Below are 72089 nucleotides of genomic sequence, written 5' to 3'. Positions count from 1 at the left end.
AAAATTACTTTACAATGTAATATTATATTTGCCTTTTTCATTTACTTAGCCAGTCCTATCAGAGCATATTTCTTATTAGTATATATTAATTGACTAATAATGGACTAATCAGCAGATGAGTCTACTGGTCTAGGTGAGGGTGACAGGTATATTCCTAGTATATTTTACTCACAGAAACGCTATGTAGGGGCTGGGAAGATGGCTCAGTGGTAGAGCGCTTGCCTTGCATGCCTGAGGCCCTGGGTTCGATTCCTCAGCACCACATAAGAAAAAAACCAGAAGTGGCGCTGTGGCTCAAGTGGTAGAGCGCTAGCCTTGAGCTGAAGAGCTGAGGGACAGCGCCCAGGCCCAGAGTTCAGGCCCCACGACTGGACCCAAAAAAAAAAAAAAAAAAGAAACGCTATGTAGTAGATACCTTAATTTTACAAACTTAATCTTATGCACTGCTTTTTGTTTTATGATCATTAATTCTGCTATGACTTTTAATACCACCAACTATTTCTTTCACTTTCAAATTATAGGACTAATTGACAAAAAGAAGTGTCAACATTAAAAGAGTTCTATTTCCCAAGAAAGTCATTCTCCCACATTATGGAGAGTCAACCTTCATTCTGATGTTTAATCAAAGTAGTTATAGATTAGATTTCTCCATATTTCCTTTTCTTTACATTAAATTGGTTATAGAATTTTTCCAAAAGATTCCAGTAGTAATCTCTTTGAAAAGAAGAAATAATATGATTGACACTTGAAACCAAGTTATTTCAACCTTGATTATAAGAGCTAACCATTGTTTACCACTGCTGAGGATAAACTTCAGGGCTAATTGCCACTGTATTAGTTCATTAATTCTAGCAAGAATTAATGATTAAGTGGGTGGAGGTATGATCAGTACTTTGATGATACTCAAACTCAAACCTCAATAAACCTCAATATCACCTAGATAGCTTGTTCAAATGTTTACTATACCCCACCATGAGTTTCTGATTACTTAGTGAGTTTAGGGAAAAGTTTGAGAATTTGCATTTTGAAAATATATATAGCTGCTTTCTCTGGGCAATGTCAGAAGATTGTGAAAAACTATGTGGTCCACAAAAGCTTACATTCACTTTATGGCCTTTCACTCACATACACACAGACACACAGACACACAGACACACAGACACACAGACACACAGACACACAGACACACACACACACACACACACACACACACACACACACACACACACACACACACCCCAAAAATCTTGCTGGTATTTTCCATAAGTGATAGCTAATGGGTGGTGGTGTTTAGGGTTTCATCAAACCTGGAAGCCCATATCATTTGCCACCTTGGAAAGGTCTTAAATTTGAGTATAGCTACACAACTTGTTTGAGTTGATGATATTTGCAATCTCTGGCACTCTATCATTCATTAGTTATTCAATTAGTTATCAATAGTTATTCAATTAGTTATTCAATAGTTATCTGTGTCAAAAAATATTTTTGTTCTCATCAAACTTCCTATTTCCTCCTCCTAGTATCCTCATTCTTTTTCCATTTGCCTTACAGCTCTGTCTTCTTCATCCAGAGGGTCATTTGCATTGAGAGAACATTTTGATTCACCCAAGGTTATTTCAGTTTGCCCCAAAAATTAGTATCTTGCTTAAACTTCCTATTTATGATGAATGAAGGCGAATACCTTTCATAGAGCATCTCCCAAGTTACTTTTATATATCATAGTAATATCTTGTGATAGAAAAAGCAGAAAGTCTTCTGAAGTTCAGCCTGGATTATGTCAGAATGAAAACAATGAAGTAATGGTGATGACCTCATAGGTTTGAGCGAGGGAAGCCACTGATGTGGTTAAGCTCTCTGCAAGAAAATCCAGGTGCTGTGTTTTACTGGGATGTCATCACACAAGAACAAGGGTGGTGTCAGCCACAAAAGCTTCTCAACTGTCACCGGCCCAGCAGCACCAAGTTACTCAAATGGCATCATTCTATCTCAGAAAGTTCTACCTTTTCCTGATGCACCCTTACAAATCTGTTTGCTTGGAAGAGTGGGAAATAAACTCAAAGCATTATTTATTATCTATGAACAATGATTTGGGAAAAACATAAAGCAGATTGTTATAAATGTACAAAAACTTCAGTAAAGAAAATATCTTTAGTGGGACACCAATGGCTTATACCTATAAATAGGTATTCAGGAGGCTGAGGTCTGAGGAGCATGGTGCAAAGACAGCTCAGGAAGGAGAGTTCATGGGGCTTTTTTCTCCAAATATTGACCAAAAAGCCAGAAACAGAGATATGGCTGAAGAGCTGGCAGGACCAGCGGCCAGGCCCTGAATTCAAGTCCCAGGACCAGCACCAAAAGACAAAAGTATAGCTGAGCACCAGTGGCTCACATCTGTAATTCTAGTAACTCAGTATGCTGAGATCTGAGGATTGTGGTTCAAAGCCATCCTCAGGCAGGAAAGTCTGTGACACTCTTATCTCCAGTTAGTCCCTCAAAAACTGGAAGTGGCACTGTGGCTCAAAGTGACTAAGCACTAACCTTGAGCAAAAGAGCTCGGGGACAGCATTGAGGTCCTAGGTTCAAGTCCCATGACAAAGAATGAAAGAAAGAAAGAAAACAATGAAAGAAAAAAGAAAGAAAGAGGGGAGGGGGGAGAGAGGAAGAGGGAAGGAAGGAAGGAAGGAAGGAAGGAAGGAAGGAAGGAAGGAAGGAATGAACGAACGAACGAAGGGAGGGAGGGAGGGAGGGAGGGAGGGAGAGAGGGAGGGAGGGAGAGAGGGAGGGAGGGAGGGAAAGAAGGAAGGAAGGAAGGAAGGAAGGAAGAAAGGAAGGAAGGAAGGAAGGAAGGAAGGAAGGGAGGAGGGAGGAAGGGAGAGAGGGAGGAAGGGAGGGAAAGAAGGAAGGAAGGAAGGAAGGAAGGAAGGAAGGAAGGAAGGAAGGAAGGAAGGAAGGAAGGAAGGAAGGAAGGAAGGAGGGAGGGAGGGAGAGAGGGAGGAAGGGAGGGAGGAAGGGAGAGAAAGAAAGAAGAGAGAGGGAGAAAAAGAAAGAAGAGAGAGGGAGAAAAAGAAAGAATAAATGAAAGGAAAAGCTTATCGCTTTCAAGAGCATAACCAAATTCCTCTACTATTTGTCCAGATTATTTAACCAGTTCCTCTAAATTTTATTATCATCAACAAAATATTTTATTCATAGAAAATTTAAATGAGAGTAGAATTTGACATGAGAATCTATCAGCAAACTGGCATTTGGGCTTGTTTATATTTCAGTTCACTAGTAAAGACTTAATAATAAATTTCTTTTTGCCAAGTAATTCATTGAAAGTCTTAATCAATTTCAAATAAAAACCTCACAGTTTAAATCTAATTATATTACTTTCAGTTTCAAGTGTAGTAATTATTAGCTCTTTTCTTAATTAATATTTTCAAGATTATTACACTAATTATCTACAGATTTTTAAGGTAGTATTTAAGAATGTAAGTCCAGATGAGACGAAGTATCCCCACTGGTATTTAGGCTTGTTGCCAAAATGCCTCCCTTGTGACAATGCTGGCTTTGAATCAGAAATAGAGAAAAGAACAGCTGATACTAGAAAAAAAGCAAAGCAAAACCTGTAGTCTACCAATATTTAAAATAATGTCTACCAAAATCAGAAGTCAAAGTAATTTTAAAATATACCATAACATATCCTGATAAAATACCACAATATTATAATTTTTAAAGTAAAATTCACCAAAAATCATACTTCTTTACAAACTTAAAAGCCTTGCTAGCATGATGATTCTTCTTATAAGTGTCTTGTAATCATTAGTATTAAAATTTAAACATAACTGGCCAAAATGTTGATGGCTATTTAAGGCAGAAATGGACACATCGAAATTTATTGTGGTTTGGTTTATGTTTGTAAAGTTTCATAATAAAAAGGATTGGGTTTTTTTCCTGAAGCAAAAATACATAAACATAAGAGCTCATGTTTCTATACTGATGGAGCTATTAAAGAGATTCAAATAATTTCAAGTCCAATAAATCTTCAGGATAGCTAACTAATGACATAGTTCAAGCATTTACTTCTAAAGTTCATATTCTGAAAAACGTTCATAAAAGAATTATTGAGGTTCAGGCCTAAGTACAGTCAAGCAAGTTAAAATAGAACCTAGACAACCATGCCATAATTTTTGAAAAACTGAAAAGCTCTGATTCAATGCTAGTCTGTTTTGGATAAGTCATAATACTAAAGAAGATTGAAACCTAATGAGAAAAAGAAAAAAAATTACCTGGACAAATTTTACTGCTGCACTAACAGCTTCCTTTTTAAAGTCTTCTAGCCCTTGCTGCTGTTTTCCATTGTGAATGTTCTCTCTTAAAAGAGGTGAGTTGTAAAAGCAAATATGAAGGCTCCATCTGAGCTCAACAGTGAGACTATGCTTAAGCCATTAAAGTAAGCCCTGGGAATGTGCAGAAGGGATAGAGCTTTAATGCCTTTTACCTGTGCTAAATTTTCTGCAAGTTCCCAATGTCAAAATTATGCATGGCCCCCCAAACCTATGTCAGCAAATGTTTTAAACTTCCTCCCCACACCAAACTAAATTACCCAGCTATCAGGACTGATTAATTTGAGAAACAGTTAATAGAGCTGTCAGTGAGCCAATAAAATGACCAGGATATAAAGATACCAACTAGGGAGAGGGAGACCATAGTGCCTAAATAATAATGCTCAGTCTACAGAAAATAGCAGTGAGTTGTGAGAAATGAAAGTAGCCATAGAGGATTTTCTGCAATGTCAGGACCACTAAGACTATGATTTTTAAAAGCTGTAAGCCACATTTCAATTTCAAATATATTTCTCTAATATGGTGATAAAGTTTTCAAGTGTCTCTACAGATTGTGAAGTTAAATTGATCTAAGTGGATAAATGTGGCAAAAATAAAAAAGGTAGAGGATGGAAGAGAGTGAGAAAGAAGAGGTCTAAGTAGGCTCATGAGTAGAATCCAGCCAAAGAGAAGGTTTGAATGATGATGTTAATGTGCTTTGGAAAGAAGCTAATGTGTGACAGATTTTAACTGGTTTTGGTTCTCCCTTGATTCTTCACCAATGAAAACTTACCATTTACTCAGTGGATGTTCTTGGCCTTATGAACTTAACAGTCATTCAAAGGTTGAGGGTCAGTGACAACACTAGTCCACAAACAAATAAAAAGATAATTTGACTTATCTGTTTTCCAGTTAGAATCATGGCATTTGAAATATACAAAAGGCTTGTGTTTATTGTTGCTTCCTTATTTAAGGAAACGTTAATAAAGAAATGTTAATAATGTACATTTGGGGATTCCATTTATATAGACACACATTTTTAGCCTGTATTAAGATACACGCATCAGGATGCAGACAGATACACAATCTTAAATAGACACAAAAACTAATGAAAAGTAAACAGAAACATAAAAAAACACTGTATCCTCAGAGGCATGTTGCTAAGAGAATGTCTTGCTAAAAAGAAAAGATAGATTTAGGTGTGGTGACTCACACCTATAAACACAGCTACTCGGGAGGGAGAGGTAGGAATGTTGCAGCTCTTGACTAGCTATGGCAAAGTAAACCAAACTCTCTCAAAAAGTCAGTCATGATGGTAAATGCTTATATTCTAGGTAGATGGGAGATAGAGGTAAAAACTGAAGTCCCAGACGAGTCCCAGGCAAAAAGTATAAGTTTTACTTGAAATCACTAAAGAAAAAAGGTGTGAAGGAGTACCTGGTTAGCGCAAGGCTCCAAGTTCAAATCCAAGTGCAGTCCAAAGGGAGAAAGATAAAAAAGAAAGGTAGATGAACTGATGTAGCATAACCTTACCACCACTAATCCTTCTCTTGGAGACTTCCCTCAGCTGACTCATAACTCCATAAACTCTCCTTTCTGTGAGAAAAATGGTAGAGCCATAGATAGAATTTTTTCTTATTTTTCTTTATAATGTAGTCTTTGAACTTAATATATAGTAGATGTTGACAAGTATCTGTTAAATGTTTTTAAAAGGCCAGATACTGGTGGCTCACATATGTATTTCTAGCTGCTCAGGAGGCTGAGATTTGAGGATCATAGTTCAAAGCCAGCCCAGGCAGGAAAGTGTGTGACACTCTTTAACCACCAGAAAGCCAGAATTGGAGCCGTGGCTCAAAGCAGTAGAGTTCTAGCCTTGAGCAAAAGAGCTCAAGGACAGAGCTCAGGCCCTGATCAAACTCTATAACTGACAAAAAATAATAATAAAAATAAATAAAAATTTTAATGTCCCTGATAGGGTGTTAATAGTGTGAGACTCCACACCATTTAAAAATTCCACTCTACAGGATCCTCATTTGTATTACCTTTATCTTTTAAGAGCTGTATTTCCCATTCCAATTTCTACTTCTAGAAATCTATGACTTACAGGATAAAGAAATAATATACTTACAACTAATAAGGAAAATACTTACACTTTATGTCTATACAGTGCAGCCCCAAAATAACCGTGGTGGCCATCTAAGTTGTAGTTCATTTCTGATAAGTCCATTAGCACCTAATGCTGACTGCTATTTGCTTTCTCCATTGGAGTTTTCTAAATCAGATCCTCCCTGCCAGCTGCTATTCTCTTTTGGCAAGATCAGGATGGGAAGGAGAGGGACAAAGGTTCCATTAGGGGGAGCAAAAAAATAAACTTTATCCAAGAACTTCGACTTAATAGCACAAATATTTCAAAGAGTTACACTCATCTAGGATAACTTCCCCAGTGACTGATTTTCTTCTTTATGGATTATAAACTTGTCCTCAACATAATTTTGGAATTCCTTTGATGATCCATGTTTAGCTGAACCTGCTACCTAACAGATGCCCAAATATTTAGAATCCCAAAGGAGTATAATATCCCATGGTTTCAAATTCCTGAGATTTGATCCAGCCATTCTTATTCTACTCCTTCTTTCCTCCATCCTGGGAGCCTGAAGCAGATGCTTATTACCATGGACCCTTTTAATCACTTTCAATTAATCCTCAAGGGCCTTGAGAACAGCAGCTTTTCTTTTTTCTTTTTTCCCTCCTTCTACAAACTCTGGCAACATGTCATATATTTTTTTCTACAGTTACAAGGTCTTCATCTGAGTATACATATTGAAATTTTGTAAAACACAATTCTAAAAGAGGTATATTTTCAGTAAATTTTACATGGATAATGAACTTTTATTTGTGGGCTCTTCATTCTCTTCCTGTGTTTATATTTAGTCTGATACAAGACAGAGTCTGAACAGCAGCTTAGCAATAGCCAGGCCTGGCATGTGCATGGAACCCATCGATGAAGACTAGAGCTTAAGAATTAGATGTCTGGGAAGAAGTATTGAGCATCAAATTTTGAAAGAAAAGTTTAGGTACCCAACACACTTAAATTCAGTCTTGTAGACAAAGCATCTCATGCTTCCTTTGGAAATAATTTTCTTAATCTATTAACTTTTTATATATTTTCTATTGTAAAGATACTATACAGAGGGGTTACAGTTATTTGAGCAAGGTAATGAGTCCATTTCCTATCGAGCATTGTTACCCTCTCCTTTGTTTTTCCCCTACCTGTCTTTCCTCTCCACCTTCCCAAATCTTCTTTCCTCTCCCCAAAAGTTGTAAAATTCATTTTCAACATAGTGTCTTGTACACTCATTGTTACAATGGGTCATACTGTATCCTTATTTTCAGCATTTTGTTATTTTCCTTCCCCTCTCCAAATTAGAAACATGTATATACAAGATGCAGGGCACCAGAATAAAATAGAGTAACAACAGGGTTATACCAAGGGGGAAGAACATACAAAAGAAACAAAAAAAATCACATAGCACATCATAAATACATTAAAAAGAACAGCAAGAAAGATAAAATCTCTTGTGTCCCTATCTTGGGGTTTATTTTGCTTAGCATCAGCTTAGATGGTCATATGTACATAGTTTTTTTTACCTTTTCTGCTTGTCCTAGACTTATAATAGTTACTGCAGATACAACAACAAGGTTCTCATATCTAAAATATACTTAGAACTCAATAAATTAAATCCCCCAACAACAAATCCTCAAAAAAAAACTGCCCAATTAGTAAGCAGGCTAAAGACTTAAAGAGAACCTTCTCTGGTGAGCCAGGCGCTGGTGGCTCACACCTGTAATCCTAGCTACTTAGGAGGCTGAGATCTGAGGATCGCAGTTCAAAGCCAGCTCGGGCAGGAGAGACCGTGAGACTCCTATCTCCAATAAACCACCAGAAAACCGGAAGTGGCGCTGTAGCTCAAGTGGTAGAGCACTAGCCATGAGCTGAAGAGCTTAGGGACAGTGCCCAGGCCCAAGTTCAAACCCCACGACCCACCAAAAAAAAAAAAAAGAGAACCTTCTCTGAAGAGGAAAAAAGAATGGCCAATAAACACATGAAGAAATGCTCAAGTTCTCTAGCCATAAAAGAAATGCAAATCAAAACAACATTGAGATAGCACCTCACCCCAGTTAGAATGGCTATAATCAAGAACTCTAATAACAAGAAATGCTGGATAGGATGTGGCCAGAAGGGAACCCTCCTGCATTGTTGGTGGGAGTGTAAATTTGTTCAACCACTTTGGAAAGCAGTATGTGGGTTCCTCAAAAGACTACACATAGAGCTCCCCTATGACCCAGCAATCACACTTTTAGGCATTTACCCAAATGATCACAAACAAGGCCATACTAAAGCTATCAGCACAACTATGTTTATCACAGCATTATTCACTGTAGCTAAGATATGGAACCAACCCAGATGCCCCCAATAGATGAATGGATCAAGAAAATGTGATATATATATATATATATATATATATATATATATATATATATATATATATAATGGAATTCTATGCCTCCATCAGAAAGAATGACACTGCCCATTTGTTAGGAAATGGAAAGAATTGGAAAAAATTATATTAAGTGAAGTAAGCCAGACCCAAAGAAACATAGGTCCCATGGTTTCTCTTATCTTATTACTTTTATTCAAGACTTTGAATCGGACTAATGGTGTAGCTCAAGTCATGAAGTGCCAGCTAAGAAAGCAAGCTGAGCAGAGCACAAGGAATTGAGTTCAAGCTCCAGTATCAGCAAAAAATAAATGAATAAATAAATAAATACAAAATTTAATCTAATGAATATACATTTTGAGTCCAGTGCTATGGCTCATTCTTATAATCTTAGCTACTCAGGAGGCCAAGATCTGTGTCTTATGGTTTGAAATCAGGCAAATCCATAAGACATTTATCTCCAGCTAACCATTTTAAAATAACAGAAGTGGAGCTGTGGCTCACATAGTAGGACACCAGTAGTAAAGAAAAAAAAACAGTTATAATGAGAAGCATGTTTCTTTTTTACAAAATGCACAAAAGTATTCATTTTGATAAGCTTTTGAAATCAGAAAAAGACATATAACCCTATTTCTACTACACCACTTTAAATGAAATTGAATTCAAACACTGTATAAAAGAATACATACTAAAAAAAAGAAGGAAAGTGAGAGAGGGCTGAGTTAGGAGAGATAGGTGACAATGTTATCAGACACGTTGTAATCATACACTGTTTTGTAGAATGGGAACTTCCTTGTACAACCACTGAAAGATAATTTTTAAAAAATTTTAAAAAGATTGCATACTAAGGGACACTTCACATTTTTCAATAACACTACCAAAACTTCCAATGACAACAAAAACTGAAAATACTTTCAAAGGTGAATAGACGAAACTGAGCCATTTAAAAAAAAGGAGCGAGGGAGAGGTATTAGCTAGAGAATGAAAAATAAAGGCTTGTGTCAACAGCAGGAAAAATAATACGGGATATGATTAATTAGTTAATGATCCTGTTTATTTGGGTGTAAGTTTCTAGTCAATTTCCTTCAACATGATGCAGATAAATTAGCAAATCTCCCAGGTCCTAACATTTCTGGGGCTTTAAGATTATATTCACTGATAATAACTGTTGATGCATAAATACCAATCCTATAGTTGCAAGTCTTTCCAAATGAGGTTAGGATTAACTAGTGTTTTTCACATAGTAGAAAAAAAAACACAAAGACATCATTAACGGACCACTTCTCCTCGTGTATACATTTGGGAGTGCTTGAACTTTAGTTGAAATAACACACAGCTCTAACAACTATTTCTTCCATCCTTTCAATGTGTCAAACTTGTGCTAGCCATTGGTTTTGCAATGATAAACTGGAAAACTAAACATTAGCTGCAAGGAATTCACATTCTCATGCTAGAGACAGGAGAAATAGGCAATAGGGAAAGATGTAAGCAAATAATTTCAGGGACTGATAAGTTCTCTATACAAATAAAATTGAGTAATGTGATAGAGAAGGTTGGAGGGTTGCTTCCATTGTACTGCTTATGGAAGGATCCCCTTCAAAGTCAACCTTTGAATTATCATTGGAATGAATGAGAAGAAAGCAGCTATTAGAAATCCAAGAACAAGCTCCCAGTCACATGGTGACCTCCTAGAAACAAACAATTATGGCATGTATAGGAGACAGAAGACCAGAAAGCTGAAGCAGAGCATGAAGGGTAGAGATAAAGAGATGAAGTCTGTCAGGGAGACAAGGAATAACCTATGAGTAATCTTGAGAATATAAACCAATTGTAATACCATAGTCACTCAAGAGCATATGCAGGCTAAGATATGGTATTTGTTGCTGTAAAAAAGAGTAGCTGTTGAATGGAAGATGGGCTGCAAGTGTGAAGATAAGTGAATAATCAGAAGACAAGACAATGGTTTTTCATGGAAGTAAAGAGTGGATGGTAGCAGCAGAATTAGAAACAGATCAAAATATATTTTGGACATGGAGCTCATCCAACTCATGGTAGGGTGTAAGAAAGGGAAGAATTAAAAATGACTTCCAAGAATTTTGGTCTGAAAAACTAGATAGATGATTTACAGAGATGAAAGACATACAAGGGCTAGAAATAGTTGTAATTTGTTGGGTTAAGGATTGAATTTTTCCTGCATACCTGCATTTCCTGTGAGGGAGGGAGGAAGTTACACCTATGATTCTGGATCTTCAGGGGAAAAAAGTCTGAGCAGGTGATAGAAATATGATTCTTTACTAGTTTACAGCCAGCCTCTAGCTTTATGTAAAGTTTTACAAGAGCTGACAAGATTACATGTAACTTCTAGAAGATTTGCATAAAGGAAGTGGCCAGTGTTGAAAAGCAAAACAAAAGTCAAAAGCACCCCAGAACTAAGGATGAGTACCCACTTCAAGACCCAGAGTGACTGATTCCACTACATACACTTTGAGGATCTGAGAAAAGTCAAAGCTGAGAAAAGTTTGGTCATGGATTATCTTGATGTGTTATTCTTCACAAAATCCTTATGAAATATGAATTACTATTTCTCATTCTAGAGATGAGAAAAGTTAGCTCTGAAGGCTAGTTCCCATGATCTTGCTATCCTTGAGAAAGTCTATACTTTTTTCTGCCATATTTCCCACTAAAAATAATTTTAGAAGCAAATGGAATTAGTGTTTTAAATGATTTGGGGGGGGTCCAGTTGTGGGGCCTGAACTCTGGGCCTACGCGCTGTCCCTCAGCTCTTCAGCTCAAGGCTAGCACTTTACCACTTGAGCCACAGCGCCACTTCCGGCTTTTTTTCTTTTTGCTTATGTGGTGCTGAGGAATCGAACCCAGGGCCTCATGCATGCAAGGCAAGCGCTCTACCACTGAGCCACCTTCCCAGCCCCTTAAATGATATTTTAAATATTGTAGACATACATTTTCATTTGTATATATAATAATTGAGAATACATTTGTTTATTCAGAAAGCATTTCCCAGTCACATAATTAGTAAGATATTTGAGAATATGTACTAAATTTTAAAATCAACAATACCAGGCATTAAAAGAGAACTATTCTTTTATTATGAGTCCATATTCCCTCCAAGAAACTGGAGCTCTAAGTACCTGGAAAATGTCAGTTGATGGTCTCAAATATGTAAAGAAAATCTTGAGACATTTAACATGAAAAATCTTGAAGCATTTAACAAGAAATAAAATGGATATACAAAATCCATTTTATTTCTTTGAAAAGGAAAAGGGTACTTTCTTTACCTCCTGATTGCTTTGTACATAGAGTAACACAGCTGAACACTAAAGAACCCAGCTAGAAGAGCATCTTTAAAGAATTCATTTTTACCCACTGTTCAAAGATAAGTACTGAGCAGTAGGAGATTGGTTCCTGCCTAGAGCATTCTTTGAGTAAAAGGGGGAATTTGTTCACTTTTACATTTCCCTGTTCATCTCTTTCCTAAAATTTCAAAAGCTAGTGCACAACTAATAGAATATAGTTAGAAAAGATAAGATGTGGAGTGCTTGAAAATTCTTCACTGGACTTAAATGGATGCTTCATTATTGCTGATTTGAGCATGAGTTTTTATTATATGTATTTGTGAACTGGGAAATTGACATGCTTCAGTATGTACTTAAGTTATTTTAGGCAAGCCACAAAATAAAGTAGAATCTGAAAACAGTGTCCAATGTCTTATAGAATTATTAAGGGTTTATCTGTTTCAAACTCACCTAATTTGATTAAAATTTGAAATATGCATATATGTATTAGAATTATGAAGTGTCTCTTCAATCACCACTTGCCTCCCTCAAAGGAAGTTGCCTTACTTTCTCTTTTTTTAATGAACGATATGTATCTTACTGTTTACTTATTTTGGTAATTCATTATCATTAATTATTATTCATGGTTAGTAAGTGTGCAAAAGGGTTTCAATTCAACATGTCACTTTGTGAGTACAATGCATGTTGATCAATTTGAACACCTCCATCAGTCTCACCCTCCCAACCCCTCCATCCCTTCCAGTTAGCTAGCTCCATTTTCACATTGTGTATTATGACTGCATTCACCTCCCCTTCCTCTCTCATTCTTCTGCTCTCCACACCTTAATCTTTTCCACTCTGGCCAAAGATACTTTAGCTTCCTGGTACTCATTTTGTTCAAAGCAATTACACCATTGGAGTTCCCCTCTGCATATATCATACTTTACTCAACTTGTTTGTGTGTGTGTGTGTTTCTGTGTTTCTGTGTGTCTGTCTATCTATCTATCTATCTATCTATCTATCTATCTATCTATCTGTCTATCTATCTATCTATCTGTCTATCTATCTGTCTGTCTGTCTGTCTGTCTGTCTGTCTGTCTGTCTATCTATCTATCTATCTATCTGAAAACATGAACCTTTGTCTCTCTGAGCCTGACTTACTTCACTTAACATAATTTTTCTAGGTCCATCCATTTTCCTGAAAACGACATGGTATCCTTCCTGATGGATGAATAAAATTCCACTGTATAAATATACAGTAGGCATAGAAATTGGTTTATCTATTGATAAGAGTATTAGTATATGGCGTTCTTCTGGCTTTTGCTAGTAATTAAGTAAAATTTTAACAAGGAATATCCAAATCTTGACCTTTCTTCTATGCTAAAACTTACTAGAGAAGTTGATAAATGGAACAGGCAGACTCATTTCATTTTGAATCACAATCATTCCTAATGTATTCAATAAACAGCCCTCTTATTCTCCAGAGTCTAACATAAATTTATGAAGACTTCATTCCATTTGTTGAACCAAAATTCTCCCCACCGTCAGCTTTTGGGAGGCAGAGTTAAGTGTAACTCACTAATATGAGAGAAGCCAATTAGGGCTGATATCAGAGTGGACTAGGATTGCTCAGAAAGTAGTGTAAGATGAGGGCAGGTTAGTCAGCATAGGCTGAGCTAGGCTGAGATAACAAATACCAAGTGATTTAGTGCTTCAAGATTGATTTAATTTCTATGTCCTTCCAAGTCCTCTGTAGATATGAGAGTCCTTTATGGAGCTTCCTTCCTACAAGAAACTCTGCTGGAAATCAATCAGCAATACATAAAAATAAAAGCACCCATATATGAAAATATATTAAAAAGGCTATTTAAAAATGCATTGCTCATAGTTACAAAAATAAGAACTAGACATAAATTAATATTTTACACTCAAATTTACCATAGCTAAGCAATATAAGTTATATAATTATATAATATAATAACATAATATATGGCAAAGTTATATCTGTCATGTAATATCATTCAGTCTTGAAAGCAGCATATTAGAGATACCAGTTGACAGGAAAAGGTTTCTACAAGATAGTAAAAGAATAGCAATGCAAGTATATATTATATGATCTCATGTTTTGAAAAACCATTACCAAAAATAATCCTGCGTACATGTACTTATAAGGCAGCATACAAGTAATGCTGAATTTTAATGTTGAAAACTATATTTTTAAAATGAATGCCTTCACAAAACTGTTTCAAAGTATAAATCATTATGCACATTATATAAGAAAGCTCAGGCCTGAGACTGAAGTGGAAGTAAAAGAAAAACTAACTCTACATAAGAAGACTCTTGCATAAATAAACATGTATCTTAGCATTGAGTAAACAACGTATCCTAAGGTGTAAATGTAAGTGACATTTCCATGACCGACAAGACAACTGAGGAAACAACATATAGGCAGGAAATGTGTGGCTTGTAATTTCAGAGGGGTCATGCCATGGTCATTTGACTAACTCCGTTTCTTCTGGGATCCATGTAGTAAGGCAGAAAGCTAGGCTGGCAAAATCATCTCCTCGCAATGGACAAGAAGTAGATGCATGGAGAAAGGGTACAATGAAGAAGCTGAAGACACACACACCCTTCAAAGTCATGCACACACACACACATACACACACACACACACACACACACACACACACACACACACACCTTCTCCACAGTGACCTATTTCCTCCCAACAGGCCTCACTGTCTGATAGTCTACTCACCTACTCAGGTATGAATTAAGAAGCTTGATTCATTCATAAATGTAGAGCCCTGATGATCCATTCACCTCTCAAAAGCTCATATGCTGGAAACCAAGACTTTAATACATGAGCCTTTTGGGAGGACATGTCATATCCAAACCATAACGTTTTGGCCCTGGCCCCTAAAAGCTCATGGCCAACTCATAGTGCAAAATGTACTTCACTCATCTCCAAGTTCCAAAGTCCTGATATTGCCAACATTATTCAAAATCCCAAGTCCAAAAATCTCCATTGAGACTCAAATCAAACTCTTAGCTGTGTTGTCCTTACTTTAGGGAAGGGAAAGGGAATCACAGAAACAACGGGGCAAAGGGTGAACCAATGCGTCAGCCATACTCACTAGACACTATATTGGAAATGAAGTTTACAACTTGGGGGAGAGGGGAAGAGGAGGGAAAGCAGGAGAAAACAAGGAAGGGGGGAACACTGTTTGAAAAGAAATATACTCATCTTTCTCATGTAACTGTAACTCCTCTGTATATCACCTTTACAATAAAAAGATAAATGAAATGAAATGAAATGAAATAAAAACACAATAGTACTACATAGATACTTCCATTTCCAATGGAAAAATGGGAGAAGACATGAATGAAAAATCCTCTCTCTTGGGCTGGGAAGGTGGCTCAGTGGTAGAGTGCTTGCCTTGCATGCAGGAGGCCCTGGGTTCAATTCCTCAGCACCACATAAGCAGAAAAAGTGGGAAGTGGCGCTGTGGCTCAAGTGGTTGAGTGCTAGCCTTGAGCTGAAGAGCTGAGGGACAGTGCCCAGGCCCAGAGTTCAAGCCCCACAATCTACAAAAAAGAAAAATCCTCTCTCTCCATGTTCAACATCAAGGTTATGAGGTAGTATGACTTGGCCCTGCTGGCTGTACCTTGCATGGCCTCTCTCTTAGGATGGTTCTACTCCAACTTTCCTTGGCAAATATTCCATACTCCAGACATCTTTACCTTCCTGAGTTCTCCATTGTAACTACACTTTCACACATCAACCTCTTGGGGCTCTGACCTTGCTAAAATCTCACCTAATCGTCCAAGCCTTCTTTTGAAATTGTGGGTGGAAATCTTTATGCCTGCCCTCCCCAACAACTGTTACATTCTGCATGACAAAAACCACTTAAACAATGCCAATGTCTACCACCAGATCAAGCAGTAGATGAGCTCGACCATGACTGCATCTCAGTCTGCAACTGAGCAGTGTAATGAATCTGGAGGAAGCAAGGTTCTTGGCAGTCCTTTACATATAGAGTTTGCTGGCACTCTCTCTTTAAAGCTCACTTTCAAATGGGATGACACATTCATAACTCTTGAGCTTGCCATGGCTGGTGCCTTACTGAGTCCTTCAGTGCCCTCAAGGCTTCTTTACTATTGTCCTGGTGCAAGTACATGGCTTCCATTTAGTAATACTAATCTCTTCAACAACCACACCTTCAGAGCCCTAAAGTTTCATGTGCTCTTTTTCTGGCCAAACTGCTAGGTTTTTTTGTTTTTGTTTTTGTCTTTTCTCACATCTTTCTGCAAATCTTTCTGAAATCCCTTTGAAGAACTAATATATGACAAATATATCATAAAATAAATAATGTAACAAACAAAAAAATAAGTAAAATAGCAAAATGCAAATAAATAACTGAACGATCAGGCTAGGAAAAAAACAAATCTTCCATTTCTAACAAATATATTCAGATGAATGCCAATATTGTCCTTGGTTCTTTGTCTGCTTTTGAACTGATATGGTCAAGCCTCTCTTTTTGTTTTTTAGAGTAAGCCTATCTTTTCATGTTTTTCTATCATCAGATACTGAGAAACTTTCTTCCACAAATCAGCCCTTTTCTAGAGCTTTCACGAAATAACTGAATTGCTTTATCACTGTGACTTACTTTTCACATTTTAAAAAAATGTTGCTGAGCAAGGAGGATTTTTATTTTGACATTTTGCTTTTTTTAAGAGCATTATGAATTTTTATTCTTTTGATAATGTTTTTCATGGGAATATTTCTTAAACTAGGGCAGGTACTATAGACTCTAAAATTTCTTGACTTGCTTTCCAGAATCCAAAGTCCAAGCTTGTGCAGTCCACCCACAACACCACTCCAGTGTTACGTCAGAAACCAACATTGCTTTTAATGGGATAGGTGAGGAAAATGACATATTTACTAAAAGGATATTTAAATCAGTAGAAAATCATGGATAACTATGCAGATAATGAAAGTTAATTACTATTTCCATATGTGTTGACATATATCAAAATTAAATGCATTAAATATAAATTATTTTAAAAATAAATGACATATGACTTAATTTTTATCTTTTTAGTAGCAATAGGCTAATTTTGTTGTTGTTGTTGTTAGTTGTGGGGCCTGAACTCTGGGCCTGGGCGCTGTCCTCAGCTCTTCAGCTCAAGGCTAGCACTCTACCACTTGAACCACAGTGCCACTTCCGGCTTTTTTTCTTTTTGCTTATGTGGTTCTGGGGAATCGAACCCAGGGCCTCAGGCATGCAAGCAAGCGCTCTACCACTGAGCCACCTTCCCAGCCCCCATAGGCTAATTTTTTTATTTAAATTTTTTAGGGCTTAAATTTTTGCTGAATATAATTCTTTCCCACTTTTCTGTTTGTATTTTAATGGTTTCATAGAAACAATTATGAGTATCTTACATATCACACATATTTTCCTTCAATTGCTGTTGTGGTTTGTTCTAGTTTGAGTTTTTGTGGAGCTTAGCACTAACTCCAGGACCACATGAATGCTAGGCAAGCATTCCACCACCGACCTCCAGACCAAGCCCCAACAGGTAAGGATTTTAAAGAGCAGATAAATGTGTAGCATCATCATAACTATGCAAAAAGCTTTGAATCAAGTAAAAAAATAACATAAATTAAAGAAATGCTAGATCAAAAATAAGAAAAATGGTGAAGAAATGACCACATCATTCGGGTGTTCAGGTCCCTGGAAGGCTGCCCATTGGGAATTTATGTTGTCAGGAAAGACCTCCCATACCTGGAAGTGGGACTTGGGTGGCTTTGAATGAAAGGAACAAATGAGAAGTCAAGTAAATAAGAGCGTTTGTCATTCTGGGGAGTTCATAAGGAAGAAGCGGTGGTCAAATTCATGCTGCTTCCCTAGCAACTTGAGAATAGACCACCCCTGCAGTAGAGAAGACCTTTTATGTCTGTGTAAAGAGTCTGAATTTTAATAAGCTTTCATCAGAGTTGCAAATCTGAGACAAGGTTTTAGCGCTAGCCCAGTATCAACTATCATTGAGGTTCATCTGAAGAGCATTAGAAATAAAACCTATTTTATTGTTTCACTGCTCTTTAGATGTTATTCTTAGATGAAAGATCCCCTGTCAGTTCCGTGGGCCATTTGGGGACCAAATGTAAAGCAGACTCTTTTCCCTGTGTTCAGAGGTAATTGTGGCAGTTGATTCTCAGCTGTAAAGAAAGGCATCTTCTCAAGAGTGGCTTCAATAAGTGAGGGTGAATTTTTTTCCCATAGAACAAAAGTTCAGAAATAAGAGGACCTTGGCAGTGGTCAGAGGCCCAGCAAGGGCAGGGCCAGGGGTCTCTGACTCTCAGGCTTGATACTTTATTGTCTCAAAGATAATGTTGTAGCTCCTGGACCATATCCACTGCCAAGACAGGAAGAAAAGAGGCAAGGTGATTTTACCCACATCTCTCCTTTGTATAGAAAAGCAAAACCTTTTCATGAAACCCACAGCAAGCAGATTGTAGTTGCTTTTTAATAAGCTATTGCCTTCCCTTGACACAGGAGAAAATAAGAAAGCACATAATTTAGTGTGCTGTTTCAAAAGGGGGAGAGGGGGAGAGAACTTAGAAAATGATGTTACACTAGCCACTCTCAGGGTCTGCCACAAAAGTGCTGCAGGAAGAAATGACCAAGGTGTTATTTTATAACATGGAAACATCAGAGTTAGCACTGCAAGATCACAGAAAAGAAGGAAATGGGCAACAAGGATCAAAAACTCAGGTTAACAATTATCCAATGTGAGTTAACTTTTTAGAAAAAAGTTTAGCCCTCAGATCATTCTTGTAACATAGGTAAAATAGAATAAGAGTTCAAGCACCAAAGCTTCAAATATTTAAAATCTAGAAGACCAAAGTGGTTTCTTGAAAGGGTTTTGCTCCTTGCATTTTTAGTGACTTCAGATTGGCAGATCCCATCCATCACTGCCTAATTATTGATGGGGGTATCTGCAGAGAGGCAGAAGTCTTGCCAAGAAAGAGAATATGAATCATTGTATCTAAGAAGATGAGAAACTTAGGAAACTGTCTACCAGCTCATGAGTGAAACTAGCAATTAATCTTGACATGTTTTATAAAAGATTTTGTTGCTTAACATTTCTCCCAAAGAAGATTTTTTTTTCCAGGTTGGCTATAGGCAGGAAGGTAAAAAGACTGACAGTGCAGGAAACTGAACTTTTCTTTCTTCCGAAGGCCAACTATGCCAGTTGTATACTGAAATATGAGGTGCATCATGATAGGAGATTAGTCAAAGGCGTTCACCAACGTGCCCTCCGTCCCAACTTGCTAGAGGAAGCGATCAAGTGGCGCCATTGGAGACAAGGAGTCATGACCAATTTATGGCTCCACTCCCCATGTGGCCTGCGTATGCAAAGTTTTATTTATAAAGATAATTTATGTGGCAGTTGGGTTATGTGGTAATCAGCAAGACATAGTGTCTCAAACTACACCATGTCACGCTAGCATGTAGACAGAAATTCTCTTGTATGGATTTACATAGAAAGCTTCCAAAGAAATATGCAGCATCCATTGATGCTCCAATTGCTCTTTGGGGAAGAGAAAAGGAAAACCTAGATTTTTTAAGATTCACTGGAGATGTCATAACCATTCTAGTCTGTGTGTTGCTACAAATGAATTGCAGAGATATTGTCGATAACTCAATATAGCTTTCTGGTTTTTCTTTCATTTTAAGCTTATATTTTATTTATAAATGTTGATGTGAATGTTCAATTGATGTTCAACAGAAATTGAAATAGAGTTACATAAGCAAAGTCACACTTACATTGTCTCTATTTGATCTTAGAAAAGTATGTATATTTTAGCAAGTTTTCTTTAAAAAATAGGAAAATTACAGCCTTTGGAAACTGAGAAGCCTCATTCTTTCTGTCTCTGTCTGTCTCTGTCTCTTTCTCTATCTCTGTCTCTCTCTCAGATTCAATTATATCATTACACATGTATATGATATACATGTGTGTATGTATATATATATACCTATATATACACCTATATACACACACACACACACACACACATATATATATATATATATATATATATATATACACTGGTCATTTACTTCTTCCATTGAAGCACAACTTTCTTACCATCTCATTTGATAAAGCATGAATTTTCCAAAACAACAGCAGAAAAACAAGACACTTCAAGGACTAGAATACTATAGAAAACTTGCTACTCTTTCATTGTTCTGTTTTTCCATGATGGTCTATATCTTACTCTTTTGGATCACCTGTAATGGTCAGCATAGCATTTCATAGACATGAACATCAAATATAACATGAAATTCAAAGACATGAAAAGAATATTTACAGCAGTTTTAGTCATCAAACACTGAAATTCCCAGGCTGTAATGAGATACAGTTACACACCCACTAGAGTAAAGTAAAAAGGGAGTGTGCTCATTATTAGTGGACAAATAGAACAAACTAAACTCTTACTCACTTCTGGTAGGAATGTAAGAAGGTTTCACCACTTGGAGAAGAGATTGACATTTATATCAGATTCAAGCACACATATTTTGAACTATGTTTTATTAGTTCATGTACTCTAAGAGTCAGAGACCAGGAACAGGATAGAGATACAAGTGATTCAACTGAGGAAACACCTATGATAGGAGCCAGGGACAAGTCTTCAAACTGTAATATTAGGTCTGGTACTTGTGCAGGAGAAGGAGAAGGAAGAAATGGTGACTAGTAGGAACAGTCCTGGGTATATCCAAAAAATGTTTGGTGAGTAGTCTTCAATCCCAACTCATTCATTGGATGGATCCCACAACTCACAGACAGGGACCCTCTACAGTTCCCCTACTGTGCAAAACCATTGCTGAAAGTCCTGTGAATAGCATGGCCTCCATGCAGCCTTGGTGCAGGGTACGTAAAGGCAGCAGCTCACACTGTCGCTCTACTCCCCATGGCAAGAGGTACAAGCATCACATTATTAAGATTGTCACAACTCAACAGTTCCAATCAAAGATAGCTACACAAGAGAAACATATCCATACACTTGGTTTCATTTAATTGCTTCTTCCTCTGTTCTTATCCAACACATTAGTACCTGTGATACATAATTGACCAACTTACATTATTGTTCATAATTACAGAATTATTTCCATTTCTTTTATAAATACATTTATCCTTTACTCTCCAAATACATGTTCCAGTATTTCTAACAATGTCTATAGAGACTTGTATAGACTATTCATGAGGTTGACTATGAGTTGGAAAAATGTCCAATGACAGGTGAATACATAAAATTTGATCTGTCCTTACAATGTAATGTGAGTTGGAAATAAAAGTAACTATTGAGACATATGACACAATGAAGGCATCTCAAAGCATATGTTAAATAATATAAATTAGACTCTAGTGATTATATACAATAAATTTAGTTATTTGGAACTTTAGGAAAGGAAATCCCACTATCGGACAAAAGAGCAATCAAGGCTTGCTTCAAAGGAGCTGGAGGGAATGATGTATTATATATGATATTTTCATACATATTACAATATACAGTTTCTAACTACTAAGGAACATAAATTCTCTGTAGTAGAAATGTTGAAAAATAATCACAGAAAATTTGCATATGTAATTGTAACCCCTCTGTACAGTATGTTCACAAATAAAATAAAAAAAATTACAATAATTTTACTGAAAACAAAATGAAGGAAGGAAGAAAGAAAGGAAGGAAGAAGGAATAAGAGAGAAAAGCATTTCCATAATTTATTATTCTTTCTATATGCCTGATGTATTTTTACATTCTGAAAAAACTCAACACACTTTTTAAAAAAATTTTGGGGCTTTAAATGTATTTCCTTATGAATGCTACTGTATGTATATAGGAATTTTTTTTGGAGGCTACAGACATATGAATTAATTCAAACAAGGAAAGACCTTGCTACATGGGCTTTACCATATTGGTATTTTGGCTTTTCACAGACCTTAAGAGCAAAATGTAGTAACTTTCTTTTAGTAGGCTAAAGTTCTAACAATATGAACAATTTTATAATATATAATTCAATTGACCATTATACAGAAGAAAAATTATTCTTCATTTCTTCTTAGTCATTTTTCGTATTTGATGAATAAAAGGTATCATTAATCTCAAAAGCTGAATTTTTTAATAATAAGCATGCTTTGGAAAATATATAGCAAAAGAATTTTGCAAGCTATTAGACCATTGAACTCAGATAAAGTAGCATATTAACAAATGCATTAAGAGTTTTCTCTATGAAGTGTTAGGAGTTAATCTGTTAAAAAATAAATGTGTAAGCCAAGCACCAGTGGCTGATGCCTGTAATCCTAGATACTCAGGAGGTTGAGCTCTGAGGATCATGGTTTGAAGCCAGCCCAGACAGGAAAGACAAAGAAACTCTTATCTCCAATTAATCAAAAACAATAAAGGTTGTATCCAGATGAAATATTAGCAAGCAAAAAGTCCTTTTTCAGGGCTAAGAATGTGCCTTACTGGTAGAGTGCTTGCTTAGCATGCACGAAGCACTGGGTTTGATTCTTCAGGACCACATACACAGTAAAAGCTGGAAGTGGAGCTGTGGCTCAAGTAGTAGAGTGCTAGCCTTGAGCAAAAGAAGCTCAGGGACAGTGCCCAGGCACCTAGTTCAAGCCCCCAGGACTGGCCAAAAAAATCTTTTTTCAATCTAGACATTATATTATAGCATTAAATTTAAACTTATTTAAAATGCATACATTTTCTTTATAGTCTAATGACATTAACAAAAATGTTGATGCCTCCCCTGAGTATTTGTCACTGAATATTTCAATAAGATCAATTTTCAATTATTTTGAAAATACTTCTCTCACAACATAGCCCAAGATAACAGAGTCCCAAGAAGGATCCCCAAATGCTGAATTAAGATCTCTAGTTCTCCAATTTTTATTTCCTTCAGCTTTAAAACAAAAATGAATTGAGTTTTTAATCTTCCAGATTTATGGTTGGAGAAACCAAGTCCATGATAACTTGAACAAAGTCATCCCATGTATAAATGAGCCAACTTTTCTTAAGGGAAATTCTTCGGAGTTTAAATCTGTGGCACTTTCTATGAAGTGCTCTGCCTTCCACTCTATCCCTATATGGTAGTAGAGGAAGCCAACTGAGCACTAAAATATACTATCATTAGAATTCTATTCTGAATGCTTGTGAGAGCAAGCCAGCATATCATTAGTTTTCATTTCATTGAGTTTTTTTAATGACAAATTTTGACTGCAAACTCTTTGCAGAGTGGAGAGTTCAAATTAAAATGTCAGTTTTGATTCAGAGAAGATGCCTTACTTTCAAAATATTTAAGGAAAATATTTTCATTAAAACCAAGATGATTGGTGTTAGAGTCTGTAAATGTCATGATAAATTCCATCATGTAGTGGAAAGATTTCAGGCCTTATTACACAAATCCTGAGACTTAATAATGCATCAAACTTTACTCTCAAAAATATATATATGTGCCTGTGTACATTTCTATATTTAAAACATATGCAACAGGTTCCAATTGTTTACATTATAGTTTTCCAGTGCCAATAACATACTATGCAATCTACTCAGTAACAATATTCATAAATTACTAATAAAGACAGTATCAATGGGCTACCCTAATACCGATTTCAATGATAAAGCTCCAGGCATTTTAGTAAGCATTATTTATTTTGATATATACATATTAGCTCCTTTGTGGTCCTTTTCTCCTAGAGGAGACCAACACAAACTAAAATGGTCCACTTTAGTCTAGGCTTATGATATTATTACTCGCAAATTTCCCACAATTTGTTATACTGCCTACCCTAAAACTTGATCTCACAGTCAATTTTCACTTTATTTTGGTTCAGATCTCATCAGTGACTGTGCAAAGATCTCTTCTGATTTAGGAGAATATATTTCTACATCAAGTTGATTTATATGAGATGTTATTTATCACATGGTACTCTGCTATATAATATAAAGTCTGTAGAACAGATCAATTTTATTCCAGTTTTAAGACTATAGAAACTAATTTTGCCTCCTCTTCCTGCTTTCTACCATCACATAAAGTGATCCTTTCTATAATCTCTCTCAAGCACTCAGCAGCATCTATCTTCCATTGTTTTCAGTTTTCTCTGAAATTTTCAGAAAGAAAAAAAAGATGTACTTAATTATTCTATGACTGCTCTCAGAATTCCTGTAATCTTCCCCAGGCCACAGTAAACTAAGTCAGAGCTAAAAGGTGTAAATTAAAAAAAAAAAGAAAAGAATAAAGAAAAAATGGAAAAAAGGTGTAAATTGATCAGATGTCCAAGTATTGCACTATGCTTCTCTTTGCCTTTCCAGCATTCCTCCTGGACTCCATCATTCTTCTGTGCATCACACAGAGTTTTCTTTAGCTGACCCTAATATAACATTGTCTTAAGAGAAATTAGAGGTGATCTGAGCCATCATCTGGGTCTTTGTGACCTTTGCTGCTTGGTTTTCTTACCATTAGGCTGACCATTCTCATTCCACTCCTTAAAAGAGTGCACCTGTCTCAGCAAAGGGACATGCCTAACTTTTTAATATACTTACTGTACTTGGAAAAATGCCTAAACAATTAAAAATATTGTAACTGCTTCAACCTAGACATATAAATTCTTTTTAAAAGACATGTAACTTCTTTAAGGAAATGAGAAAAATCTCCCATGTTCTTAGATTGGAAGGATTAACATAATGAAAATGGCAATACTGCCCAAAGCTATTTACAAATTCAAAACTGCAAAAACATTCTTCAATGATATGGAATAATAAAAACCCTGGATAGCAAAAACAATCCTTAGAAGGAAGAACAGTGTTGGAGAAATTTTAATACCAAATTTCAAAGTCTATTACAAAGCCACAGTAATAAAAACATAAACCTAGTACTGGCACAAGAACAGGCCTGAGGACCAATAGAATAGAATAGAAGACCCAGAAATGAATACATAGATCTATAGACAAAAGCACAGGATGGAAGAAAGACAGCCTCTTTTTGGCAAATGGCTGACAGAATTGGCTACACATATGCATAAAAATGAAGCTATATCCTTATATACCAAAATCAATTCCAAATGAATCAAAGACCTCAATGTAAGGCCAAATACCATGAAAATATTACAAGAAGGGGTAGAGGAAACACTATAGCTCCAGGCATGAGTCAAAACTTCCTAAGTAAAGATTCAGAACCACGACAAATAAAAGAAAGACCAGATAAATGGGATTGCATCCAACTGAAGAGTTTTTGCATGACAAAGGCCATAGCTAGTAAGATAAAAACAAAGCTAACCGAATGGGAGAAGATTTTCACTAACTATGCATCAGACAAGGAACTCATATCTAAAATGTACTTAAAGCTCAACCCCTCCCAAAGAAACTCTCAAAGAAACTACAACCTAAATAATAAATGGGCTAAAGACTTCTTCTCAGAAGAAGTAAGAATGACCAATACACAGAATAATAGAAGAAATGTTCAACATCTTTGGCCATAAAAGATGCAAATCAAAACAACAGTAAAATTTCACCTTACCCCAGTTAGAATGCCATTATCAAGAAAATTAACAATAACAGATGCTGGAAAGCAGTATGGAGGTTCCTCAAAAGACAAATATAGAACTTCCCTGTGACCCAAAAATTTCACTTCTGGGCACTTAGGAAGATAAGGAAGAAGGAAGGAAGGAAGGATGGATGGAAGGAAGGAAGGAAGGAAGGAAGGAAGGAAGGAAGGAAGGAAGGAAGGAAGGAAGGAAGGAAGGAAGGAAGGGAGGGAGGGAGGGAGGAAGGGAGGGACGGAGGGAGGGAGGGAGGATGGAGGGATGGAGGGATGGAGGGAGGGAGGGAGGGACGGAGGGAGGGAGGGAGGGAGAAAAGGAAGAAGAAAGGAAAGAAGAAAAAGGTGGGAAGGAGAGAAGGAAGAAGGAAATGAAGTGAGGAGGAAAGGAAAGGAAAGGAAAAAGAGAAATTGAGGGAAGGAAGGAAAGGAAGAAGGGAATGATAGGAGGAAGAAGGAAAGAAGGGAGGAAGGAAAAGAAAGGGGAAAAAAAGAAACTTCTGTGTGTGCTCTGTAGGACAAAGCCAGTGGTTCTAATCATTATGTTCTCCTTGAAACACTCCTGATACCATTAAGGAAAGAACATTGTAGAGTGGGGAATAGGCATTACAAACATTAAAAAGAATAGTGGATTTAAACAGGAAATTTCAGAACAAATTCTCAATGGATCTAGTCTTAAAAAACAGTATTTCAGAGTGGGTACAATGGCTCTCACATCTGTAATTCCAGTTACTGGGGAGGCAGAGATCAATAGTGTCACCGTTGAAGGCTAGCCTGAGCCTAAAGTTAGCAAGACTCCATCTTAGTCTGTAGCTGGATGTGCTGTTTCATGCTGTTCATCCTATATAAATAGGGAGCACAAGTCAGAGTTTTTATGTCTAGGCATTTGGAACAAAAATGTAAAACCCTACCCCCAAAATAATTTTAAATCCAAAAATACTATGTAGTGGTTCAAATGGTAGAGTGTCTGCCTAGCAAGCATAAGTCCCTGAATTCAAACCCCAGTACCACACACACAAAAAAATCTGAAACTGGAGATATAAGCATATTCTGGGCACTGGCCTTAACCCCAATTCCAAAGCTTAAAAAAAACTCTCTTATTCCAAAGGTTCATAAGCATTGCCTAGTAGCAATGAGAGCCACATCCCCTACTACCTAGAATATTGTCTTAAAAGTCAGTTTCCACTTCAAGGTACCTCGGCACTATGGAGAAATAATTGATTGAATGTTTGTAACAAGAAATGTATAGAACTATCTTGAAACATTTTGTCATACCAGGAAATAAGTAATATTTCAAACACTGTAGGGTCATATCCAAAGACTCAGGAGCCAAACTGACAAAGTTCTCACCAAGTAACATAAGAACCTGAGCATGCCTAACACTGTATTGAACATCTCAAAGATGTTTATATCCATGAGTTGAAAATAGCTCTTCAATAATTTACTAGTTGCCCCATTGCATGATATTGAAAATATTACTTTAAATGCTACTGAAGGGGAGGAAATCACATATTCTTTCTTTAAACTGGCCCATGGTTTAAACAAATAATAAATGAAAGAAAGTGTTTCCTTAGAGAATTAAACAAGAAAAAAATGGAAAGAAGATAAAACACCAACATTTTGCAAATAACCTTACCCCCCTCCAAAAAAAAAGTAATCTAAATCTTATTAGGCTTTCCTATCCATCAATAGATGACTGGAAAAGACATTGCACGGCACCACACAGAGGCAGGCAGCAAAATGCCAAGTGAGGGAAACTCTGTAAGTCAAATTGAGTTTTGTTTTGGGGTGTGTGTGTGTGTGTGTGTGTGTGTGTGTGTGTGTGTGTGTGTGTGTGTGTGTGTGTGTAACAAATCTCTACAAGAATAAAAGAGAGAAAGGGAGAATAAACATAGCTAAAGAGACATTAACCAACCATAATATATTGGGTCTTGGGAGATCCTGACCTGGACAATTTATTTAAAAAGTCATAAACACTCACACCCACATTTGTGAAACCATAAAAAATTAGAACAGATAATGCTGAAGGTGACATTGATCAAGATGCATTGTAACAAACTTTAGAAATGATCTATGAGCCAACAATCCCACTTCTGGGCATTTTTCCAATAGACCACAAACCAAACCACACTAAAACCACCAGCACAGACATGTTTGTTGCAGCATTGTTTACCATAGCCAAATCATGGAATCAACCTAGATGCCCCTCAGTGGATGAATGAATCAGGAAACTGTGTTACATATACACAATGGAATTCTCCCATCAGAAAGGATGTTATTGTACCATTTGTAAAGGAATTAAAAAGACTTGGAAAACATATTAAATGAAGTAAGTCAGACCCTAAGAAACATAGGTTGTGTGGTTGCCCTCATTTATTGTAACTAGAATGGGCCTATAAATCTACAAATAAACACACACATGGTAAAAGTAAAAATATATATATACTTGGACATGTTAAATTATATAGGACTCTAAACATTCACACAGTAAGACCACAGGAGGATATTCTTAGGAGAGGCTCACACAGTTTCAATTATTTTGTACACATAACCATATAAAATATTACTTATCAAAATGAACTTTAAGAAATTGAGGGTTAATCCATAGAAAGCCCACGGATTGGGAGAAGATCTTCACTAGCCATACAATGGACAAGGGTCTCATATCTAAAATATACTTGGAACTCAAAAAATTAAATCCCCCAACAACAAATCCTCAAAGAAACAACTGCCAAATAAATAAGTGGGCTAAAGACTTAAAGAGAAACTTCTCTGAAGAGGAAAGAAGGATGGCCAATAGACACATGAAGAAATGTTCAACCTCCCTAGCCATAAAAGAAATGCAAATCAAAACAATATTGAGATACCACCTCACTCCAGTTAGAATGGCTAAAATCAAGAACTCTAATAACAACAGATGCTGGAGGGGATGTGGACAGAAGGGAACCTTACTACATTGTTGGTGGGAGTGTAAACTTGTTCAGCCACTTTGGAAAGTAGTATGGAGGTTCCTCAAAAGACTCCACATAGAGCTCCCCTATGACCCAGCAATCCCACTTTTGGGCATTTACCCAAATGTTTACAAACAAGACCACACTAAAGCTACCAGTATGACTACGTTTATTGCAGCATTATTTACTATAAGTAAAATATGGAACCAACCCAGAAGCCCCTCAGTAGACAAATGGATCAAGAAAATGTGGTATATATACACAATGGAATTCTATGCCTCCATCAGAAAGAATGACATAGCTCCATTTGTTAGGAAATGGAAAGGCTTGGAAAAAAATTATGTTAAGTGAAGTAAGCCAGACCCAAAGAAACATAGGTCCCAGGGTTTCCCTTATTTGCAATATCTAGTATATGTCTGAGTCAAGCAGAAAAGGTCAGATAAGGTGATGTTAGGGAAATGAACCCTAAGATAGGTATTCAAATTTTTTTTTCTTTCATGCGATTGTTTCTAACACATTTATAAGATTATTTCTTTGTTGCTTTGTATGTCCCTCCCCCACAGTATAACCTCTGCTTTCACTGTACTTGATGCTGGTATAATTTGTGGAGGATATGGGGAAAAACAAGTCGTTTAAGGATACAGGTGGACCCGTCGCAACAATGAGATGTACAAGTCGTTATGTCGAAAATGAACTTTACAACTTTCGTGCATGGGGGGGGGGCGGAGGGGGGGCTGGGAGGATTGAGTGGGGGGGTGCGGGGGGAGGAGGAAGGGATGGGAAGGGGAAACAAAGGAGGAGGCTACAATGCTTGATAAGAAATGTACTCATTATCTTGTCCATGTAATTGTAACTCCTCTGTACAGTATTTTCACAATAAAAAAAATCAAAAAATAAATAAATAAGTAAAAAATAAAAAGAAATTGAGGGTTATGAGCATATTCAAAGGTTACCAGCCAAAAAAAAGAGGGTTTTGTTATTTTGCTTTTTGTGGGGTTTTTTGTCTGTTTTTTCCTCCTTTGTTGTTGTTCTTGATTTCTTACTTTCTGGTCCTTTTGTCTTGTATGTAAGTTTATGTATGTTTTAGGGAAAGTAAGGGGGACAAAGGGTGAACAAATGCAGTAGTGTACACACTAGACACTATATTGAAAATGAACTCTACAACTTGTGGGGGAGGGGTGTCGGGAGAGAAAAACTAGGACAAAAGGAGGGAAGAGGTGACACTGTTGAGAAAGAAATGTATTCTTCATCCCTCTGTACCTTTACAATAACAGTAACAATATTTTTAAAAAGAGGAGTTGTATTTATAAACTGCTTTGTTACATGACACTTCCTTTGTACAACTACTTAAGGATAATTTTTTAAATAAATTTAAAAAATTAGAACATGAGCTATCCAGTGACATATTTTTAATTACATCGTAAGATGGCACTTTCAAGTCCTTACTTTCGGGTCTTTGCATGCTGAAATGGAATGGATGAAGTGACAGAATATCAGAAGCTGGCTTTAAAGTCAGGGAAGATGGGGATGGTGGTGGAGTCCTGATGAGAATGTTGGCCATAGTTATAGAAGCCCATGATGGAGTCATGGGCCTTCCCTGTATTGGTCTTCCTACAGGTAATTAAATTTTTCTCCCATAACAAAATGTTCAAAGTATGTATCTATTCAAAGACTTTATTCTCACATATTCTAACGGAATTTGCCTGGGCCTCAGGTACATTAACAAAGAAAGAAAAAAGAAAAGAAAAGAAAGAAGGAACGTGAGGAGAAAAAGAGGAGGAGAAAGAAAGGTCTCTATAATTCCAACGTGTTTCCTGAGTCAAGACCACCTCCTTGTCCCCCAGTAACTCTACAGCGTCCAGTCACTGAGTCACATTTGTATTTCTTGATAGTTCTATCAAAATTAACTGGGCTGTGAGTTTCACATGCTGATCCCTGGCCTGCACCCCACAAAAACTAAAGGAGACTTGTGGAAGGTTGGGGTGGGACCTGGGAGTAGGTATAGTTAGGTTATAAGCTCTATTAGGTGAATCAGCTATACACCAAAGTGAAAATCTCCCCCCACCCTTTGCTCCACAGAACAGGTTCCACTGAGCTCTGCACACAGCCCTGACTCTATCACTACCACACCTTTGTTCATTTCATTTCTTCCTTCTTCCACCTGAAACAACTTACCCTTATCTTTATCCAAATCACACCCTACTCTATAACTAAGTTCACAAACTACCCATCCAGGAAACCTGATCCTTTAGCTAAGGTGATTCCTTCTTCTTGTAAACTCAATGTTTATCTCTCATATGATTGATACCTGGTTATGTATACTAGCCCAGCTCCTCTACTCAACAATGAGCTGTTGTAGATCCAAGGGCCCCTTTTAACATATCGTTGCAATTTAGACATTGTTCTGACGTATGTTAAATCAATAAATGGATGACAATATAGCAAACAGCCCTGTCTGAGAATATTTGTCCATTAAGGCTCTTCTCTGAAGGACTAGCTAATATCACTACACCCCTTCCATGTGCAAAGTGCCTCTCAAGGAACGGGGGTTCGGGAGGAGAACAACTCAAGATAATAAATGTCTATCAACGTTTCTCAAGAATCAGCTAAATCAGCTATAAAACCATTGAATACTTTCTAAATCAAAGTGCCATGCTTACCGCTTCTATAAACTGAAGAAATTGGTTTGAAGAAAAAACACTCTGAAGTACTATTTTACATATCATAACTATATCCAGACAGTGTTGAATATCCTAAGAGGCCCTGTTTTATAAAATTGTAAATAAACATGCCTTTATATATAAATGTGCTTCAATTTTATAAAGCTGCAGAAAAGTGATATATTGTTATAAAGACCTCTACTTCAGATTCTAAGGGAGAGGAAAAAATTAAAAAGTAAAAGCTGAATGGGAGGCTTATCGTTATGAATTAATGGATGGCACTCAATGAGTGCTCATTGCACAGCAGATGCTGTGCTCCACGATTTCACAATCCCCTCATTCTAAGGACACCCTTAGGAGTCAGGGTTGCTTTGTAAAAGACGATGCTGAGGCTTGGAAGGTTGGGTAAGACCCAAGCTCACTTACCTAGCAGGACTGTAGCCCATGTGTACCAGACACCTTCTTTCCATAGAACCTTGCTTCCTTAGTGCATAATGTGCTGTCTCTTGAGAGTAAAACCAGAGTGGATTGGGAAAGGAAGGAGAAAAGAAGGGAGAGTGGATTAAAGGATGAGAGGCAAAAGGATGATCCTAGAATTTGACTATCAAATTACACTTAGCCTCTTCCAGTCTCCCTTCTGATTGCCCACTGATCTTCAGCTTCTCTCTCTAGAGCAACATGGAATATTTGGAGCTACAGTGAGGATTGTGTAACATAATGCATGGGCGTGCTGTGCTTAATAAATGGAAGGTATCAATAATAATCGCCAATGGCATCAGCTTTGATCTTGTCAAGAACAAACTGTTCTTATAGATTTCTCATTACTGGGTCATCGTTTAATTCAGTGGAATACACTGATTTTTTTTTTTACCCTACATAGATTCTGCTAAAATTACATAATCTGACTCCTTGCTTTTTGAGGAGTTTTCTTATCAGTATCTTACAACATTATGTGTTAGAGTGTATCATATTCAAAATGCTTCAGGCACTTATCCAAGCCCAAATCCACAATCTGAGTTCCTTTCTTCTCACATCTGTCACCTAGAGAAGAATGTTCTAGTCTTGCCCACAGTAACACACAGCTCATAAAGAGTCAGTAGAGTCTGTCCTTCATAATTAGCCTCTCAAGCAGCAACACTTCCATGACCTTCTTGGCTTCACTCAGAGGTGAAGGTTTTCCTCCAGCAAGCTTTTCTAAAGGCTCAGACGTAAAAGGAGGAAATAATAATTGTAACTTCTATAATTCATTTTGGTAAGTGTTATCACAGAATGTCTAAATTAGGAAGAAGCTCTAATTTCTGAAATCCATCGGTACCATCCATGCTGGAGATAAAGATAAGAATTTACAAAATGTCTTTTGACTCTTTCGCCTTTCAACTGCTGTGCAGTTTGAGAGACTATATCAATAGTCACAGACATTAAGACGAAATATGGCAGATGACTTAGTATCTTTTTGTTCACCAATGATTGCCAAAAATATGATGGTCGGAAAATTCTGACAATTCCTACTTTGTGAAAAACATAAGTTGTTAACTGACACAAACAACCTGCATGCTATATTTTTGGGCAGCACTGTGAATCCTGACAAATGAAATGTTTTACTAACACCGTTTGGAATATGAAAAAAGATATAAGAAAAGATAATACCATTATGTACCTTTTATTATTTGGAAATAACTTTATAAATAATTTGACATTATCACTCAGATACCCATACCAATAAATAGACATTTTAATTTATTCTTGGCAACAATGTAGTTCTCATACCACATAGTTGCAAAAAAAAATCTTGTTTCTTTGGGAATGATGCACATAGTAATTTATGGAGATTCTTTGCTTCTCTATTCAGAGTCAAGACTGAAAAGCTTACCCTTCCAATGTTGTACAAACATTTCTCAAAACTTAAGAGCATTCATGTGTTTTTCCAGAAGATCTGTTCCGATGTTTACACTTTAATAATATGACTATTTTTACATAAATATAGAAAACAGAGGACACAAACACAATATTAAAAGTACAATCTTCACCATGGAACTAGCACTAAAATGCGATTTTTATTGTTAAAAACCTTCCTGAGAGCACTCTGCATTTATGAGATTAAGTTGCTGGGAAGTCTGTTTTATCTATCCCTGAAATTATTTTGTCAGTCTCTTTAACTATCTAAGTATTTTTTACAGTTGGAATTAAAAACCCAAGCCTATCATTATCATTCTTATAAATCTTTGGTAGAAAAATCAGTATTGCAAAGAAGGGAAGGAGACGATTTCTTCTGGCTACATAAGATGCCTTCCACCACAAACAATAAATCAATGATGTCAGTGATGATTTTTTTCAAAATTTATATTTTCTCTGTTAGAATTGTGCTGAGGAGAAAAAAAATATAACCAAACATGCAAGGAAAACCTGGTCACGCTTCCAGTCCCGGGCGTAAGCTTTCTTCGGGGCTCCTATCTTTTTCTACGATGGTTGCTGAGTAACATTAGCATAATCCTGAATTATTAAGAAAATTAGAGGTCAGATTTACTTTACAGGAGATCCCAACCTCTCTGAATCAGGCCTGAGAGGGTCGGAGCATTCCAGATGTGAGCCTGGTGGTAGGTGTAAAGTGCACCACATGTAGAGAGTGAGCGCAGTAAGGAAAAAGACAAATTACCCAGAGCTATTACTGTCATTAGTTCCATCAGCCTGGGAAGCCCTCCCACGGTATTTTCAGTGTAGTGTGTGGAGCCAGCCGGGAGCTTATCACATCTCGCAGGGGGTCGTCTTCTGCCAGGCATAGTCACATAGCTTGACATTTCAGTTAAAAAAAAAATCTCGGCCCTCATTCTCCATGCAGGCTTCTGTTTCCCAGCTCCACAACCAGTAGCTAAAATAAAGAGAGCCAGCCCTGGGAAGGCTGCAATCATTTATCTGATGGCAGGATTTCTGGTCCTTCTAGAGGTGCACACTGTTCTTTCACGTAATCAGTTTTAAGGCAGGGACAATAAGCCTCTGCTACTATATTGTTCCCAAAGCTCCTCCGAGGGTTGTTTCATGAACCTTTTAATATTTCACCATAATTAAAAGGTTAGGAATCTCTGCCCCAAGAAATATGATGAAATAATAATGCATGCACAAGGAAAGGTAAATGCAGAATTGCATTTAGACTATGCCATGGTAAATAACCAGTGGAAAACCCATAAAACAAAGCAGTTTTCCCAAGATGTTGATTCTGGAAGTACACAAAGAAAATATGTATTATAGGATATTAAGCAAAAAATGCATATATATACATATATGAGTAATATAAATACATGTTTGTTGACAATCAATAGGTAGAAAAGAAATACAGTGAAGACTTTTTTAATTATATTTTAATTGTTTGCTAAAATTTATTTAATGTTGCATAGACTCCTAAGCTAAAAACACAAAAGCCACCAAAGTATAAAGATGTAATTATTTCAATGAAGGAAATAGTAACAAGAGAAAGAAAAAATAATGTAAAAACATAAAGCATGCCCCACCTAAAAACAACAAAAACAAAAATGAAAACAATGTATAAATCAACCAGGATTAAAAAAATGTAAAGAAGGCTGGGAAGGTGTCTCAGTGGTAGAGCACTTGCCTTGCATGCCTGAGGCCCTGGGTTCAATTCCTCAGCACCACATAAGCAGAAAGAAAAAAGTCGGAAGAAGACAAGGCTTTTCTCACACTCATTTTAATTATAATAACAATAATCCCACATATGCAGTTAATTACATAATAGGTTACTAAATGAATGTTTCTTACATAGGTAATTGTTCCCTACACATTATACCTATTGTACAAAGAAACTACAGTGACACCACTTCCATCAACCCCATACACCCACCATCTTTCCAAACCACATTCTTCAAGACCTCTAGTTGTATTTTCCACAATTATGCTTTGAGTACTATGACTTATTGACTCATCATTCCTCTCTGTTTGTCTGCCCACATCCCTTTACCCCCACTCTTCACAGACACACTTTAACTTTCTAATATTCACTTTAAAGTGTATTTTTAGTCTTGAGTTGTACAAAGGAGTTACCATTCAACAAAGTCATTTTTTAATACCTCAATCAGTGTCACCCCTTTGATCATTCTTCCCCATCTCTCTCAACCCCACTTCTCTCAGTCTACAAATTTATAGGTTATGCATTGGATTTTATGACTCCATTTTCCCTACTTCCTCTTCAATGTCTATACCCCTCCCTTTATCCTGTTCCTTCCCTTTTAAGTATCTATTCCCTGGTGTCTTAGTTACTAGTTTGTTTGTTTATGTTTTTATTATTATCTTTAAGTAGTTGTACAAAGAAGTTGCCATTTAACAATATAGTTTATGGGGCTGGGAAGGTGGCTCAGTGGTAGAGCGCTTGCCTTGCATGCTCGAGGCCCTGGGTTCGATTCCTCAGCACCACATAAGCAAAAAGAAAAAAGCCGGAAGTGGCACTGTGGCTCAAGTGGTAGAGCGCTAGCCTTGAGCTGAAGAGCTGAGGGACAGCGCCCAGGCCCAGAGTTCAGGCCCCACGACCGGACCCAAAAAAAAAACAATATAGTTTATTAATATGATATATCTTGATCAATATTCATTTTGTTCAACTTCTTCAAGTAAATCCTAGTCATCATTTTGAAATAACCTTTTCTGTTTATTTCCTTGACATTGCTTCTCAAGAAAGTAGTGCGGCACTTCTCAGCTTCCAGTAGTTCTCTTACTCATTTATAGTCCCCACAATACACTGTATTGGTGCTGGAAACATAAAGGGAAGAAAATATACACTTTGAGGACCTGCCAAGTAGCAATGGTCCACATATCCAACATGTAAATGCAGTCTGTTAGGAAAGTTACCTAGCTGGGTCACATGACCACTCAAACTGAGAAATTGAAGGATAAGTTAGGATGAGGAAGATAAATTGAGTATGGGAGGAAGTGATTCCAGTAGAGAGCCAAGGAGGATAAAATGAAAAAAAAAAAAAACAAGATTAAACCAAATATGGCACATTCTAGCAACTAGGAATGATCCTTTAGCTGCACTCACGGTGTAGTCCTAACTCTACCTGTTCCCTTGCAATTTACAAAGTCATTTTTGAAGAACTACAAATCTTGCTTTTCCAAAATATAATGATTCTAATGTCTTAAAACACAGCCCTTAAAACTTTTCAGGTTTTTCTCTGATTACATGTCATCTTAAAACATGCTCTGTGAATTCATATATCTAAGTTAAGAATTATTATGCAAAATGCTGATTTAATCAGTTTAAGTAATGGTTACTTTTACTCAAATTCTTTGAGACCTTTGGCAAATTCTCTGGATGAGATTATTTCCCCTTCAGACAAATAGGCTTCACTCATCTTACGTGATTGTAGATGAGAATGAGAAGCAATGTAAGATTATTGCCTACTCTGGTGCCCTGCACATAAAAGCTAAACATTAAACAGCAGCTACAACAGACTTTAAAAGACATTTTAAAAAATGCCCAGAAGTCTCTCTCAGTCAATGATGAGGCAGGATGAGCCATTTTCTAATGTGTCTCAAACATGGTCCTGACAAGATGTTCAAATCTCTGACGAATGAAATTGCAACTTTGAACATGGGGAATGATTCTCAGGTTTCCCATCTTTCTCTGACTTTGTATCCATTCGCAATTGTATGTTGTGGCTCAACTGCTATGGTTAGAGCTGAAACTTTGTCCCATTGAACAGAAGGCCCATAAGTGTAATTTCGGATCTTCCTGGTAGGTATCTTGCTTGGAGTAGCCCTAATGTTCTCCTTTGTAACCTGCCTCGTAGCCACCCATATGACTTAACGGATGGCTTTCTACAGGGTTAACCAGTTCCATGCAAAGACATCTGAGAACTCTTGCAGAACGCCTGGATGTGGTAAATGTTTCTGGGGATGTTTTTCTCTGACATAAGTAATTGTGTTATGCATCAGGAAACCCAGCCTTTGGAACATCCTTGCCTAGCAAGCGCAAGGCCCTGTTCAGAACCCAGCAAGGGTGGGGAACGTTTATTTACTCTACATTTTTTTTTGGTCGGCCGAGGGGCTTGAATTCTGGGCTTTGGCCCTGTCCCTGCGCTCTTCAGCTCAAGGCGAGGGCTCTACTGCTTGAGCCACAGCACCATTTCCAGTTTTCTAGTGGTTTATTGGAGATAAGAGTCTCACGGACTTTCCTGCCCGGGCTGGCTTTGAAACGAGATCCTCAGAACTCAGCCTCCTGAGCAGCTAGGATTATAGGCGTGATCCAAGAGTGCCCGGCTTACTCTACAATTTTAGAATCATGATGCTATGTATTTTTGTTAAGCAATAGTGTATGGTGTGTGTTGCCACCCTGAGTAGTGAATGATGAGAATGAAAATTATTCTTATTAACTCTCAAATATAAAAACAGATTTTTTTATCATTCAATTACACCAGAAAAAAAAAGCTTTTTTTTTTCCTCTCTGAAGAAACCAATTTCCTGCAAGCAAATGTAGTTATGATTTTTATGGCATTCTTTTTTTCCAAATGGTCAAATCAATTCTTTGTTTTTGAAAAAAGACAACTAACATCAAATAATATCAAATTAACCCAGTGATAAGGGCTAAATTATGCTTGATTGCTAATATATGACATACACACTAGACGGTGTATGAACACCAGTGATAATTTGAAAAAACATTAAGGGGTACATTGGGATGTATTTTATTTGACAATATGAATTCTATGAACAAGAGAATAATGAAAAAAATTTACCTCTATGGAGGTGCTTTTCTTTTATTGCTTCATGTACTTTTAATCTAATCCCAAAATTAGAGGAGGGGGAGGGGGGGAGGAATCTCTATCATGCTGAGGGGAAATTGCATTAAAGAAACAATCATTATTAATAAACACTTTGAAATCTGATTATGTTCTTTTCCATATCTGGAATACTTTATTTTTTTTATTTTTGATGATTCTGGGATATTGAACTATGTCCTTGCATTTGCTAAGCAGGTTTTTGTATCACAGGAGCCAGACCCACAGCCCTTTTTTCATTAGTTGTTTTTCAAATAGGGTTTCACATTGAGACCCTAGTAGATTCGATCTATGATCCTCCTGTTCATGCTTCTTGCATATCTATGAAGGCAGGTGTGCACCACTGGGCCCAAATATTCTTTGAAATAGACTCCTGGGAACTTTTCGCCTGGGTTTTCCTAAAACCTCCACCCTCCCTGTCTCTACCTCCAGTGTAGCTAGGATTATAGACTTAAGCCATTGTGCCCAAGCCCACCAGAAATTCTTTTGCTTGCCTTCATACACTTTTCTACACTACACTTTATATATGTAACTGTCCATCAGATAAGCTTTTCTTTCCTGTGCCCTTTATGTGGACCCTCAAAAATCTTCAAATAAGTCTGCCTTTTCTCTCTTCATTCCTACCTTGACTAAAGATTCATGATTTATCTCCTTTGTGTTTACTACAAAATACTGGGTAGGGAATAACTAATCCTTCTAAATTAATTTAAGATAGTATTTTAGATATTTAGTATCTCTGTCTGTGTCACTTTGCTTAATCTTCATTTCCTCTAAATGTCTACAGGAGACATACGCTAATTGTCTTGCACAAAGCAATATAGAACCCAAAACATCTATGAAAGCTACAGTGAGTAGTGTTGCTCAATGAGTTCAACCTATATCCTGTTTGATTCCTCCTGTTTCAGACTGGCAAAGGGTCAGCTGGATGGTATATATCACATCGCAAAAGATGTAAGAATTTTGGTTCTTGTTCCCCAAATTTCTAAGGTCCAACCAATTTTTTGTTTCACATTTCATGTGGTGTTCCAACCTGTTGCTTTGTTTTCAAAGCCTTTTCAGTGAACTTTTTAATGTGATACTATAAAGAACAGGGAATCATACCTCCTGATGAAATGTGACATAGTGTAGCCTAGTGTCAACAAAGCTAAGCAAATTGCTAACCTCTCAAACAGTTTTACAACATGCCATGCTTTTTTCTCCCTCGTAGATTTTTGCCTAGACTCTTGTAATTATTGGGTAATTACCTCTCCATACTCCTTTTCTTTTGACAGCTTAGTTCTAGCCTCTGGGAGTTTAACATCTAATTGGTTTGTCTGCTTAGATTGTGGAATCTTGAGCCTTCTTGAACTTAGCCAAGGAGTTAAAAAAAAAAAAACACTTTAGGTAATTCTGTCCTCCAGACTACGTGAAAGGATAAAGAGAAGTTCTCACCCCTGGAGTTTCAGTCATTCTTCACAAGTCTGGGAACTGGACTGGGCAAGTACTTGGGTTATCACACTTCAGTCCAGTAGAATCACTACACTCAATAAATGTCCAATAACAATGGTGAAGAGTTAGATGAACTATATTTAAAATATTCCCCTCTAATTCCCCTCCTAAATCTGGCTTCTATCTTTGCCTCTTTATGGTATCCAATGACCTCCATTCAGCCAAGTTCAAAGGCATTTTCTCTGTCCTTATCTTCCTTGATCTTTCTGATGTGTGGGGCACTGCTTTTCATACCTGCCCCTTTGAAGACTTCTGGCTTCAGTTCCTGAGACATTTCTATTGTCTTTTATTTTTCCTTGTCACCACCCTGATCTCGTCACCTTTTTCTTACATTTATGTCTTTCTTTTTCCTTATACCTTTCCAATCACTTTTCCTCCAACAGACTTTGGATGAAATTCTATACTGCCTGTATCTTCAGATTTCTTTTTATTCTACACAAATTCTTTTTGTTCTCACTAAGTGATGTAAGTGAACAACTTGGGTAACTGATTCAAATCTTTCTGTACAGTTTTAGATATATCAAGGGCACATCAAAATTTAAATGCAGTTTCAGCTTAGAACTGATACACACACACTCACACACACACACTTCATTATCCACCACCACCTCTTCAAAAGGTCACCTCTTAATAGGAAAACTTGGTTTCTTTTTTTTTCTGTCAAAAGTATCTAGCCGTATTTTCATTATAGTACAATTTGTATGTTCTGTAAATGCATTCCCCAAATAATAGGTCCACAAAAAGTAAGGTTTTTAATTTTGTTCATTCCCATATAACAAGCACATTGAATAGTGCCTGACATGTCCTGAACACTAAATATTGAAATGGATTGATGAATAAGTGAGTGGATACATAGCATAGTTCACTTGGAATCTGTCAGTCAGATTTGGAACCATAAGTCATCCTCTACCCCTAACCACTCTCCCCCCCCCCACCATGGTCCATTCTATATCCAGTTGTTTTACAATAAAATGGACTAATACAAGTAAGTCCAACCTTAATTCAGTGGCTTAATGAAGAAATACTTACGTTTCTCTGTTGCAGTTTAAACTGCATATTTCAAGTGGGCAGGCAGATTCACTCCACACTTAAGACATTCATTATTCTATCACGTTGCTCTTCTATATCTCTAAGGCACTGTCATCGTCTGCCTGGTTAAAACTGGACCTGCTTGGATACCAGCCAGTTGAAAAGAAGAGGAGAGCACAGAGAAAGTAATCTTACTATAGCCCAAGACCCAAGACTGGAGTTACCCACATTTTTTCTGCTTAAATTCCATTGCCCAGAGTACAGTCATGGGACCAACACAACTGCAAGGGAGATCAGGACATTCAGCACTTAAAAGGAAGGATAATAGATAAGACACACTCAAAACCCAAATACCAGTGTCCTCTAATACCAGTCAATTTTTCAGACTCTCATGTTTATCATTTTATTTCTTTTCACAGCAAGCAGAAAAAGAAAATCCCATCCCTTGCTCAAACAGCTATGATTCTTGCCATGTATTTTCCCAGGCTATCTTACCAGCCTGCCTTATTCCAAAAGCCAAATGACTTTTCCAAACTCTAGCTGTTACATGTAATTCCTTGAGTCAAAGTGTGTCAAATCTCTTCAATGTCAAGGACAAAGGATCTGATATGGGTTCAGTCAGTGCTTGTTATAATCCATGACTTCATAAGGATAGATTCTAAGGGATGAAGTTTCACACACTTTCTATAAACTAGTCAACATTAAGTGTCATTCTCTCTTAGACCTTCTTACAATAGATTTTAACAATACAATAGAACAGACCTTGTTATGATAAAAATTTTCAGGTTTAAGACAGTACAAACATTTTTTCCTATAAAGCCCTGGCTGTAAGGGGTATGTCAGATCAGTACTCGATACTAGAATTAAAAAGACACAAAAAAAATTGGTGCATGGAACACAAACCTATACACTAGCATGTTAATATTACTGATTAAATTTTATCACACAGCAACCTCTTGATAACCCATGTGTAAAAGCCCATGTTTAAGGCAGCTTTTCTAAGTATGTGTTCTTGGAACCTGGATGATCCTTGAGGCCAAAACTATTCAAACTTCTTTGCTGATGTTATTTGATTTTGACTTTCATTGTCTCACAAGCAAGCACAGAGGTCCAGATGAAGAAGTAGCTATGACAGTTCAACTGTCTTTCATTACGCCAGATATCACATTGTTTCTCAAAAGTAGAAGGAAACACCACTTTTGTGCTTTATAAGCTGACATTTTCATTAAAAAGTTGTTTGTGTTAGCACAGACTAACCTTAAAATGTTACATAATTACAAGTCATAGCCTCAGAGTTTAAAATACAACTTTCACTAGTTGAATTAATATGAAATTATTTTCTTTCTAATACTGAAATCACAGCGTTTAAAAGCATATAAGTTTTACTTGACAAATCTAACTCACCATTTCCTATTTCCTCCTAATGGTACCAAAAGCCAGTTATTATTTTTGCTTAAACTTATTTTAAAGTAGACCTTCTGTTTGTGATTTTTGACAGTACATGGAATAATAAAATGTTGTGATTCTCCTTTTAAATCTATCATACAATACACAGGTGCAAAAAGGGCTTCCATTCATAATCTTTTCATGAGATCCTCAAGATTTTCTCAGTGTAAAGGTGTTATGAAATCAAGGACTTTAAGAGCCATTGCTTGAAAAAGACAAATTACAGTTTTGCTATATCTAATGGTACCCATCCTCTTTACCCTTCAGCATCTTCCCCTCAATACCTAGAAATAAGGAGAGTGGACACCGCTGAAAATGAACATAAATAATCTCCATTCTCTGATCTAAGCAGTCTCCATGGAAGTCGCCAAGGACAAAGTATTGCTTCTTTGATGTTTTGCTTTTACATATATGAAGGAAAGACAAGAGAACTGGGAACTCTTCTGAGAAATAGGTACAGAGGTCACTGGAAAAACAGGCTCTCTCTGCTCTCATGCATAACTAATGACTCTAAAGTGCTTTACAGATAGAAAAGTGTGATGGTGTGGCAGACACTACTCTTGTGTGCCTTGTTCTCCAGGAGAATCTGACTCCTTTACCAATATTGCTTTTAAAAGAGGACTTAGGATAGACTTAGTCTGTGTAATCATCCTAGAAAACTTCAGCTTAAAGAACCAAAACAAAATTTGTGGGGAGCCACATTCATCTTCTTATTCTTGGTTCATCATTCAACTCTGTAATGTTACAGCCACTTAGCTTTGCCCTAGAGAAAACTCTATGCTATAGTCACAGGCTTCCATAATATATACCAGAAATGTATGCATTTATCCACAAGACTGATTTTATATAGTGTACCACATTGCAAAGTGATGCAAAGCATCACTCATGTCCAGTAAGAAATTGAAAAGAAACAACTTCCTATATGGAGAGTAAGTAAGCACATTGTACAACATTTGGTTCTAGGTCTCTGCTCTAAATAAACTCTAGCATTAGGCTAAGGGTTACTCATAAAATTGTAAAGAAGAAAAAAACGGTGTGGAAATATGTTCAGGACTCTATTTGTCATTTTATAATGCATTTGCCTTTAAAGTAAATCAGAATCCTATCATTCCATGCAATTGTTTTCACTTTTGAGCCTAATAAATTGTCTGAACCTATGTTTGATCAAAATTACTTGGTAGATTGTTTTTTTGCCCCAGCATAGTTGCAGGTTGAAATATCTCCAAAACACATTTGATACATGACATACAAGGACATATTTCTCTAACTTAAGAGACTTTTGAGCTTAGACTAATGGAGTCATAGAACCAATGGGTGAGTTCTTAGCTGTATACCATCCCTCCCTAAGAGCTCAAGTTCTGATAAATAGGGAGACATTTGCCAATGTATAAAATTCAGGAATGACTAGTGCCTTTGAAGTTGTAAAGACTTTAATGATACATTATAGTCTTAATACTAACTTTAATTTGATACAAAAATTCTAAACAGTAATCTCCAAAATATTAGTATATATTACTGAGGAAAGTAAAGGATTGATTTCAGAATTTAATAAGTAGTCTCTAGAAATTGCTAATCTGTGTTTTTTGCACCTAAACATTTTTTAGCCGTCAGTACCAATACCAGTAGATGAAAGTTACTATATGAACAAAGTCACATGTGTTGTTTTGTGAATTAAAATATAAATAAAATATAAATGCTACTAAATATCAGCTAGCTACATTTATTTCATGTAGCTATGTAGCATGGGATTGTTCTTCAAAAAATAATAGGCAAGGGGCTGGGAAGGTGGCTCAGTGGTAGAGTGATTGCCTTGCATGCATGAGGCCCTAGGTTCGATTCCTCAGCACCACATAAACAAAAAAGCTGGAAGTGGTGCTATGGTTCAAGTGGTAGAGTACTAGCCTTGAGCTGAAGAGCTGAGGTACAGTGCCCAGGACCAAAGTTCAGGCCCTACGACTGGCAAAAAAAAAAAAAAAAAGGCAACCAAAATAAAATCTTAATAAACTATAAGTCATATCCTCCGAGTGAAAATAAGATTTTCAACGAGTCTTTAGCATTTTACTCATTAAAATTTAAACTATACTGTTTCAAAGTATGTATGTTCTTCTTACCAATCTAACTTTTTATTTTCCTATAGATGTCTAATCTAAGTCTATTTTCTTTTCTTATTGGTATTTTAAAGTAAATGTCCACTTTGTAATAACTAATAATCATTGCAATTCTTAAGACAAAAAAATTTTACCAACATGTGAGCAATTATTTTAACTAATTAACTGAAGATATAATTTAAATAATCAAAACAACTTCTGAATAGAACTTGCAAAATTAACTTTTTTGCAACCCCTATCTTTATTTCACTGCTTTAGATTAAGAACTATGAAAAAGTACACAAAACACTTTGAAAAGTACTCATTGAAAAGCTATGAGGAAAAAGTAAAGACCTTCATAGCCTTTGAAAGTTAATTCCCACCATATTTTACTTTATCATATTCTGTGGCCTGTCTAGTATTATCTCTATCTACCTGCTAAGTTTAACAAGTTTCAAACAACACATTGTATTTGTGACAAGCCAGCATAAACATCAACCTTTAGCCATGAGAAAAAGAAAACTCAGTGCTCGAGTTACTGTTAAGGATTATTTTCTGAAGGGAAAAAAAGTTTCCCTACAGAAATCCTTCGTTGTAGTGAAACTGAATTTTCTTCTTCTTTTGTCTCCCTCCCCGCCCCCCCCCCATGGGGAACATTGAGAAAAGAGGCCAAGGAAAGCAAAAAAGCTTGGAATTTCCATGTCACTAAACCTGGAAGATAGAAGTGTTTGTGTGAACACTAAGTTTTAGCACATAATCAGATTGCCCTCCTGTTTTCAAAGGCATTGTTACCTATTGCTCTCTCTCTCTCTCTCTCTCTCTCTCTCTCTCTCTCTCTCTCTCTCTCTCTCTCTCTCTCTCTCTCTCTCTCTCCTTCCCTCCCTCACACATACACAAGGTTGAAAACTAAAACACAAAGAATATACTATAACCAAAACCCTTTTAAAACAAGGAAAGATATCCATAGAGAAGTGAGTAAATTTATAATTAATTTATTCAGTTAATTTGTAATTCGAGCCACAGAATCCTTGATTTTAGTTCCCCTGGGTTTGTTATTTGTTAGCACGAGGCCACTTCTAGAGCTGCCCCTAGTCCCACGTGGATGGCCGTGCCACCCCAGTGCTGGAAGCCAGCGAGAGAGGGTCAGGGTTCCTCAGGTTTGCCCAGCCAAGTGCTCACGAAAACACTTGTTTGTGCTCAGAAGGGGCACTGGCTGTACAGGGACACCCTGTCCAAGATGGTGACGCATCTTTCTGGGTACATATTTTTTTTAAGTCAGCTTATTACTGAACTAAATGTTTTTATTGATCGCCCTTGAGTCGGAGCCACTGACCTTAGCGCACAACTGTCATTTCCAGGCAACAAAAGGAAAGAGCGGATTATTCTAAGACAGTGCGCCTGAGCTTTGTCCCACTGTCCCTCAAGAAGAAAAGCTGCGGTTGGGTTCCCCCCACCACCACCCCCAAAGGCCGCTCCAGGGGTCCGGGGGCTCCAGCACCTTCACCCACGAGATGGCTGCTCGGGACGGGGACCTGCCCAGCCAGTCCAGCGCCGGCGGTCTCCCCCCGCCCCCCACCCTGCGTTTGTGGACACAAAGCAGTCGGGTCGAGGGGCCGAAGAGACTAATGAACGCTTTTCAGGATTCTCCCTTAGACAATAAAGCGAGCTGTAAAGCTTCAGGTGGTGTTTGCTGTGCAGTCAGCGCGGGGCAGCGGTGGCGGCCGGCCCGGCGGGCCGGGTGCAGCGGGCCGCAGAGCGCCTCTTCGGCTGATCCCAGGGAAAGATAAGGAGCCGCCGAGCCACCAGCTCTGTCTAGACTCGCGACCTCACAAGTCAAGCGCCTTGTTTGGATTAGCCCTCCAGATCTGCCAACCTGATCAACTCCCCAGAAAGGAAGGTGGAGACGGGGAGGGGGGGTGTCAGCAGGGACACCCCCTCTCCCTCTCTCTGGGACCCTGACGATTGTCCCTCCTCTAAAGGTTCGGGGGCCTGACTTGACTGAGGGAGTGGTAGGGCTGGTTAGACCAGTGTGAGGGGACCCCCCCCCACCTCGCCCTTCTTTTTTTCCAGCACTCTTCCCAACTGTTTGAGGCTCGCTCTCACGGAAGAGCCCCGGAAAGAAAGAACGCACCGAGTGGGAAAATGCCTAAGACCCTGTAGTTAGTGAATACATACATACATACGTACATACATACATACATACATACATACATACATACATACATACAGTAACCAACTCAAGTCAATCCCACATGTCACAGAATTAAAACTAGAACTTTAGATCGGTAAAGGGCAAAACAGGAACCTAGGCCAGAAAGGAGCCGCCTTAGAATGAATTGTCAGAAGAGACACTTCACCTTTCCACTCCACCTGACCAAAAAGAAAAAAAAAAGGCAATCTGTCCATATCTGTCCCAAACTTGGGCGGCCCCTTTTGAGGGGAAAAAAATAATATGTGTGTGTGTGTGTGTGTGTGTGTGTGTGTGTGTGTATATATATATATATATATTCTCATATATTCTCTTTAGGACTTATTTATCAATGCCGTGCTCTTTTGCAAAGATATAGAGAAAAGTTTCCAAAATATTTTTTAAATAGAATCAAGAAGTTTTAAAATGAAGTTCCGGAAAGAGTCTTACTTTCTCACTTGGTTTCCAGAAACTGGCTTCGCTGAGCCCAGAGCTTAAGCATCTTAAAAATTGAAGGATGTGATAGTCACGATGCTCAGAGCCTCCCCCTCCCCCTTCTTTCCCCTTCTTGGCTGCTTGTGAAACAACTTCTCTGTCTACACTTCGGTAGTCCTGGGGAGGTGTAGAGAGATCCTCCATCACAGCTTAGGACATTGTAAGCTGTGAAGTTTATGTTTGTGGCGCCTGGGCTCAAACAGCCATTCAGTGGCTTGCTTGGTTATCAAGAAAACAATAATCAAAAAAGATCAGTAAACAGAATCCGATGCCAGAGTCATTAAATTAACTACTTTTAGTTTAAAAAGCACCAACCCACACTGTAGACATTATGTTACTTGCTTTGATTTCAACTCATAACAAGAATTTAAGATTTGGAGCCATTTTCTAAACTAATACTTTTTAAGGCATGCATGCACATGCACACACACTCACATGTGTGTGACACACACACACACACACACACAAATCCTTACTAGCAACCCTAAGAAAACCAGACTTTCCTTGTTGTGACATAATCTTTAATTATTGATTAATAAAAGGGAAGTAAATAGTTCTTAAACAGCAGAACTGAAGCAAAATTTGGATTCTAAATTTCCCTTACAAGAATTGACAAAACCGAACTTTACAAATAGGAAAATAAATAGTTTCTGCTTAGTTTGTATTTGTGATGAAATTGAAAGTCAAAAGTGGCTGAATGCCACACAAACATCTCTTTGTGAAGTTTGGACTGGGTTGCAAACTTTTTTTTCCTTTTTTTTTTTTAAGAAAAAGGAAAAGGCTAAGTAAATCCACATGGGGTTTAAAATAGTTATATTTCAATGAGATTGATCTTGTTTGTGGCTTTTAAATTTAAGGTGCTAAGGAAACACAAAGTACTTCTACAGTAAGGTGAAAGTATAGAACAATGATACAGAGGAGAACAGTGGTCAGGAAGATGAGTTTAACAAGTTGATCAATGTGAATAATTGCAGCGCATCACAAAGGTGTCTATTTAATCTTGAACTCCAAAAAAATTGTCAGTGAACACAACCCTATAAAATTACAATGATAAGAAGTGGTTTCAAAAGCGGGAGGGGGTCTTTAAGTATGGTTCTTTTTTTGTATTGAGAAAATCTTATTTCTGGAAGGGAAAAAGACCAAATTAGAGGTGTCACTTCTCTGAAGTTATATGGGGAAAAGTTTTGCTTTAAGACTACAGATACTCTTGTAGTTTCCCTGGTTTAAGGGGAGCATCTTTTTTTTTTTTGTTGCATTAAATTTTAGCCAGCAGAAGCTGGAGGAAATGAGTCATAAAGTACTGAAAGAAGGATTCAGAGTAATAAGGGAGGGAAGCACACAGATAATAACAAACAGGAGGAATTTCATTAGGAATTTCAAAGGGAAGAGCAGTGCAAGAGGCGATTTGCAAACAAGAAGACGTTTCAGCTACACATTTTAGAGCACGTGCTTCAGAGTCTAGAAGGAGAAGACACACCTTTTGCATGAATAATACAAGACCTAGAATGCTATCTACCCATCAGTCCACGCTCAACTATCAGGCAAATATCTTGAATCTAGCAAGTGAAACAAAAATCATTCATCACCCCCCTCCTAAATTGCTTTGCTTAAATTCAAGCTGTGGCTTCAGAAGACTGACATCTATGTATGTTAAAAAAAAATCACCCTCCCAAGAACACACACACACACACACACACACACACACACACACACACACACACACACACACTCATAACTCGAATCTTGCAAGTCAATGGTAAGAGGGGGAAAAAAATCACAATTAACGGTGCTTAGTTGTATAAATCTAGCTATAAAGTTTTCTTTTGGTCCGAAGATTCACAAGGGTCCACCAGATGCATGTTTGGGGAAGGGAATGGGGGTGGAGTCAATAGTTTTCTCGTGGGGCCTGGCTAACTAGTAACTTTAAAGTGTGGCATCTTGGTCATGTGTACCTGCTTTCCTTACACATGCTTATTTAATAGATATTCCAAGTAGGTGGTAAGAACCAGGAAGGGGGCAGGGAGGACTGGCCAATAGATAAAGCAAACAGGAAGCTAAAAGGGTCAAGTCCGGTGACTTGAGATTAGACGAGACAGAAGAGAAAAGGAAAAAAAAATAATAAAAGCCTCTCTGGGAAGATCGGTACAAGATAATACCAAACTACACACACACACACACACACACACACACACACACACACACACACACACACACACACACACACACACACACACACACACACACACACACACACACCAACAGACAACTACAAGCCATTATTACCGCCGGCCAAATTATTACCCCTCTGTCAAGAATTAGACACAACAATCAAAGTAATCAACGGGCATGCCTAATGCACTGTAACATTTTCAATGCAAAGTTTGTTTTCTCTCTTGCCCCCATGTTCGAGCCTGTAATTAACCCGTTATGTAGAACGACGCCAAACAAAAGGCCGAATTGAGGTTCGTTTTCCGACTTGTGGCAGGTTTGCGGAGGGTGGAAGGGGACTTGCGAGCTGGGGGACCGCGGGCCCCGCGGGGTCTCCAGCCTGGCCCCCGCCCGGTTCTTGGTCAGGGAACCTCCCCCTTCCCCCCTCTTCCCCAGGGAGGGTAACGCCGCCACAAGACACACGATTAAGGTACTTTAGCTTTTGTATTTATTAAGTTGTCAGATACTGAAAACGGCTTTACACTCGCGCATACAAATGAATCCAGTTTCCAAAAGAGTCAAAGTCTCACTGAGGCTTGGAGGGCGGAGGGAGGGAGAGGGAGAGAAAACAGTATGGCACCCCATCCTAACTCTATAAACTACCGCGAGGACGCACGGAGAAAGCCAGTTTGGGGGGGGGCAGTACCCCACGTCTACACCTGGGTTCTGGCGCGCACCCGTCAACTATGGCTAAAAGAAACGGGTGCTGGAGGTGTCTGACCCCGGAAAGCACGCCTACCCACGTTTACCGGCAGGTACCCCAAGGAAGTTATTTGCCGAGTCAGAAGAAGCAGGGAGGGAAGGGAGGGAAGAGGGGTCCTGGGTCTGGGGATTGCTGAGAAAACTTCTCTCTAGGCCTTTTCCTTCTGCACAAATAAAGCAGCATTTTCTCAGTCCACCGCCACTACTAACTAATGGCACAAAGTCTCTTTAGCAAGAGCATACATTTCCAATATGGGTCCTTTCAACAATCCTAAACTGGAGACTTTGGTATAAAGCACTTAACTCTAAGAAAATAAAATAGTGGCTCCAATCAAAAGCTATTTAAAAAGCAGGATGCTTTTCCGTTTGAGGGTGGGTGGATGGATGGGGCAGGACTGAGGAGGGAGAGAGAAGGAGGGGAAGGAGGAAGGAAGGGTTGAAGGCAGAATAGAGGCAGCAGCATTTCATTTCCACAAAACCTGTAACATTATCACAGCAGAGAGCTAAGGGGCTCTTCCAAACAACTTTGACCCAACTATTGAGACCCAGACTTGCAAACGGAACCCTAACTACTTGCAATACAACATCACACCTACTATACCTCAGTTTACCCCCATTCACATGCAATCCTTAAATTCAGATATTTTAAAGGCTTGCTAATAAGTATATAAAAGAGGGACCCTGAATCATTGCGTTTATTTAGTTATCTATGCCAAACGTTTATTAGTGAAATAGTCCTGAAGATATAATTCTACATATGGCGCTTTGATTTCACATAATATTTAAGAAAGAAAAGACAAAACACATAGAATTAGACATATAATTCAAAGACCACGGTACAACCTTTATCTTTTTTTTTTACTTCAGCAAACAAAAAAAATAATAATGTCAAATGACATGAAAAGTGGCAAGTCTTCTGACAATAAATAATAAATTACTTTATAATTTTTTTTGCAATGCAAGAGCAAACAAAAAAAGTTTCCTTTTTTTTCCTCTTTATTTCCAGAAAGAGAGAAAACAGTCATTTTAACCAATAACTATACACATCTTTGGGGGAAAAGTTCTTGGACAGACACAAGTCAAACACAATCCCGAGACGCTTGTGGCAAAATAGAGGTAACCTTGTTGCAATGCTTTATAAGTTGGTTTTTAAATCTGAATTCAAAAACCTTTAAAGTCGCTTCAGACTTCTTGATAGAGGATGGATCTCAAAAAAAAAATGGAAAGGGACCAAAGTAAAAAAGAAACCAGCTGTAGAACATGCTAAGAAGCTTAGGATTTCAATGAACCCCTTGGTAAGTCAACTAAAAACATCGCACACCAATGCAGCTCCCACCTTCTTGAAAGATTTTCAGCCACTGATGCCAGTCTCTTCTTGTTCTTTGCTGGAGCTCCTGTTTGGCAAAGCAATGACCAATATAGAAACAGCACCATTCAGATTATGATGTACTAGAAATTTTTTTCTATTTCTGCATTTCTTTAGATGTGCAAGGGAAATGAAAATGCTTTCTTTCTTTCTTTTTTTTTTTTTTTTTGAGATCCTTGGATATTCATCCCCTACGTTTTAAAAACGTCTTTTTTGTTTGTTTGTTTCTTCAGTACTTCTAAGGTCATTGAATAGTAATATGTTGGGTTTCAGGTTTTGTTTGTTTTAATTTCTAGTAAAATCCCATGATTGTCTTCACAGTGTTGCTACCATATCACCTTGTCATTAAAACAGACTTCGTGCATTTCATGGAGCATTCATTTCTTGATTCAGTTTTCATTGACTGGGTCGTTAAATACTTTTTGTTTCCAAGTTCAACATTATAATTTCCCACTTTCTCCAACAGGGAAAAATAATACATCTGAATGAATGTTTCTCATGCCTCGATAGGACTGGCTACCATGCTGTTTGGTGTGTCTGGGAGCTGAGAGGACATGGATGCTACTTCACTGCCAGTGGAATTAGAGCCTGGTCCTCCTTCTGAAAAATTGACCTGTATGGAAGGTTGAAAAAAATCAATACAGGAGGCTATTCTCGTATTCATAAAATATAAACTCACCATAGCGTGGATTCATGTACAAATGTTTATATAAGTGGATGAACAGATAAAGATAGCCACAATATATCAGACTTTTGACAGGCTTAAGGCAAGTCCATGAGAAAAGCTTGAGAAGGAATCCTCTCGCTTTCCCATCATCCTAAAGATCTGTGTTTTAGCTCAGACTGAATTCCCAACATTATGTTGCATTAAATTATTTAAGAGCAAACGTGTTTCTCGCTGTAAGATGGCATCGTGACTCTACTATGCAGCACGCTCAAAATAAAATTATCCTGCCGGCTACATGTTGTCCCGGGAGCAGGCTAGTTGAGCTGTCTCTAGGCTTCATAGCTTCTCTTTTTTCAGTGGGAAAATCCATAACACAATCTCATATCCTCTGACAGGAGACTCAGAGAAGATTCCACAGAACAAGGATTAACTCCTTAGAGGGCTCACAGTGTGGGCTTTCTCTCTTGTATGTTCTGCTGCCAGTCTAGGAGTCTCTAGCTCCCTCCCTACTCCTTCCTTCTTTTTCCTCCTCCTTCTTTCCCTCTTTCCCCCTCTTCTTCTCTTCCTCTTGCCCTGCCTCTCTCCTCCCCTCTCACTTTGACTAAATCAAACTCTTCTTTCCCAGAGGAGATACGTATATTATAACATCATCATGTTATAAATAAGGACTCTTTCTTTTAACTAAAAAAAAAAAACCCTCTGCATATATCTCTGTTGTAAACAATCTTCTGCAGCCACACCCTCTTCCCCTACTTCAGATTCCCTTTACTGCTCTTGTTTGGCACTAATGTTTCAGAAAATACACAAACACTTGGCTTTGCTGAACCCTTCCCTCACATACTTTCTATCTTCCAAATTTTGCTCAACTAACCCATCAGAATAATGACTCTAAAATAAGATATACTCACCCTGCCCCCTAGTTCCAAAACTACCTCCTCCTCTACTCTACTCAACTTTCCCCTTAGGAGGTCAAGGGACTTCTCAAATTTGCCTACCCTCTAGATTGTCCTTTTACAGAGACACAGGCCTAGGGGCCAAGTCCTTTTAACCACTTGCCCCTGGCCAATTACCTAACTGTTGACACTGACAAAGCAAATGTCCTCAGGACAAATGTGAAGGTAAAAAGCTGTCCTTTAATGCTTTAGCTTTCTTTCTAATGGAAGAACAAGTTTTGAGAACAGAGACTCACAACTCCCATTCAGTAAAATAGGATCTTATAGTGCTGATTAATATTTGAAACTAAACAAAAAAGAAAACTCAAATAGATTTATCATATTTAAAAGAACATTTAATGCTTTCTTTAATCTATCTTGACTCTTTAAGCCTTTGATGGGTGAAAGATAAATTAATTCTCTGCTCTGGATCTGCGGAAACAAGCTGATGATAAAATGGGTTTTCACAGGTAAAATAACACTTTTCCCCCCAGTTGTAGAGTTCATGTTCCTTTTGCTATACATGCCACTTAGGATGTAAAGTATATAACCAATATAAATATATGTATATGTGTGTAGTGCATATAAAAGTTTCTAAGTATATAATTAGATTAAGGTATCCTGAGAAAAGGATATAGATTCAAGCTACTTATCAATTATTTCAATCAATTCATCTCTTTATTGATAATAGGAAAATAGTACATTGGTCAGGTGTTTGCTGATTATTGATAATATTATATATTATAATCTTTAAGTATGTATTATAATCACCTTGACTTAGGTACACATGCTTATTAGGTAGCAAATACTGACTGCTAATACAATTGACACATCCTTACAAACTCATGTCTCAGCACCATGATTTTACAGCCCTGCATATTTTTGTTCCTATTTCTAGTTAGACATCATAAAATTAATCCTAGAAAATATGCTTGATTGATTTTTTAAAAAAAGTCATTCTATATACACAAATTATGCAGTCTCATTATTTGAAAAAAAAAAAAAAGACTAACAAGAAAGGTTGTTTTTCTTGCATTTGTCTCCCACCTCACCACCACACTATCATACCTCCTTAGTCTCCCCACTACCCTGAGGTTAGGGAATACCCTCCCCCTCCTTAATCTTTCAGTGACACTTAAAGCAGAACCCCTTTTCTGTGGGAGGAATTCAGCCTCCTTAGTCTGGGAACTGACACTTACCAGTTGCTGAAAAGCAGGCTGATCTATGTCACTCTGCAAGGCGAAGTCACTCAGTACTTTCCAAGGCGGCTGGTAACTTTGCACCTCAACTGGGTTAGCCTGTAAGCCACCATCATGTCTCTCTGGACTGGCAGCCACCATGGGAGTTCCTGTCATCCCCTGTATATTCTGTGGAAAAACCCCCATCCCAACATGTTAATGAGCAAACTCCCTCCCTCCTTTGTCTGCACTGGCTAAGCAAATATACTCAGGTATTATCTTATCTATATAGTGGCCCTTTATTGACTCAAGTTAATCTGCCGCACCTATGGATATTAGCTAGAGTTCAATTTTGTTTTTCTACTTCTGTGGGCTGGACTTTTAGACCTGCTTAGACCGTATTAGAGCAGATATGCTATGACAATCAACTTCCCCTTACCTTCTTAGCTCCTCCCCAGTTCCTCCCATCTGCCTTCAGAGGGCACAGCCTCCTACAAATGGGAGGCCAGCTGGGTCTCCCTTCAGCCTCTTTTCTTGGAGACTTGCTGGGATATTTCTCCAAGCAGCGCTCCTTTTAGAGCCAGCCCCAACTCACAGCTTTTGGATCCTCCTGCTATTGTACTATTAAGCAGTAACCAACTTAGAAAGTACCCCAGCCTGCCAAGTTTCATGACATTTAATGAGTTTTAAAAATAGGATCAAAGAAGCAAAAAAAAAAAAAAAAGTGGGGGGTGAGATAGAAAAAGAGAGAAAGAAGGGGAAGAAGGAAGAGGAAGAAGAAAAAGAAGTGGAGGAGAAGGAAGGCAGGAAGGCAAGCAGGTAGGCAGGCAGGCAGACTTCAGCTTAGTTTAACAGTCAGGGCAGGGTTGATGCCCATAGCTAACAGTTCCAGGGCCAAGAGACCTCTGAGGAGGCCTGGTTGGAGGTACAGTAGAGGCTCCCTGTGGGAGCCCCTTGGAGGACATTCTGGACCTCAATGTGGAGAGGTTGTAATCATAAGTGGTAAGGTGAGCCCAAGAGCCTGGTCAGCATTCTGGACCTGAACAAGTACTGAAAGTGTTGACCCTCTTTTCCCTTTGCTATCTGGGGAATTGATGACCTCAACTATTAGCAAGCCCAAGCTAGCCACATTGCTGCCAGCCATTTGTTGGGGGTGACTGTAACCTTCTAATTCCAGGGTATGGTGAGATTGAAGAGCCTCAGCCTCTCCCACTCTGCTAGGAACCTAGGCTGCCTGGGCTTCAGCTCCCAGCAGCATTGATGCCTCCATCCTCTACCCCTTCCGATCTAGTTTAAATCGAGGTGGTAGGCCCTCCCTGTCTGAGTTCCTACTAGCATCAGCCAGGCTAGGTACCAGAATGAATTTTGCCAGGGTTCATTCTCCTCCTGGAGTCCCTGGCTGAGCCCCCGGCCACTCACCGTTTTGTCATTGGGTTGTTGTTGCTGCAGCTGCTTCATCATGATGCTTCGCTTCTTGTCTTTGCACCGCTTGTTCTGAAACCACACTCGGATCACGCGGGGGCTGAGGCCTGTCATCTCCACCAGTTGCTCCTTCATGAGAGCATCCGGCCGGGGATTGGCGGCATAGCAGGTCCGCAAGGTGTGCAGCTGCTTCTCATTCAGCACAGTCCGCACGCGGGTGGTCTTCTCGGGCTGCTTGTGGACGTGGGGCCTCAGGGCTGGCTGCCGGGCAGAGATGGGTTCGGCTGCGTGGCAAGGAACGCTGTGAGCATCGGGCCAGGCTGCTAGGCTGCCTGCCTGCCGGCCTTCCTGCCTGCCCGCCTGCCTGCCCGCATTTCCCACAAGGGCTAATGTTTGCAGCCCTAACACTCTAACTGGGGTGGGGGTGAGGGGCTGAGATGAGGGCAAGAAGGACATAAGAGAGTGTACAACCTGGCTCTGCCATCCTAGCTCAACAGAAGTTAGCCCCGAATAGCAGGATCTGCTTCCCAGCTCCTAACAGGTCGGCATTTTTCTGAACTGTTTTTCCCTATGCTCACTTTTTTCTCCTAAGTAAACTGAGCCCACGTCCAGGCCTCAGTGTTCTTCTTGAATTAAGGCCACAGAGGATATCAGGGAAGGAAAGGCAAACACCTTAGTGACAGAGAGGCCACACCAGCCAGAATGTGTGTAACCCAGAAGACCCAGAGTTCTACCAGACAGCCTTGAACTTCAGTCCCAGAGGACAGTCATATTAAGAGAGCTAAAGATATTCGGTATGGCAGCCATCTCTTCAGTCCCTGTTTTTTCTTAGTACTTAATCATCGTGGGATGGTCCTGACCCAAGCAAAGGAAAACTGAAACTCTGCTGAACTGTCTAGGCCCCAGATAAACTACCGCTGGGAAACATCCCTTTCCTTCCTCCCAATAGTTCGTTCCCCCTCCGTTTCCCACCCTTGGCTTTGCCCTCATTTCAAGCTTGTCACAAATCCCCCAGGACAGAATTCTGAGAGCTGCCAGAAATGGGGGAGGGGAGGACAAGGAAAAGAGCTGTCCTGTCCTCAAGGCCCGTATTTAGTTGCAAAGGTTGCTTTAAAACTCCAGGAGGGAGAGTTGTAGATCTCTTGCAGACTTGAAGGCAGGTAGGACACTCTATGGGGCCTTGATCCTGACCAGCCTTGCTGTTGCCACTTTCCTTTATGGAGAAACTGCTCTCTGATCTATTTGGTACAAATCGAGACCTTCCTTGAATCCCTGGGGTCAGGACAACACCTATGGGGTCAATTTAGAGCTGTGGGGACAGGCTTGAAGACGGAATTCTCACCAAGTCACACCGACTGAGTGGTTTAAAGAGGCAGGCTCCTTTTAAAAGGCAATTACTGCAGATTAGGTTGTTGACAGTTTTAAATTACAGCTCAGTATAGTGGCTGGCAGGTATTAAGACTGTATCTTTTTTAGGACCCATTCTTTGGCCAGAGGAAAATAAAATAAAATTGAAAAACGTTTTGGGTTGGAAAATGAGTCTCAGGGAAAAAAAAATGTAGAGGTGAAATAATGTTAAGGGCACCTGAGCTTCCTTCATTGGGTTAAGGAGGAAGCTCCAAGGACCTAGGGCTCCACCCCTTTAATTAAGCACCCCAGCTAGGAGAGTACTTGGCAGCAAGCTGAAGCCCGTTTTCAGAAAGGCAGGGTATGGAAGCCGAGGTAGAACTGAAGACGCCATTTGGGCTTGTGGGGTATGTGTGTACACAGTGTGTACTCATATGCATAAAGACCTGTAGGTGTGCCGAGGGAGTCAGGGTAGACAGTGCTTGCATTGATCCTGGCTGCAAAAGAGCATCGGGTGTTGCAAACGGTACCTGTTAAGACTTCATGTAACCACCTCATAACCACCTTTTGGCTAACAAGACTGCTGAGCCGGAGGAGAAGACGCTCCTATAGCCCCAGCACCTGCCTCCCTAGGGACAGATGAGTACCTGCCATTTGCAGCGGCCTTGCTGGATGCAGGGGACTGAGCGGGTCGCCGGCGCCCAAGCTAGCCCTCTCCACCACGTCGTGATCGGCGCGGCAGAAGAGCCCATCCTCCCTGAGCGCGAACTCGTCGCCGGGGATGAGCTGGCGGCTGCAGGCCACGCAGCGGAAACACTCGATGTGGTACACCTTGGAACGGGCGCGCATTACGAAGTCGTTCTTGCTGAAGCCAATGCTGCACTTTGCACATTTGATCCCGTATAACCTGCGCAGGGCCAGGCCCGGGACGGGGAAGAGAAGCACAAGGAGATGGAGGTCATTTCAGGCAGGCATTGCCCCAGCTGAATCTCTCCAGCGACCTGGGGGGGCGGGGGGGAGCCGCCAGCTCTTGAGATGTGCCGACAAATCAGTATTCTTAAACAGATCTAGCTAGAATATCGGAAAGAAGTCTTCATCCCTTTCCTTCTCCCTCCTTCCATCTTTTTCTTGCTTTTAACTCCTGTTCTCTTTCCCAGGAACCTCCAGGTCTATCAGTACCCAGACCAAACCAAGGAAAACAGACTGGTAGTACTGATGCTCTAGCCACCCGCCTCAGGGAACCAGTCCCAGGATTGTCTTTTCAGACAACCAGGGGGACCCCAATAGCCAGTTGCCCCGGTATTTTCAATCTTTCAATTCTTTGTGTCTCAATTTCGGCAAGAAATGTCTGAAATTGCAACGAAACAATGGTACAGCAATCCCATTTCATTTGTGATCACATGTAAAAGCACAAGCAGAACAACAAAACGAAACCGCTGAAGGTTTCCAAAGCCTTTACCAATATAGTCTTTATTCAGCTAAAGATTTCCTGCAGGCCACGGGGTTCAGGCAAAGTCTCCTCTATGTTCATCTTTCTCATTTTTTTTAACCTTCTCTGCTCCTGCAATCTCTTTTCAAGTTGCATTTTGCTGCAGACTCAAAAGCAGCCTGAAAGCTAAGAAGACTCACTTCTAAAGTCTTCCGTTAACATTGGCCTTTTCTTTCCAGGGGACAATTCCTATAGGTTCTGTCTAGGTATTGCCATGGTCCCCTCCCCTTCTATCCATAATAGCAGTGGCTGGGCCATTTCTACCCAGAAAATGGAAGGGAGAAAAGACCCACACAAAGCGGGGCCATTCTGTTCCTTCAAGGGAGTTCTGGAAATCCCAAAGATCACCCTGTTCTGTTTTTTATAACTACAAGAATTTCAATGGTGTGTGCCTGGGCACACAAGTGTGCAACAAACATGCAGAGTTAAGGGAGAGTGGAGAAAGGGGAAATAAAAAGAATTGGGCTCCCCCCCCCCCCGCCCCTTGGCTATCCAGAATAAGGTGCATGCAGTGCCCTGGGTAGAATTGGGCAAAACAATGTCTTCACAGGAGTAAAGATGCTCCCCTTGGTGCCAAGTGAGCTCCCCACCTCCCCAATCTTGAGTTAAACACCAGCCAAACCAACGAAACAGTGAACCGTTAGAAGGTAGATTCGAAAGTTTTCATTCCTCTCTCTGCCCAATTTTTAAGATGAAGACTCTACATTGCCGGTGACCAAACAATCTACAACATCCCTTCCCTTTCCTGTGTCCCACTGTCCTTCTTTCCATTTTCTTTCAAAGTATTTAAAAAATTGTACCATTCAGGTTTATCAGCCAGTATTATACTCACCTCTTTGTGATGACAGAAAAAGGATACTATGTAGGCAGGAAGAAATTGTGACTACATATTAAAATCTTAACCTAACTTTAAAGTTCTCAAGTTCCCTTTTACTAAAATATAGTCATCGTAAATTGTCCTTGGACTAAAATTCTTTTCTGCTGTCGCCAATGCTGCAAAGATAATCTCTTCTTTTTGTTATTAAAACTAATAAAATATTCCTGAATGTTTTATTCTGTATAATAGTATAAACACACTATTAAGAGAAAACTTCAGAATTGCAAATCCCGATGATTCTTTGCTAAATGAAACAACAGCAAACAAAAACTAAAGGCAGAAAGCTCCTCTGTGGTTTCAGTCTTGTCAATACGAGCATTTCACTTATTTTATCAGTTACTAGATTTTAATGTGAGAAAGGAAGCTGTTCAATTATCTAAATGTACCAATTGTTCATAGGCAGATGATAGGCAATTTGATCTGCTCTAATTCATCAGTTCAGATAAGATAAGACAGTCAGATGTCACTATAGGGTTAATATTTTAAAAAGATTAAATTTCCGGTCTTTTTGCAAGGAATATTTCGGTTGGTTTAAAGAAAAATCTAGGAAGATCTCACCCTCAAAGTAAAAGGGCATAATAGTTCTACTTTTTAAAAATGCATTATCTAAACATTCTTTGCTCAAACTTTTATCTAACTGACAACCCTCCCAAAGGATTTTAAGTTACTAATTTAAGTAGAAATTAAATAAATAGAAGCTTGCACTATACTGTAAAAAAAAAGTAGAATAAAAATTCTCTTAAGGTTTGGAACCCCTCATTTAACCATCTTTAAAATTTGTGTTTGTTTTGGAAGGGAGACAATGAAAGGGGAAACTAAATTGGCCACCACCAATTCCAAGAGAAGACAAGCAGCCTTGACACAACACAATATATGGACTCACTCTGAAACTCTCATCCCCCAAGAAGTAAAATGAAAAGCATAGTTTAATTGCAAAAATAACTAAATAAAAATACTGAAAGCGTGACTTTTCCATGCCGGACCCTACTAACGCAAACTTCCCCCGAAACAACACAGCCACACCAAACAATAAATAACAAGTGGGGAGAGTCACGGAAATCTTAAAAAAGTAAGGAAAAAAGAAAAGAGGCATACCTGATATAATCTCTTTTACAGTAGGTTTTCCCATCCCTAACAAAGCACGTACAGCTCTCGTCCAAATACTGATTACACTCCGCACATTTCAAACATGCCGCATGCCATTCCAAATCCGGAGAAACCCTCAGAATATACTGATCGTGAATCTGATTGCCGCAACCAACACATAAGGAAATCAGACGTTTTTCTGAAATGAAAATAAATACATGATTGACTAACCGTTTACTTCCTACGGAGATAAACACACTTTTAGTGTCGTTCTCTTATAGGGTGTACTCTAGAAGAAATTCTTTCCTTTCCTCCCCCCTACCCCCACCCCTCTCAGAGTACTGCACTTCGAGATGGTAATTGAAGTGTACCATCAAAACCTTGACACACACACACACACTCTCTCTCACAAAAATGAAATTGAATATATGTAAAATACAGATTTGAATAGTCTATATTTGTAAAACTAGCGCACAATCAAACCCGTTCCTTTCGCATTTTCTCCCCCTCCTCCCTCCTTGCTATAATCATTAGGAAAGATTATGGAGAAGTCAAGTCAGAAGAAAAGGTTTTGACTAGAACGTTAAGTGAACGCAGGGAATGTTTCCAAGGAGCACGTTCTTCAATAACGCCCAGGACTGGATATTGTTAGCAAGAGCAGGCATCAATACAGTTGTCACTCTTTCTCTTTTGCAAGTCTAATGCTTAATTCCTATCTCTCGGTATTGTGTGTGCAGGCAGACCTTTGCAACATAATAACCTTTTCCCCAAACTCTGGATGCCCGAGGAGGAAAATCACCGCTTAGCCCCACAAGGCAGGGGTTGGGGAAAGGTACACAGGCGGATTCAAATACAAGGTACGGCCAGTTTCCTCCCCCTATCCCGTTCCCCCCCAGACCCCAAAACCAGAACCCACAGCAAGCATGCAGGCGTGGCGGCAACAAGGGGGGGCGCAACCAAACCAAAAAAAAACCACCTTCTCTCTCTCTCTTCCTCTACAGGCAATGAAGAACTCCAACTCTAACAAGCCTTTGGCACCCCTGCCTGAGAGAGACACCCCCTCCTCCCCCAGCACAAGAACAGCACACCGAGCCCCACAAGGTAAAACAGCCTCTTACTTTTTGGTGGATCGCCCATGTCTCCCATATCTGTAAGAGGGAGTAATGTCCACAGTGAAATGGTGGTTGTACAGTTGGTTGAACAGCCACAAGAGAGGATGCTGGAGCTGTGGCTTACGTGGGAAAACAGTGGCCCCAAGGGTTGCCCAGGCTTGGGAGCAGAGCTGCCGCCCGGCCGCTGCGCCGCGCCCTCGCCCTTGGCAGATCGGGGGAGTCCGATCGGAGCCGGCGGCGCTGACGGAGCGGAGGCTCTGCGGCTGCGGCGGACTCGGCGCGGCTCGGGCACCTCTCTTCCTTATCTCTTACTCAAACTTCTCAGCTCCAACTCAGCTCCATCGCCATTGGTTTGACGCTGCGCGCGGGGACGTCAGGCGAGCGCCGCGCCCATTGGCTGCGGGGCGCGCGGCGCAGCTGTTCTGATTATCATATTTCAGCCGGGCCGCTGCCGTGCGCCACTGACCGCTGGGCGAGCCCGAGGGAGAGGATTAGGGCTCCCAACTTTCTCCCGGCTCAGGCTCTTCTCCCCCCACCCACCCCTCCCTGTCCCCTTAACCCCCCAGCCCTTTCACCCCTCGATGCTCGGGCTGCCCGGCTGCTCTGGCTTTTGGCTGTCTTTTCTCCTCTTCCCCTCTGCCCCCAGCTCCTGGATCCTTCCCGGCCGCTCTCCGTCCCCCCTTACCCCCCACTGCGAGCTCGCCTCGGGGGGTCATTCTCCTCTCCGCCCAGCACTCCTGGGGTCCCTGCAGTCCGCTGGCTGCGTGAGGCTCACTTTTCTGCCGTCGGTGGCGAGTGGCTGGTGGGTAGGTCTTCCTCTGGATGAGGTCCTTCCCGGGCTCCCCGGGCTCTAGGTGGGGAAAAATGGTGGGGTGTGGAATAAGCCGATTTCCTCGGTTTGGGCCACGGAAGTCATGTACACCCTGGGGGCCAGGACTGGCTTGGCTGCCTAGAAGGTTGTGTTCCCCTACCCCCCCACCCCCACTCCTTCCCCCTTTCCCACTCTGGTGGAAGAAGAACTGGGAATGGGGCTGGTTAGACTCCGAGGAATTGCTGGCTGACTGTTACCCCATTTCCCGCTCGCCTCCTTCCTCAGATCTCCAAAAACTTAGGGGCGGGTGTGTGGGGGCGCACTCAGGGTGCTTTGTTACCCCTGCGGACGAATCGGTTGGAATGAATCAATCGCGAAGGTAAAAAGCAAAGTCGAAGTCTCGGTGGACTGTCTGTCTCTTTCGAACCCTCTGCTTTTCAGTTGAACTTTAAAGCGGGTACTAACCCGAAGTCAGAGAATTGAAATGATCTTCCTGTGGTGAAAAAGTGATTAGGTACCGTCCAGTTCCTCTCCGAACCGATCTCTTGCCATTTCGTTTCAAGCAAACCTCGTGGGTTTAGTTGGTCCCGTTTTGAAATTTACAAGTCTGTGTCTCTCTAGCTATTTTTTTTTAATGTGTTAGTCTACAAGCACGACTAGGGAGAAAAACTGAATATTCTTCACCGAGTGCGGATATCAAATACTTTCCTCTTGAGAAACTACCTTGAGAGTGTAGATTGTTAGCTGCATCTTGCCAAAGAGAACGTTTCCCAATTATCCTTAAGATGTTGCCCTTGTCTCTTACAGTTTCCCAAAGACAAAGTTAAGGAAGGCCAAGGAGTCTCTCTCTTCCATTTTCCCCAAACTTCTAAAACGCGTTCCCGCTATCCAGTGGGACTGCTCGTTTTATCTTAAAAGGTCTGAAAACACAAAGCGTGGAAGGCTTAATTTCAGTGTCTTGTTGCCAAAGGAAGACCTGATGTGTTCGGAAACTTCTCTTTGAAAGTACCTTTCACCAGATCTAACCTTTGATAAAGACCCCGGAGCTCTCGGCCGTAGAGGCTGAGTTTGAATAGATGGGCACAGGAAAGCTAAGATGCGTGAGTTTCCTCCTGAGCTAACGCGGGGGTGGAGGTGGGGGAGAAAGCGTTGTCAAGAACTTTTTGTTTTGTTTCCTTTCAAGGAAGATGTCACATTGGATCTCATCGCTTCTATTTTTTTAAATTATCAATTATGTCTGAGTGCGTTCGTGGAGGGTTGACACAGGTAGGTAAGTTTACTAGTTGTTCTTTGTTTTGTTTCAATCCACATTTCTAAGTCTTCTGTATTATATCCATGGTAGCTTTGGTCACAAAGCGAATTGCCATACCCATGCTGATAATAGATACACAAAGCAACTCTTTCCAGTGTATGGACGTGTTTCCCATGCAGATAAGCAAGTTGCCCCCTCCAAAACAACAACAACAAAAAAGCAGATACAAAGTAAATAGATTTCAGCCAATCACATTCATGCACACCACATTTATAACATGGAATTAAACATGAAAAATGTCTAGCGTTACTTGTAGTTGAGATCAAGAAAATGCCCTCACTATGAAGAGGGAGGAGGAAAGGAAGGAAGGGGGAGAGAAAATTTTAACTCCCTAAATCAGCAAGTTATTTTAAAAAAATGTTGTAGATGATAGAATAATGGTGAAATCGACGTTTTCCTTTTCTTAACCTACACCATTGTATGCAAGCGTTATCTTAGTTCTTATACTAATAAACAGAAGTAAGAATGCATGTATAACATATTCCCCTCAAAGGGAGAAATTTGAGGAAGGACAGGAATTATATTGTTTCATGATGGATAAGTTCTGTAGTTTTATGTGTTTATCCATAGTACAATTTGCATTCAAATCCAAGCTAGGACAACAGGCCTGTTTTATTCTTCCGAGGTGTTCTCATGTGACTACAAGTTCTTGTTTCTTTAAGTGAATGCTATATGTGGATTCAGCACATTGAACGTATCTATAAAATTGTCATTTTTTTTACAGAATATATAAAACTGTGATTACATAAAAAGTATGATTAGCAAAATTTTTCCACAGTACTTGAACCTAGGAGCGACCTCTTGTGTTCACAGGAGGGATTAGACACTCTCCTGTCAAAGTCTGACTCATTTTGACCTTTGTAATATTCTATTAGGTCAAAAATAGATTCTTCAAACCAATAGTTTTGTGAATCCCTGGTTTGAGCTCTTCCTTTGAGGAGAAGAAAAGCTAAGTGTAGCACAGATCACTCCAAGCTCCTCCAATACACTTTACAAGGTCTGAGTGTAACAGAGATGCTGAGATGAGTAAATTCCACTTGAGTCTGTATCATCTGCCCACGAAGCATGTCTGTCCCCTTCTCAAAATGTAGTTGTTGCACCAAAGCTTGTGGGTTCTAATATTACAAGTCCATGTTTTTGTGTGCTGTTGCTTCCTCTTTTCTGTTTCAGTTAAAATTTAAACATTCAACTTCAAGCTCAATGTCAGATATAGATTCTTGAACAAACGTCATGAAATCAAGCCATTCTCCACAAATCAAAACAGGATTTAATTGCAATTGAAAAGTAGAATTAAACATTTAGAATCAATTTACTTCCTAACAACCAGTGACAGAGAGAGGTGAGTTTTAGCTTGGTTCTTGGAGAACTTAGAGTAAGAAAGCTGTTTCCTTCCCATCTAAACCAGATTGGGGAAAAGTGTGTGTGTGTGTGTGTGTGTGTGTGTGTGTGTGTGTGTGTGTGTGTGTGTGTGTGTGTAAGTGGGGGGAACTTTGATCAGTTTTCTTTAAGCCCTAAATGTGGTTGCTAATTTACTGTCATGGAGGTGATGCTCTGTATTTAACCCATACCAGAATTGGGTTTGAAAGAATAATCATGCTGCCAGTTTCTATGAATAAGGTGTTCAGGTGGGAAAAAATACAACAGAAGGATTTATATTTTGAGATTTACATAAACATCTAATTTAGGAGTCAAAATGAAATATGAACAAGTTTATTCTGCTCTGGAAGAAAAGTAATCAAGTATCTGTCTCATTTCTCCTTTTTTTTTTTTTTTTTTTTTTTTTTTACTTTTTCTCTGTGGTCGCTAATCATGTAGAATAAGGCTGCATAAACCACGGGTATCTTACGTCGAAGGGTCAGACAAAATTATATGGGTTTAAAAGGAGTCCGGTTTAACCATTTATATTCAGCCGAGAATGAGACGTTTAGAGCTAATTTGCCTCTCTTCCAGTTATTGTCCGTGGCTACTAGGAATGGATCCAGAGAATTTGTGCTCTAATATCAGAAGAGATCTCATGTTCTTTCCATTGGGTAGGAAATGATTATCTTTTCCTTTACTTTCTTGTTACTTAAAAAAGAATACTAAGCAATGGCAATAAAAGCAGTTGTTAACCAAAGCAAACCCTTAGTTGTGAGTCTTATTTTATTACACGGACTCCTGCTGCGCATGTGGTTTTGTTGAGTGTCAATTACTTTATTAACCAGTTAAAACAATCTGGGCGAATTAGCAAGACTTTTCTCCTGTGCTCAGAGCTTTCCTAGCCTGCATTTCTGAGTTCAGGTGGCTGTTTCCATCACAAGCCGACAGGCCATTCTTTGGCTGGCGGCCGGCGCTGGGCTCCTCAGCGATCCACTTCCCTGTTCTCTGCTGCGGTGGAACCCGAACTCTCCCCGCAGCCGCAAAGGCGCAAGGCTCGGGTCAGCCCTGAGCAGGCGGTGTGCTCAAGCTGCTTGCTTGCTGGAGTTCGGTCAAGCGAGGGCAGAATTTTACATCCTCATTTTCACATTGTTGTTGTTGTTGTTTTCTGTTTTTCTTTTCTTTTCCTGGAATTTACCATAACTTCTCGAAATCGATGGCAACCCCTTTCAACTGAAACTCTCCTCCCCACCCCACCCCACCCCACCCTCTCAGGAAAGGCAATTTTTAGCTGAGTTCAGGGAATGCACGAGGGGCCAGGTTACGACCGGCTGAGAGATCTGCACCAAAGCAGCCCAGAACCCCCACCTGGGGCAAAGCTTTCTTTCACGCACCAGCTTCTCCCCGGGGGAGCTCAGAGGCGCCGAGGCTTTCCTTTTCCCCTCTGTCCAGGGACGGACGAATTGAAATCGTCTATGAATCTAGCAAAACACCTCCCTCCCCACCGTCCCAGCTCGCAGGAGGAGTCTCGGAGGGAGTTAATTCGCTCTACAGGCTCAAGTTAATCAAATCGAGTTGGTGGTTCTTTGAGCACGACCCTTCTTTCCTCCTCGCCAGGCTTATCCGAGGGGGAGCTCTGAATTTATTTACTGCCGAGAGGTTCTCTGGCCAGTACGAGGTTTGCAGGGGGAGCGCGGGGCGGGGCGGAGGGCTACCTGGGGGGGAGGTCAAAGGGGGGGGGTGGCGTTGGGAAGAGGCAGCCGAAATCCCGGGTCAAGCCGGGGAGGTGGGGGCGGGGAAGGAGGAGGAAGCCCGAAAATCTACCAGGACGCTTCAGACCTTCCCCGGGAGTCTCTGAACCGAGTGCTGGAGTCCTCGGGTGGGCTGCCGAGGTGGTGGCAAGAGTTACAGCTACTTCCCATGAATTAAACGGACGCCCACAGCGTGTTGGGAGGTTTTAAAGTAGCTGAGAGGTGTGGGGATGGATGGGGGCTGTTTTTAAAGGGGCATGCGGGGGGAGGGAGCGAGGGAATGCAAGAAGTAGGGGAGGGGTGGCTGGAGAAAATGCTTCCAAGGCTAGCAGACGCCTCGTCGTTTGCCAGGATGAGATTTTAGCGGCCGTTTGTCCCCCTGGGTCCGCTGAGACTCGGGGCAGAGGCGAAGGTGGGCGAGGTCTAGGTGGCTAGAACTCAATTCTTCACAGTTTAAAAAACTCTGCCCCTGCACCTGCTGAATGGCAACCACGCTGAGCAAAGGGGCTCCAGACGTCGCTCGATTAACTGAGTGATTAACTTATTCCCCGCGGGTCAACAGCGCCTTCCCTTCAGCGTAGTTTGGAGGTCAGACGCTCCCCTAGACGTGGTCTCTTCCTGAGCTTTGACGCTCAGGAATCTCCGTCCCACGGTCGCTGTTTGGTTCACAAACTGCTACCTGGCTTTCCAAAAATCCCACTTGCCCGCCTTCTAGAAAGCTGGTGGCCAGACTTTGCGTGGAACCAGAGACTCAGGGTAAGACCAGCCCGTAAATGCAGCGATGGCATGTTCTCCTCCAGGCCGGCTAAGTCTTCTTCCTCAATTTCCAGTTTGCTCATCTTCTAGCTGAACCACTCTCTACTCCTAATGTTTTCACCACAAAGGTTTTTTCTTTTTTTTAGTTCTTTTTTCTTCCTCTTGACAGAAGGAAAAACATCTCTTGCCCTCATTGTTACTGGAGGACAAGGAGAAATTCAAAGTCCTGCGAATGTCTTTTCGTACGGAAATGGGGTGCTTAGCCCCTGGAGAGGCCACCTCTCAATTCAGCTGGTGACTCACATTCTGGATAGGGACTGGTGTGGTCTCTTGCTCAAGCTTGGTGGGCTTGGGTAGGGACACCAAGGCAAAAATGAGATTAAAAAAAAAATCCGGTGAAGATGACAATGCCCCATTTGGGGTGTTGTCAGCTGTGACATCTCCCAGCCAGCCTCCTTGGCCTGCAAACGGTTCACAGAAAACCTCCCAGAAGATTGAACTGAGTCTGCGGTTCCTCCATCCACGTCCATCCACTCATGAAAGTAAATTACCATTCTAAGAACTTAAGACTCTGTCAAAGCACCTTTGTGGCTATTTGCTTGAGGCTCAACTTTCCCTGAACTACAAAATTGTATGGACCGGCTTTTGGCTGTGAAGGTCTTGATAGGGGTCTTGGGAGAAGATTAACAGGCTTTATTGGCACAGCATATTTTCTTGAATAGCTTAAATGTAAAGTGCTGGTATCCCCGAAAGTATCAATCGCCCCCAATTTCAGTTTTACTTCATGTTGCAAATGTTTTAATTAGAAAAGAGGTGACTCCCGCTGGGATGCACTGGGAGCTAGGCTTGGGCAGTGGGGGTGGGGGATGAGCTGGCTGATTAGCCGGGGAGGCTCCTTTGTTGATTTAAGACTTTACCAGGCAGGAAGTACCAATTATCATGTTGTCTTTTCTCAGTTGCTTGTTGTTGACTTTTATCTGGCACATCTCAGTTGTATAACATTCAGTCCAAAAATGGAAAGTAAGAAAAAAAAAGTTAAAAAGATAAGTAAAATGGCCTATTTTAATTGTAACTAGTTTTATTTATAGGTGACATATTCCTCATATTATAGTACATGAAAGGAATCAAAAATATGTAAAATCATTTGTGCATAATTATGAAGTAATTATATGCTAATGATAACATTATTTAACATCACAAAATAATTCCATAAAGAAAAATTCAAATGCTCTCCCCCCGCCATGATAGACATTCATTCTCCTTCCAAGAAAATAATTGGCAAGTTTAAACCTGATATTCTGGATGCTTTTAGGAAGAAAATAGAGCAGAGTCTGAAACTACATACATGAATCCAAATACTATTAAATATTCTGGGCCCTGGCTAGTTGTTGCAAGTTAATGCTATCAGAATTTTGTTCTTTGAAGTATATATGCTAATATTATTCTGAAATCAGACCACATGCACAAGAAATAAAACCTGAATAAGTTCTGTGTAATGCTTAAGGAATTACTATGATTAACTTTGGTGATTTGGCAATCTCATGTGATTTTTATTTGAACATAAATGTTAATATAGCCAAATTAATATCACTCTAGATGTCTTCATCCTCTAGTTAATATGGAATCAACATAAAGCAAAAGCAAATATAAGAAAAATATTTTCTATAGTGTTTATAATTAATATACAGTAAGTGATAAGATTCATCTGTATAACAAACATGTAAGTATCACTCAGTCATCAGATAGTTTAGTTATAAAAACACATTACATGATGTGTGCTCTCACATGGATATAACTAAACTGATGCTTTGACATATTTTAAAAACCCTCTACTTCTCCCCAGATAGTATAATAGCCTAAGACTATGCTTTCATCTTAAACTGTAATTCTAAGTCAGTATATAGGTAATCAGTATGATTACCAATCACTGGTTAGTAAGGTTGCTGATTTTCACCTAAACATGAGGATTCATATTATTGTAAGTCTCCCTTCAAAATGGGATGTAATGTGTACACTCTTCTTCTTGGCCTGGTATGGGGATTTGCAATACACCCTTATTAGCTGTACAAAGCACTGGTGATAATAAGAACTACCATATGTAGTTTCATTGGGTTTGAGTTCTCATAGGCCATATGAGAAAAGTACAGATCAGATCTGTTGAGTCTGGACATTATGTTTCTTAACAATGCTAGGTGTTAGTTTAAGCTGTCTCAATTGTGGAATGATAAACTTCTGCATAGGCCTATATTCAAGCCATACGAGGCAGATCCAATGATGTGACTGGAGATGCTGTACCAGGGCAAATATCTTCTTTTGGATATTGCCCAACAGTGGTCAAGAAGCATAAGCACAGAACTCAAGAAGTAGAGGAAAATGTAAGTGGATGGAAAAAAATTACACTTTTATACATGGTGTAAATGACATTATCAGCCATCAAAGAAGGTAAAAGTGGAAGTTCAGCTAAGATGAGAAAAGTATTCCATCTTAAGAACAGAAAGAGACAGATTTTCAAGGAAAATTAAACACTGGATGAATGTCGAGAGGGACAAAGAAAAAGAATGGGGCCTGGTGACTGAGTTCATCCTGACAGAACACATATTCAAGAGCAGAATTCAGATCTGAGCCAAGCAGGAGATAGAAACTGAGAGAGAAAAACCCAGACTTTTCTTTTTTTCATCTGGCTGGATTGAAGATTTTTATTTATTTTTTTAGGAAAGTAGATATTTGAGAATAATTTAAACTTCATTGAACTCTTAACTATATTGTAATAGAATGTTTGCCACAAGCAAGTTCACTGTTGATATGGCTTGTCATAAAAAAAAAAAGAAAAAGAAAAAGTACTAACTAAAAATACAGAAATTTAATAGGGAGTCTTGTGCTATTTTATGTAACTAGGATGATTTGACACTAGTATTCAGGACTCAGAGGAAAAAGACCAGAATTGAGAAGAAAATTTTAAAAATGACTTCTATGTTTTCCTCTCCTCCTCCCTTCCACACCCTGCTTCTCTTTTCAGATTAGATTATACCACAGAGTGTAATTCAAATATTTGGCATTGCTCATTTAATCCAAAGTAAGAAGGGAAAAGGTGTTGTGAAAACACTATTCTTGTGCCCAGTTATGCGAAGCCAGCTGAAGGGCTGCCAGCAACCTCATTGTTGTGTTAGCAGTTCTGAGCAGGGCTTCCCATTCACCTAGTCTAGTTCTTCTGATAGGAGAACACAAGCTCAGAGCACAAGGGAGCATCCTTTGCACCGATGCACTCAGGAAGAACTTGGGTGTCTAAAAACACTGGAAAGGCCAAATACAGTTGATCTCATGGAATCTGTTCTAGAGGTAATGGGGTCAGAATATCTGTACCTATGCATAAACCAACAGGCCCATAAAAACCTGAAAGAAGGCAGCAGGTTCACAGAAAGGCTCTCACCCAGGCAGAATCTAGCCACATTCGAACTGTATCTGCTATGGAGAAGAAATTTGAGACTGACCGCACCATAGCAGCAGCACCAAGCAGCCACAAAGATGGACTGGGGATTAAACATGGTAACATGTTAAGCTAAAGAGATAGCAAATTTGCCAAGCATGGATTCTCTTCTACCCATAACTTCTGAAAGGATTGCATCAAATTGCAAGGTGCATAGCCAAGGTCAGATTGGCCTTTACTATGCTAAAACAAGTAGCTGTTGTAGCAGATGTGAAACACCCAAAGATCAAAAAAAAATGTTCAATAGGAAAGTAATTCAGGATTCAACAATAGAAACACTTCTGATAACACATGATAATCAAAATTTCATTCCCTATCAGTGTTCATGATATGTACTTTGGGGTAATACTGATTTATAAACATTATTGGTTGCTATTAGCCTGTGGCTCTCCAGGACTTTATTGCTAATGTGTTTCCCCATGTGATTCCAGATCAGCATTTTGCTTCATTTTATAATCTCTCCAAATTGAGATAATTTGTATAAGCAAACAGAGGATAGATGACAGTCTTTGGAAGACTGATTTAGGCAGCCACTAAACTGTGTAGTTGAGAGAACCCTAGGCAAGACCCCTCAGACTGAAAATAGCACCCCTTCTGCTAGCTGTCAAGGCACCCCAAATGCATGGAAGGATGATGTATTACATAAAGATGCTTTAATTTTCAAGGATTTTGTGTTCAGTTTTGCCTGTTAGTTTTACACTCAGATGCCAAACTTTCCTACAGGTGATTCCTACTTCTTCCCTTCCCTCCCCCCACCCATGCCATTTCCTTACTTTTGTTAGTATAAAACTTCTGAGATAAGCATGTCAATAATAAGACAACAAGGAAGAAAGGAAGGAAACAATGATGTTAGCCTTCAAAAAGTGAGATACAACAAAATGTTACTCATCAATTAAAAAGAAAGAAGGTAGTACATCTCAAAATAATACTGAGTGAAAGGATCCCGATAGCAAAATAAACACCCTATAATTGTACCTCCACAATGTGTACAAGTCTGATGTGATCAGTGATAGTAATGGCTCTCTGAGAGGAGAGGCATTAAGGAAATGTGGAAAGCAAAGATTACTGAAGTACCTCAGAAAATATTTGGAGGTGATTGATATATTCCTTATTTGAATATGGTCGTAGTTTTATGGTTGTATGTACATATATCAAAGCTTATCAAATTACATACTTTAACTATAAGCAGATCGTTCTATGTCAACTATATTTTCCATGAAGGTGAAAAAGTAGATCTCAAGAAACCGTGGTTTGTATTGGCCTATTCTTTAGTAGTACTGTTCTTATTATCATTATATACTTATTGTATCACATATAGTGAAGTCAAGGTGCTTGAAAGGAGATAAGCAGTTTACCTCAGTCTAATTGACTTTTGGTCTGTACTCAGAACTTTTGATTTGAAATTTC

General features: G+C 39.3%; 1 protein-coding gene and 1 long non-coding RNA gene across 6 annotated transcripts; one reads left to right on the top strand and one right to left on the bottom strand.

The window, feature by feature from the left end:
* Positions 1-50426: 50426 nt before the first annotated feature.
* Positions 50427-61529, bottom strand: Isl1 (ISL LIM homeobox 1). The gene is made up of 6 exons (XM_070040934.1): positions 61219-61529; positions 60110-60299; positions 57296-57555; positions 55299-55585; positions 53901-54068; positions 50427-51715 (listed from the first exon to the last, which is right to left on the bottom strand). Exons 1-6 carry the CDS (start codon positions 61244-61246, stop codon positions 51599-51601), a joined length of 1050 nt encoding a protein of 349 aa, XP_069897035.1. The 5' UTR covers positions 61247-61529; the 3' UTR covers positions 50427-51598.
* Positions 61530-61717: 188 nt separating this feature from the next.
* Positions 61718-65446, top strand: LOC138840667 (uncharacterized). 5 transcript variants are annotated; one of them, XR_011376195.1, is made up of 5 exons: positions 61718-62014; positions 62309-62402; positions 63207-63289; positions 64506-64674; positions 65286-65446. It is a non-coding gene; the product is annotated as an uncharacterized lncRNA (long non-coding RNA). The 5 variants fall into 5 exon arrangements; XR_011376197.1 differs by lacking the exon at positions 62309-62402 and having other exon boundaries at positions 63211-63289; XR_011376198.1 differs by lacking the exon at positions 62309-62402.
* Positions 65447-72089: the final 6643 nt, after the last annotated feature.

This window comes from Dipodomys merriami, unplaced genomic scaffold (genome assembly GCF_024711535.1).
Source record: "Dipodomys merriami isolate MVZ:Mamm:240054 unplaced genomic scaffold, mDipMer1.0.p SCAF_30, whole genome shotgun sequence".
In the NCBI taxonomy this organism is placed as follows: domain Eukaryota; kingdom Metazoa; phylum Chordata; class Mammalia; order Rodentia; family Heteromyidae; genus Dipodomys; species Dipodomys merriami.
Note: the sequence above shows the minus strand (reverse complement) of the source record. Positions and strands in the feature narration are given on the sequence as shown.

Excerpts from the sequence above, each read along its gene's own strand:
- Isl1 (XM_070040934.1), bottom strand. The coding sequence starts at position 61,246 with ATGGGAGACATGGGCGATCCACCAAAAA. Across the intron at positions 55,586-57,295 it reads AAGGCCGCTGCAAATGGCAG|CCGAACCCATCTCTGCCCGG; the intron begins GTACTCATCTGT and ends CTTGCCACGCAG. Across the intron at positions 54,069-55,298 it reads AACAACCCAATGACAAAACG|AATATACAGGGGATGACAGG; the intron begins GTGAGTGGCCGG and ends GTTTTTCCACAG.